At 35.4% G+C, this 51312-nt stretch overlaps 4 protein-coding genes and 1 pseudogene across 5 annotated transcripts; 2 read left to right on the plus strand and 3 right to left on the minus strand.

Annotated features, from left to right (window-relative positions):
* The first annotated feature begins 2337 nt into the window (after positions 1–2337).
* Positions 2338–7818, plus strand: LOC145635695 (calmodulin-binding receptor-like cytoplasmic kinase 3). The gene is made up of 7 exons (XM_081687022.1): positions 2338–2501; positions 3355–4058; positions 4286–4602; positions 5843–6002; positions 6090–6179; positions 6699–6997; positions 7239–7818. The coding sequence occupies exons 2-7, from the start codon at positions 3743–3745 to the stop codon at positions 7443–7445; spliced, it is 1389 nt and encodes a 462-aa protein (XP_081543148.1). The 5' UTR covers positions 2338–2501; positions 3355–3742; the 3' UTR covers positions 7446–7818.
* Positions 7819–8475: 657 nt separating this feature from the next.
* LOC145635697 (putative chloride channel-like protein CLC-g) lies at positions 8476–14017 on the minus strand. Its single transcript, XM_081687024.1, has 7 exons — positions 13338–14017; positions 13011–13211; positions 12717–12894; positions 11915–12177; positions 11369–11638; positions 10100–11228; positions 8476–8912 (listed from the first exon to the last, which is right to left on the minus strand). Exons 1-7 carry the CDS (start codon positions 13484–13486, stop codon positions 8781–8783), a joined length of 2322 nt encoding a protein of 773 aa, XP_081543150.1. The 5' UTR covers positions 13487–14017; the 3' UTR covers positions 8476–8780.
* Positions 14018–15555: 1538 nt separating this feature from the next.
* On the minus strand, positions 15556–17831 carry LOC145635698 (protein KTI12 homolog pseudogene; annotated as a pseudogene). Its single transcript, XR_014113904.1, has 2 exons — positions 17698–17831; positions 15556–16721 (listed from the first exon to the last, which is right to left on the minus strand). The product of XR_014113904.1 is annotated as a protein KTI12 homolog pseudogene (transcript).
* Positions 17832–31625: 13794 nt separating this feature from the next.
* On the plus strand, positions 31626–41751 carry LOC145635699 (synaptotagmin-5-like). The gene is made up of 13 exons (XM_081687025.1): positions 31626–32148; positions 32271–32375; positions 32535–32585; positions 33016–33136; positions 35792–35913; positions 37470–37571; positions 37901–37975; positions 38799–38878; positions 38969–39119; positions 39227–39457; positions 40373–40657; positions 40800–40913; positions 41371–41751. The coding sequence occupies exons 1-13, from the start codon at positions 32044–32046 to the stop codon at positions 41512–41514; spliced, it is 1686 nt and encodes a 561-aa protein (XP_081543151.1). The 5' UTR covers positions 31626–32043; the 3' UTR covers positions 41515–41751.
* Positions 41752–42305: 554 nt separating this feature from the next.
* Positions 42306–45278, minus strand: LOC145634387 (putative histone chaperone ASF1A). Its single transcript, XM_081685805.1, has 4 exons — positions 45123–45278; positions 44198–44321; positions 43025–43140; positions 42306–42934 (listed from the first exon to the last, which is right to left on the minus strand). The coding sequence occupies exons 2-4, from the start codon at positions 44304–44306 to the stop codon at positions 42530–42532; spliced, it is 630 nt and encodes a 209-aa protein (XP_081541931.1). The 5' UTR covers positions 44307–44321; positions 45123–45278; the 3' UTR covers positions 42306–42529.
* Between the last annotated feature and the right edge of the window lie 6034 nt (positions 45279–51312).

A 51312-nucleotide genomic window follows, 5' to 3' on the forward strand; every position in this document is an offset into this window, starting at 1 on the left:
GTGAGGGATAACTTATTAATACCTTATTCAACATGAGAGTGAGAAATAGCTTAACTGGTTAGAGTTCCTCTCCTGATTTCACGTAATCTTGAAATTAATTCTCATTACTCGCCTACTCGTAATAATAATAATATTAAACATTTAAATGGTTAGTTTAAAATGTGCAGGTGTGTACGACATTAAACGGTTTGTTTACTTCCCGCCACCACGTGCAATTTGAGATTTGTTCCAATGTAGTCGAGTACACTGTATTATCATAGACAACTCCGTTAATTTTTCATTATACCGTGCAAGTTTCCAACTAGTGGGCCCAACCTACTTTGATTTTTTCGAAGGAGGTCAACTTTTGAGAAACAAATAGAGTCGTGTAATTTTATCATCATTATCTTCAATTTTTCTTACTATTGGACGTGAATTTGTATAAGATGTAAGACTAATAGACTATTTATCAAATTTATTCGATTATACGAATATATTTCCTCCATTCTATTAATATTGCAACAAGGAGGAAATTACGCATTTCAAACCACATTTTATATGCTAAATATCTATAATTGTGTAAGAGTTAAATTATAAAAAGTTGATATTGTGAAAGTATTTTATGAGACGAATCCAATAAGATCCCACATGATTATATTTTAGCGTATAAATCTATATTATATGGTCAAATAAGAGTGATGAATAGTGCAAAAAATCCATTGTTGCAATATTAATATAACGGAGGAAGTATTAAATTATCATGATAACAAGTACAAGTGAGTCAAATATTTGCAATAAATGTATTTTTGTTACTCTCCGTTCTAAAAAGAACAACCTTTTAGGTTGATTTTGCGGGTATTAAGAAAGTTAAATAAAAGAAGTAAAAGTATATTGGAAATATAAATTTACATGGGTTTGTAAAAAAAAATAAAAAGAGAAATTATTAAAAGTACATGATAAAAACAAAATTTTATATGAAAAAGTTAATTTTGCACAAATATTGTTATAAATTGGTGGATATTTTAATGCAAATGAGTCGATCATTTTAGGACTAAAATTAGGCCAAAAAGGTCGAACTTTTGGGGATAAAGGGAGTATGATTTTTCGTTTAAGATTTTTTGTGTTAATAATTATTAGACACATATCTCATAGAATCAAATCGTGTTTGTAATTTTGTACTCCAATTAAATCCTTGTAATATAACATTCAACTTTGAATAAGAATAACACATTGTTCTTTTTGTTTCCTTTTGTTCTAACAAAAAGGCAAATGTAATTATAAGATTAAGACTAGATGCAAAATTGCAAATGTATAGACTAAAGAAACAGTTCAAACCACCCCTTTGTTGAATTGTTGGACACTTTAAACTTTTAAAGTTTTGAACACAATGGCAATTAGCGTACATAAGTAACAACTTTCATTGATGCAAATTTGCTATGCCATTGTACGTAAATATGTCATACTACCTCCGTTTCTTTTTAGTTGACACATATTCCTTTTTTTAGGAAGTTTTTTTTTTTTTTTTTTTTTTTTTTTTTTTTTTTTCAGTTGACACATTTTCTTTTAGAGTAACTTTTTTACCTTGTATTTACAAGCTACCCCACTTGTTTTTTTCATTCTCTCTCACTTTTTCTCATAATCATCTCCTTAATATATGTGCCTAAATCAAACGCGTCAACTAAATAGAAGCGGAGGAAGTACATCCTTGAGATTTAGCCTTGTTTTTGGTTGCTTGCTAGAGATTCGAATAAGGGTCTATTCATTTTAGCTTAATTTCAGTTTAGTTCAGCTCGAATCAATTCAGTTCATTTCAGATCCTAATTTCCTTCTCTCATAAAATATTTATTTCAGTTCTATTTAGTTCAACTCAGCTCCAATTAGTTCAGTTCAGCTCAGTTCAGTAAATGTGAACAGACCCTAAGAGAAGTTTTATTCGCTCAAACTATGTTCAAGCTCGATAATTGGTGCTCTTCAGTCTTCACATAGACTATTGAATCTCACTTCTCACCTACAACTCAAAAATCTAATAGTAACTTGAAAATTTGTCACTCCGTATTATTTAATTAAATATCACTTCTCAATCTCACCTACAATTTAAAAGTGTAATCGTCGAACTAGTCACGATAAAGATAAAGAACGGAAATAATACCCTCTCCCTACGTGAACATTCACCATCAATCATTTGCACAAGGAGAAACAAAATGATGGAAGTGAATATACCAAATCAAAGCCTAAATCTTGCGTGAATTAAACTTTCTTAATTTCTCCACCAACAGTCAAAATATTCCAACTTGACTTAAAAATAAAAAATCAAAAATTTGCGTCAACAGCCAATTGGGTGTTGCATCAACCATAACCCCACCTCCATTTCCAGCTATTTGCCTCCCTTAAAGCTTTTCTCCAAGTCACTCTTTTCTTTCTTCTTTCTTCTTCTTCTTTATCTTCTCTCTTTTTAGACTCTTCAAACAACAAAAATTGTTCTTGATTTTCTCTCTTTCTCTGGTCAGCCGCCTCTTTTTCAGGTTTATTTCTATCATCCATTTTCACTTCTTTAGTATTGCTTGTCAATTAAATGTGAAACTTGATCCTTAAAGTTCAATGTTTTGGATACTTTTGTACATGGGTTTGTCTCAAATCATGATTTTGAGCACTTTTTGCTGTCTTTTTTAGGATTTTGTATATGGGTTTATCTTAGATTTTGATTCTGAGCATCTATTGTGTTGGAATTTGATCAATAATGCTAGTTTTTGTGTTTGATTTGGTGTATTTTATAATTTGTTTAGGTATGTTGGGTGATCATGGTTTTTGCATTTTTGTTCAATTATGAGATTGGACTTTAATTTTGGATGTATGTCCTTAAATGGGGTTTTGCAATCATTTGTGTGCTTTCAATCATGAACTCTTTTAGGTAATTAGATGTGATTCTCATACCTGTAATTATAGCTGGTGGTTTTTTATAGTTCAAAATGTTATCTATTTTAGTTTATATTGAGTTTGTTGGCTGATTAAGCCCGGCCTAGCTAATCTCGAGGGCCGGGCACGTGGGGCGGAGGCATTGTTATTGTTCTAGCTTGCAGGTGATGATGAGGCATTATTAAGTTGGGTGTTTACTATAATGAGGTGGTTGATGTATGGTGTTTTCAGTCTGGCTGCTTATGTGTACATGTTTAGCAAGTGGGTAACATGAAATTCTGTATTCTTAATAGGATATTATAGTTTGTATTAACATTAGATTTTATATGATTGAGTTGTTGAGCCATTATAATTTGTTTAACATGTGATTCTGCATACTTTAGAGATATTGCAATATAATTTAGCTTATTTTTCAAAGTTTCCCCCTAATAGTCTGACTTTTTTGGGGTTTCTTGGTCTCAGCTTAGCTCTCGCGGCAGACAGATCAGACTGTGGGTGTAAACGACAGTCATCAGTCATCGATCTTCATCCATTTCCTCTGTAAATTGGCTTCTTTTTTTTTTACTGCAACAAGCTGCAGATCTTGGCTCTTTAATGATTAACTAAAAAGCGGGGGCATTGCATACTCTAGTGAGAGACCTTCTATTCAATTTCAGTTGTAGCTGTCCTGCTGTATATTTCCATTGACCTTGCCAGTAGCTGATTTTGTACTGGTGTTTTTGGTTCTTTATTAAAATTGTTGTTGTGTGTATATGTGGAGCTTTGGGGACTATTGTGGTTTGTAAATCCATTCTTTTATTTAAAATGAGTGTATGAAAAAGCAATCAATTACAAGTTGCGGTCACCAAGTATGGGTAGCCATTGTACATTAAAAATTCTGATATGCATCATATGCGTATCATTTTGTATTCAATGGCTGCAAGTCTTTGCCGTTGATGTTTCCTCTGGGGCTGGAAGGAAACTTCTCCGAGATGAAATAAAAGAAGAAGAAGCCACACCACCTGCGGCTCATTTACAAAATGACCAGAATGGCTACCATTATTCAAAGCTTATGGCCATGGCTGCACCTGGAGTACTAATTTTGGGCTGTGTTTTAATGTGGCCATGCTGTAATCCTAAGAAGAAGGATATTCACTCTGCTGATTCGCATAGGGATTTAACTGCAAGTAAGTTTTTAATTATCTGTGATGGCTAAATTACCACCAAGTATTTCTTGCCGGATTGTTTCGTATCTAATCAATGCCCAATGACTTATTGAAAAGTTCCATCTTTGCTTGTATATGTCATATGCTGATTCAAATAATCTTCTATATTATGTTTATTGTTAACTGTAAAAGAAATACAGAGCATTATAAGTTTGTCAGATGGCTGACTGTTGATGATTCTGTTGCAGTGGACTTATCATCCTCCTTTGAGGCAAATCCAGAAAATGTTACTGCCAGTCCATGGCGACATGCACCACCTAGTCCCTCCCCATCGCGATTTCCACCATCCAGTCCAAATACATCGCGACACCCTCTGCCTAGTCCTCGATATGCAATGTCCCCAAGGCTCGATAGGTTTGGATCAGTTCATCTTAATTTTAGTCAGATTGCAAAGGCTACACATAGTTTCTCATCATCCTTTAAGATTGGTGAAGGTGGTTTTGGAACCGTATACAAGGCCCAACTACCTGGTGGACAGTGGATTGCTGTAAAGAGAGCTAAAAAGGTATGGAATGGAGAATTTTTTTAAAATTTTATTTATTTATTCATTTATTTTTAAGGAATCCATATCTTGCAGCATTATGTACTGAGAAGCCTTTTTTGTGAATTAACTTGTTCTTGAGGCTCAACCCCCCCAAAAAACTTGGGAATTTAACCTAGAAATTAACTGTACCTCGACGTGAATTAGTAAATATACCTCTGCAAAATTTAAACAGGATACTTAGATGACTTATTTAAGTCAGAATTCATTTTACAGTACAATTCTGTTCACATTGAATTCGGACATAGTAACTAAGTACATGTCTGGTTTTAAGGTGAATTTTTATGACCTCAAAAGATCAAGATGGTTGAGACTTGAGATTGATGCATGTCTGATTATTTTGTTGTATTAACTTTGACAAACATTCCTATATTTTAGCTGACAATTATATGGATAGGATTAGTGAAGTGGGATAAAGTTTGATCTCCACAGTCCTGAAGAATATCTTAGAGTTTGTTATAGATGCGAGAATATGATATTACCTTCAAGTTCTTTCTTGGCATGCCTTGCAAATTACAAGGAATATTTGACATCGTTGATGTGAATTTTCTCTTCATCTCCTCATCACATAGGGTCCCCCTCCCCCCTCATGATGCAACTAAAAAAGACGGAGGAAGCATGTAGTAGAAGATGGTTATTGTGTTTCATGTCTATTCTTTACACTTTGAATTTTCCATTCCTAAACGAATGAGAGTCAAAACTGTACCATTCAAATTTTTAAATGCAACGCCTTGGAAGCATGTGTGTTGTAGGCAACCTTTTGTTTGGTTATGTCTAATTTTCTACTGTCGTGTAATTCAGTATATAAGCCTAACAGCCTGTCTCATTCCATTGGCCCTCCGTCGAATTATATTGCAGTTGCTATGAATTGAGTGTAAAATTAGTGTATTAATCTGGCAACAAGCACTTTCACTTAGTCTTACCCCTTTATCCTGGCAGTGAGTAAATTTTTTTTTTTTAAAAAAAGTAAAATAATATTTTAGTGTTGTTATGAAGAGTGTAAATTTAATATATGGTCTTAGCAACTAGCACTTTTACGTGCTTTTGGCCCTTTATCCTGGCAGCAGAATACAACTTTTTTTATGTTGTTATCAAAAGTGTAAACTTAGTTTAATCGGCCATGACTGAACGCTCCCACGTTTAGTTATGTCCCTTTATCCTGGCAGTGAGCTAATTTAAGAACTTGCTTTTTCCCTTGCCACAGGAACACTTTGATTCTGCCGAATTCAACAGTGAAGTCGAGATCCTATCAAAAATTGAGCACCGCTGCCTGGTCAGGCTGCTTGGATATGTTGACAAGGGAAATGAACGGCTTATAGTTACTGAGTACGTTTCAAATGGAACTCTCAGAGAACATCTGGATGGTAAGATTAATTCAGGAATATGATACTTCATCATAAATTCAGTACTTGGAAGTGTAAATCTCATGTTTAAGATGTTATATTTGACAGGTTTGCGGGATAGAATTCTGGATTTTAAGCAGCGTCTTGAGGTTGCAATAGACATTGCACATGGTTTAGCGTATCTTCATCTATATTCAGGTAAGAAAAACCATTGTATTTATAAATCTTGTTTTCCCTTCAACTGTGCTAAAGTTAAATGCTTTAGAAGAACTATAGTGCGTCATATAAGCACATAAAGAAACAATACTAATTGGTGGAACCTGCTCATTTTAAGTGTATGTGTATTTTTGTTGAATATTGTATTGGATATATCTTCTCATTCTTCTGTCCATCTACAAATACAAAATAATCTAATTTATTAGATTTCAAATTCGGGAACTTGAATGTTACAAAGCAAAAACCTGGTATCAACAAACGAGTGGATCTGTTCTTGACAATTCTTTCTAGATGGGGGGTGTTGGGTAAAATACCGATAATTATTCTAGGTTTTCAAAATGTGGTCTTAGAGATGCAATCAATCAGTGTGTCCTGCATCATATTCTTGCATGTTCACATCATGTAGTATGGTCATTATAGATTGCTTGTCATGTCCGTCCATTGATTTCTCTTTTCCTTACAACATTCTCATTTCTGATCGTTGGTTGCTGATCATTATAGAGAAACAAATCATCCATAGAGACGTGAAGTCTTCCAACATTCTCTTGAATGAGAATTTAAAGGCCAAAGTTGCCGATTTTGGATTTGCAAGAGTTGGTCCTGCTGATGGTGAGCAGACTCATATTTCAACCAAGGTCAAAGGGACTGTCGGATATCTTGATCCAGAGTATATGAAGACCTATCAGCTCACCCCAAAAAGTGATGTTTACTCTTATGGGGTTTTGCTTATAGAAATTCTGACTGGACGTCGTCCTGTAGAACCCAAAAGACCTATTGAAGAGAGGGTAACCATCAGATGGGTAAGCCTCTTTTTTTCTTGCCAGATTCTTTTGGTTCTGTGATAGTTTGACTGAAAACTGGAACTTGCCTTTGCATATATTCGCGTTAATTATCAACCTCATAAATCTTTGAAGTGTCCCTTCATCCCGACCCCCTACCCTCCTTTCCCCCTCACCCCCCAAATTAACTCAGGATGTTTTGTGGAAGATGTGCAAATCTCAATATCCTAAAAATGACACCTTTTAAAAAAACATTCTGCAGGCTTTCTTTAACTACAATGAAGGTGATGTGCTGAGGCTGGTGGATCCACTAATGAATGAACGCGTAGATGTAGAAATACTCAAGAAGATCTTTTGTTTAGCATTTCAATGCGCTGCACCCGGAAAGGCTGATCGGCCAGATATGAAATCTGTTGGGGAACAGCTGTGGGCTATAAGGATGGAGTATCAGAGGACAAGACGAGGGTAGATGGTAAGGGATTTTCATGCTTCCTACTTCGACGTATAATGGTGCATTCCCTCTTCTCACACATTTGCTTCATGGTGAGAAGTAGCTTGATCTGTATGCTTCAACATTTATCGAAACACAAGTACCATTCATTGGGATGTTATATTACATTATACGAGTATGGAAATTTGCTGCTTCAATAGAGTCCTCTAGTGTCTGATAATATGTAAAATAACGATTACAAAGGGTGCACCTAAGCTACTCATTTTTTTGTATGCCTAATGGTCAAAATCTGTATGTAACCCGACTTTGACAAATATGGGTTTTTTTGTATACCTAATGTTTTTTTTTTTTTGGTGGTGCAAACCTAATGGTCATTTGTAATTTGACACAACTTCTTTATGAATGATTGAATGTTTTATAAAACTACTCTAGTTTGTTTTTATTAGTTGATAACCTTTTGCACGATTTTTATATTATTTAAGGATTGGAGAGGGAATGAAGTCAAAATCTATATGTAACCCGGCTTCTACAAATACTAAGTAGCCAAAACTTTGACAAATATGGATTTTTTTGTATACCTTATGTTTTTTTTTTTTTTTTTTTTTTTTGGTGCAAACTTAATGGTCATTTGTAATTTGACACAACTTCTTTATGAATGATTGAGTGTTTTATAAAACTACTTTAGCTTGTTTTTGTTAGTTGATAACCTTTTGCACGATTTTTATATTATTTACGGAGTGGAGAGAGAATGAAGTCAAAATCTATATGTAACCCGGCTTAGACAAATACTAAGTAGCCAAAACCAACACAGAAAAATTAAGTAGTACTCGTATTATTATTTGTGCTCCAATGGTTAGCTACTACTAGCTTGTTATTTAAATGAGCCTCACTTTTTATATTTATCATTATGTATTATTTATTAATGATTTCATCAACGAAAATGAACATTTACTTAGTATAATATGTAATCAGCACAAAGCAGTTGAACGTGGTATTGCTATTCATTACCATGATCAAGAATAATGAGTGATACAATGGCCAGCAAAAGAATGCACAACTAAAAAAACCCTTTGCATTTCCTCTTTACAAAATATCAGAACTTCAGAAGGAACCAGAAAAATGCTATGAGTGATCAACAACTTTTAAACATCTTTCTCCATCCTTCAAAAAATGCACATCCAGCTATCAAGGCTGCAGCGTTAAGATTCAATTCCAACCTTGGTTACCTTCAACCACATGGAATGAGTCGATAATCTACAGATACTGAGAATTACAAGTTTTCGATTGAGCTAGCTATCTATAACTACAAATCTGAACAAAAAAAGATGTCTTCCCATTTATGGGAGATGATGCCTAAAAGAATTTCGCAAAGGGAGTAAGCTGAAATCTTAACCGTTTCCTCTTATTCACCAATGAAGGATGCAAACTCAATATGTGATCGGGCATAAAATCATGTCTTGTCAGCATCCCCACAACAGGTGGTCTCTGCACCAAATTGTAAAATTCAGTTAAAAGACGGTAGAACATAAGTAGTAATAAACAGAAACTATTCAATTCATCCCGAATTTTGAGTCCTTGCTCACATGGTCCCAGACTACAACTTAGCATGTTTTTGGATGGAAACTGTGACAAACTAATGAACATGCAGTTGAACCACAAGGTAAGGATCCTCCATAATCAAAATTCGTTGTTTAACTCTTTTCGAAAGAAAATGGGCAAACATCTAACTACTGGATACCTAGCACTTCAAAAAATGATAACATTGTCCTTCAGTGAATATATACTTTTTATACAATGCAGGTGTGAAAACAAGATTGTTATACTGTGAAGTTACTGAAGTGTTAAGTTAGAGTGAATGTTGCTTTGACACAGCAGAGACGAAACTTAAAGATGTTTGTACTTTGAGCATTTATGAAAGTCCAATATACAAAATAAAGCTTATGGGAATCTACAAGTTCAAGCTAATGATCATAAGGTCATTATGCTCTTTTATTGGGAAATATTGATATTCGTCTATCATCTCTTGTTAACATATCCTCTGTCTAATTCAGCCATGAAATTGCTAGTTCAAATTACACTAACATAATGACAACTATTTAAGGATGGAGGAAGTATAAGCAACAGAAATTTGATTGCACAGTGAGATATGGGAAACTTATCTGGGACTTAAAAAACTGCTACTAAGCTGAGATTTTTTTTTTGACCAATATTTTTTGACCCATACTAAGCTGAGAAATTTAAAGAGCATATATTCACCAATATTTTTCCTAGCAAAACTGACTACTTTCCAATGTTTGCGAGCCCTACCTAGTCCCCTCATCCACGGGGAGTGTTTTCCCATTACGGGGGTTGTAACAAGTGAAAAGTTCACCAAAAGAAGTGGACATATGCAATTCGACCAAGTACCCCATAGAAAGGACCAACTATGCAATTAAGATGTTTTCTTTTCAAATCTTCTGCAAGGATGATGCAATTTAGGTATGGAGGTTTTAGCTTAAATATTTATTGATGGTTTTAAAAAGCTTGTAATTTTTTTGTTGGGTGGGCTGGCTTTTTTTTTTTTTTTTTTTTGGGAAGGGGGGGGGGGGGGGGGGGGGGGGAAGCTACAATACATAATACACTAAATATGATCTCTGGGAAAGTGGGGACAAAGAGGAGAACAAGCAACTTACATCAGCTGTCGTTGGTACCACTAGCATGTGCCTGAGACCAACTTCTCGGAAAAGTACAAGAGCCTTTGCTAGGGACATCGTCTCCACAACTGTATAGGGTGAAGTATTTGTAAATGGACGAAGATCAACAAACATCTTCAATTCTTCGTCTGTAAATTCTACATCTTCAATGTCATCAATACTGCTGGACCCACCTTTTGCAAAGTCCACAGAAGAGAACTGCTCAAGTACATCAGCACCAGCTGACACTGGTGCAAGAACAAAAGCTTTCTTCTTCAGCAAAACAATAAGATGAGCTCGAAGGATTAAGCCGAACAAAACAGGACTTGCAGATTCTTCTGGTTCATTGAGCACAGGAAACCCGTTGTGTCTTGATCTTTTAAGAGAATCAACTATGTTTCCTACATTTTCGATCCCACGAAAATACTCAAGTGGCTCAGTAATTACATCAGCTACATTCAGTTGCCTCATGTATGGCTCAGCATGGGTTTCTAGGTAAGGGAATCCCTTCAGCTTCATCATGATGTCATATATATTGGCATTAAAACTATCGGCCACAGTCTTAGAGACAAGTAGAACTAACATTACAAGTGGCAGTAGCAACAGATTATTGGTTAGTTCAAGAAGTATAACACACAATGAGACCGTCATTCTCATAGACCCTCCAAGAAATGAAGCAGCACCCAGCACAGCAAAGAGACCATGGTTCAGACTTGACTTTGAACCAATCAACATCCCAACATAACGCCCAAACGATGCACCCGTCACAATAACAGGTATGAAGAGACCAGAAGGGAGCACAATAGCATAGCTAAAAATGCTTAAGAAAAAGCAAGTTACAAAATATATAAGCATGGATGTGCCATGAAATTCAGAATCGGTGCTGTGACGAAACAGGTTTCGAATGGCATCATCATTTGTGTTGAAAATCAAACTGGCAAGATCATTGTAGTGTCCCGGTGCACACTGGAACTTCTTGTAGTTACCAGATCGGCCTATAGTAGGACAAGCCTCAGGCGAATCACTTGAACAAGGTTGGCAAGCTACAAACCATGGAAGTCCAAACAGAAGGCAGGAGGTGAATAAAGAGACTATACAAGCAAGAATTATTTGGCATACAATACCTTTCCTGAAAATTTAGATCAAACGGAAGGGTCAACAACAACAACAAAGCCTTAGTTTTAAAATGATCAAATCAACCATAACCAAAAATCAATTTTCTGTCTTCAATATTAGTTTTAGTTATTGGTAAGAACAAGCAGGACTTACCTGTTAATAAAATTGTAAAGTCGAAGAACCTTTTCTAAGATGAAATTATACAAGGCTCCTAATAAGCCCCCTATGGCTCCAAGCAGCAGCACATATGGCACGTCATTGAGGTAGTATACCACATTTTCTTTAGTGACATTAAACATTATCAAACCACCAGTACCAAAGAGCCCACACTTGCCACTGTAACACAAATCCATGAAACTTCGAAGCATGATAGCAACAACTGCTGTACAAAAGAATGCTCTCCACATGAGTGCACTTCTCCACCTGAAGATTGGAATAATAAGGAAAAGTTAGTCTGAAAAGCAACCCCAATATCTGAAAATATGCTCATCCAAGTGAAGTGGAGAAATGTATAATAGAGTTGAGGGCTTTATAATCATCTAGAAACTCTGAATCTAGCCCACATTGAAAAGCATGTTATAATACTAGCTTGGATACTAAAGTACACTTATATAACGGGATAAGTAAGACGGACTGACATTAGAGAACAAAAAGATAAGAGGGTTTCAAGAAACTGAACAATAGAAGTATCCACAATACCAAGAAGCCATTTCTTCCAAAGCAAATAACACACCACCAACAGGAGCACGGAAAGCAGCAGCAATTCCAGCGGCGGTACCACATGTTACAAGATCTCTCCTATCTCGATCATTTTTGAAATAATGAAGCCATTTCCATGTCAGACCATACTTCTTTGATCCACCCTGACCGAGCAACGAAGCAACACATGAAGCCATGTGCACCATGGGGCCTGCTTTTCCAATCATAAGGGAAGCTGAAACAGCAGTGATGCTGCCAATAATCTGTAACAAAAAAATGTTTATGTGAGAAGAAAGTTACACATAAAACCAGAAGTGATATTGAACAGAAAATACACACAAATCCAAGTAAGCTCTACATTCCTAGCTTTATCCTCAAAAAGAGGTAATATCTCTGTCCAAACTCATTAATAACAAGCTTACGGAAATAGAGCTTACGTAGAAAATAAATGTGAAATAGAACCACTTCAATTTTTATTATTCAAGATACAATGTGAGCATGCTACAAGTTGAAACTATTTCCATTTACATTCTTTCCAAACTAACTAGGTACCACACAAGTCTTGATTAAAGGGTGCTTCTTCTTGCTGAAGCAATATACAATATTCCAATGCAGAATATGTAGCAGACTGCAGACTAATAGTCATCATACATGCCTCCAAGATATCAAAATGAAGCATCAACAAGAAATTATCTAATTTGCATTTATGTCAAAATAGCTCAAATGTTCATGAAGAGTGATGCAAATCAATACAATTACTTCAGTTGAACAATCTAGCATCAATCCTAGTGAATTTTCTAACCTTAACTATCAAAGTCCTTGGAGAAAAAATGTCAGGTGCATCCACACCATTCAAGTAAGCCTTAACTTCAGGTATACCTGACCCAGCAGCCTCCGGCGACACAAGTGCAGTAAACAATGATGCAAATAGAGTTAACCCAAGATTACAAGCTGTAAACACCAAAAATGCTGACAAATGCCTACATTAAAGCAACAGCATTACAATAAAAATTTTGATCAAACAGTCCAAAATCACAAATCTTAAAACCAATTACTAGTATAATGTAAGGATAATATAAATGATAGAGAAATTAACCTGTTATACAACATCATATTGGAAGTGATAACAAATTTCTTCCCAGCTATATTCTCAATACCAAGATTATGGAAGAACCCTATTAGACTGACAATTAATCCAATAAGAAAACACAATGCCCATTTCATAAACATGTATTGATATATCTGAACCTTCCCTCTACTTCTCCAATCTTGCTTGAAAAAATCATTCTCAATAATTCTGCAAATAACCACCAAAAAAATTCAATCTTTACAAACAATCATACTAATAACCAAAAACCCAATACCCTCTATAATTATGCCAAAACCCCAGAAATTAAAACCCCATAAAATTAGATAAACATACTCATAATCAAGACTTTCAATTGGACAAACATTGACACCAACAAGAGCAAGTTGAGAATTGGTGTTGTTGAGAGAGAATCGACGCCTAGAGGGATTCACAAGTGGTTCAGTGAGTGATTCTTCATCTCCTCCATTAATGTGTGATGTCATTGTTGAAGCTTTTGCTAGAATTTCACAGCAAAAAATTCAAAAAAAAAAAAAAATCAAAAAAAAGAAAAAACAAAACAAAACAAAGATTTGCAGAATATCCAGGAAATTGAAGCCGTAGAATCAAATTTTGGGAATTTAAAGGGGTTGATCAAGTAGAGAAGACACTTGCGTACTAAAAGACAAAGTCGTTGAATATTACTGACTATATTTTTTTAATCAAAATTGAGGAAGCAAATATAGTGTGTACGAGGCGGCCTTGGTTAGGGTCTGTTCACCTTAGTTCAGTTAGTTCAGCTCGGTTCAGTTTTGTTTAGCTCAATGTGAACAAGACTTTAATCTCTATGATAAATAAGTTTAAGTTATCAATTATCATGAAGTAAAAGTAGCGTTTTTACTCAATTTTCATCACAAAAGTTACACTTTTATCCCCATGATTTACAGACTTGTTTATTTCTAATTTGGACTCTTTGGAGATAAGGATATCAATCAATTCAGTTGGTTACAGTTGCATGTGTTTAAAATTAAGGATCCAATCTTATTTACTTCATCCGTTACAAATTAGTTGCAATTTTAAGAGAGAGTACATCTGACTAATTATAATTGGCAAAAGCTAACGAACGCCCCCGGGACGTTGGATAAGCTATTAAATTAAAAAAACATTAATTACACTGATCAACGTGTGATTTTATCATGCTTTCCCAAATTAATACTAGTTTAGATGATATTTTAAATGCTTATCTAACGCCCCGAGACATTCCTTTATAATTCTATATTTTGTGGTTAAAAAAATTATAAATAAATAATTTGGTATTTGGTGTATTATTATTGGATTAATAAAGAATGGCATGATAATGGCAACTACATCTCAATATCATTAAAAAAAGCCATGTGGGGTTAGTTGAAATATTATATTTCTTTAATTGATAAGAAGTACTTGTATTATATTGATAAGGCCTCTTGCTTTTATGCTTCAGCCATTTTGGGTGGTTCCAACTTCCAACCCGTTCAATCACGAAAGTCCTTGTAAATTGTAATGTTAGAGACTTAGAGATATGAAGGGAAATTTCACCTACTGAAACCTTTGTTATCACGTGTTCGTTAACTTAGAATATTGAAGAATTTAGGATAAATGGCTAAATGTGAAGAAATTTCTCACTAAACGATGAATTAATATTGGACTTATACATGCATTTCCCCAAATTTGTAGTAGTGCCATGTGTATTGATTCGTTCAAGCTCAGATTTCTACTAGATTATGAAATTTGTAAATTCCAAACAATAAGTTACAACTTGTAATTAAGACAAATAATATGTAGATATACTACCTCCGTTAAATATTATCTGCAACTTTTGCCATTTCGAGATGATCAGGGTTATGTGCAACTTTTCATTTTATTTCTATTTTTAGTAAAGAAAAAAGCATGAATTTACCTTTTTACCCTTACTTAATATTTTTTTTTTTGTTAATTATTACCCTTTATTATCTCCTAAAACTAATCAGATTTCATTAACCTAAAATTAATCAGATTAATCTAACCTAAAAAAAAAAAAAGTTCACAAATTGAAGAGGCATCTCACAAACTGAAGAATGAGGGAAAGAGAAGGAAAACGAAATTGTCACACAAATTTGAAAGGGAATTTGTGAACCGTTAAACACATGATACTTGTATAATATGGTGATATATGTTAAAAATAGACCATTTGTATCTATTTAGTGGTTTTGATAAGTTTTCAAATATAATTAAATCACACTAATTCACTAAAAATATTTTTTGTTCGAAAATGTTACACCTATTGTTAATATTCTATAGTACACATTATGCTTGGATTGTTGCCCATTGTGCTATGCTCAATAGCCATGGAATATGGAACCACTCTTCCATGCACCATTCATTAATGAGGACTAGCTTGATACTCTCTTTATAATTACACTCCTTTTTGGATAAATAGCGTTGGCACGTACGGTGTATTCCTGTAAAGCTGAGAAACATTGCCTAATACTTGAGTTTTTGTGACGTTCACGAACAAATATTACAGTACTATTTTGGCAATAAATATGTTTCATAGAGATCACAGAAATATGCTGACCAAAATTGTCAAGGGAACAAAATAATGTAGCAATGTTACAACAGGGTACAGTCGACTTTTACCTATATTTGGCTTCTCCAGAGCACCATGTAAACTGATTCATAAAGAGTGCAGCAGATGAAGCTCTGGTATGAAGGATCGTTTCCAACGTATGGTTGTATACTAGGTTCCCAGTTCACGGTTTAAATAATCCACAAACATCCTCTTTGCACTTTCTGCATCAGCAGGAGGGGGGCGACCACTTAAGCTAGTTTGCCCTGTCAATTTTATAAATGTTCTACGAAGTCTTCGTAATTCAGGTAATCCAACTGCACTTTGAATATTGATGGTAGGTAATCCCTGACCAATGGTAATTCCATTAAGGGGTCCTCCAAGTGCCTGAGATTGTGCTGCTACGATGGCATTCATTATCTCTAGTGTTGCCCGGTCCATCTCATACAGGGAATTTGCCTCAGAAGTTCGTCCACTTTGCGTAGCAATTGTAGGCTGCAAAATTTTGACATCCCTAGTTTTTGAGTCTACCTTTTTTGTTAAGTATGAGACAGCATCCACAATGGCAGCCGATGATTTTTCTATCTGATCTTTGGATGGCCGTAGCTCGAACAAAGGAGAATCCCATCTATTTTTACTTTCTGGTTTCTCAAACCTTCTCACTAGATCTTCAAAGACATTCTCATCATATGCTGCTTCACCCTTTTCTTTGCGATCTTCATTCCATTTTCGACAATCAGTTTCTTCTACATCAGAGTATAATACACAATATCTTACTCCTGCTGCACGTGCCAAACACCATAACTCATATCGGTAACCTTTTATGCTATTCAAGGAGTCTACTATGATAATATTGTCTTTAGACACAGATCTATCAACTTCAGACCTCAGTACCCCCCTTATATTCTTCTCAGCAGTCATATTGGCGTAACCTTGGTTGCGATCTAAGTGAAAGAAAGTTTCATCAATAATCCTGACATTTAGTGTGGACTCTGAGTTTTTAAGAGCTTCAGCTAGGCATGTTGCAGCAGTTGATTTTCCACTACACGGCTGCCCACAGATCACCACCAAAGCCATCCTTTGGAAAATGGGGGTGAAAATGGGGTTAGATTTCTGTTAACAGCCACTGAAGATGGTCATCCAATCACAACTCTCAGCTGCAGTGTAAAGAGGAAATATCATCAAGACAAGCAGACAATAAAAGGAATTCTAATTAATACAATCGACCCTAGAGTCATGGACTCATGGTAACATTAATGAGCAAGGCTACAAATAAGTCCAAACCTACCAGATTGGGAACTAGATAATGAAAACTCTGGGACTGAGGAAATCAGTAAAGGATCAAAATGAGCTGACACCATTAAAGTTGGTATCTTGACCTTTCGGTTTAATCACCGCATACGGCTTATCAACTTCTCTTTAAACAAAAGGTGTACAAATAGTCGGATACAAGGGCTGTGTATTGATCAACTACATGGTTCAGGTAGCTCAGCTAGTTAGAGCAAAGGATTGAAAATCCTTGTGTCAATGGTTCGAGTGCACTATGTGAGTAAAGGAGTATAAAATGGATGAGCAATTTGGTTCGAGTAATGATCGATTCGGTATATCTATTATCTATATGCCTTTCAATCAATCAATTAAAGCCTTAATCGCATAAGTGAGGCCGGCTACATAAACCAAATTTGATTATTCCGTATGTCTACTTACACTAATTTTGACATTGTTTCTATGCATATCTTAGGAACATAGAATAGGAAAATCATACACAAGTAGAAGCTAAAAGTGAGGTGATTAACAAAATAGGGAATATATTCCATTAAAGCATTATATACTTTCTTAAACTATACTGCCACCGCCACTGCCACCGCTGACACCACCGGAAGCCGGACGGAGTAGTCGCTCGCCACCCCCTCTATCTGGCCGAAGTTATACTTTGATTTGGGGCAAAAGACAAAGAATTTAATCATTACAAAAAAAAAATATTCTAAAAACCCTAAATCATCAAACAAAAACAAGTAAAAAAGATCGATAGAAATGTAAGAAAGGAGGAGAGTGAACCCTAAATTGTGAATGATAAAACCCTAGATTGTGAAATTAAAATTGGATGATGAGAAAAAGAAAGTAACATCTTACCTTAGAACCTGCTTCAATGGAGAATAGGAACCGACTCAATGGAGAACGTTGAGTGCGCTTCAATGAACAATGTTAAGACTTAGAGAGAGGGGATCGCTGGACTGACCTGATTTTTTGCTTTTTTTTTTTTTTTTATTTTTTTTATTTTTTTTTTTAATTGCAATTAATAATAGGATTTTTTTTAAGTAAATTACCACCCTAAAATGTAACATATGTGTTGAAATAACCACCCATTTTTGTTGAAATTAAAAATAGCCGCCCATATTTTACAAAACTATAGGTTTTACCACCCCTACCTATACTCCGGCCAGTTTTCCGAGCATGTGCCCTACAATTTCATTATGAAGAACCCTAATTTCCAATTCAAGTCAAATTGAATGAATCAAACAACGATTATGTGGGGGCCCATGCTCAAACAACAAATATCGTATAACTTGAATTCTACTTCATTAAACATTGCAAAATAATTAAAAAAAAAAAAAAATTAAGTGCGTTCTTCAATTACCTTGATGAACAAATTGGTGTAAAAAATTTAAGTGCGTTCTTCAAAAGATTCGATTGTCAATTTGCAAAACTTGGAGTAAAAATTGGTAGAATTTTTGGAAAAATGAAGAATTTTAAGTTTGAGAGTAGTTTGTGAAAAAGGGGGGAAATAAATCGAGAAACAACTTTATAAAAATCATAAAACAACCATTATGTGGGGGCCCATGCTCGGAAAACTGGTCGGAGTATAGGTCGGGTGGTAAAACCTACATGTTTTGTAAAATATGGGTGGTTATTTTTAATTTTAAAAAAAAAATGGGTGGTTATTTCAATACATGGTACATTTTGGGGTGGTAATTTACAAAAAAAAATCCTTAATAATGCTACGTACAACTTTTGGCCCGTTGTATTATTAATTGCAATTTTTCTAAGAGCTTCCTTTCCGGTTGCAAGTGATCCTGTATCGATTTTCATCACTTATCTAATTTAATTATCATGTAAATATTCCTAGTAAAGTAATTGTATGCTATGATTTATTCATTTGTCATGAAATGATTAGATCTAACTACAAAAATTTCTTTCGTAGCGAAAACTGTGACATAAGTGTATGCATGTCATAAAAAATTATCACCCATGGTTGTGCCACACTGCCACTAGTGTAATTTAAAGTTTGTCATGGGTAAAGAGCTCCTCATGGCACAAATAATGGAAAGTTTGCCATGGGAAAAAAAGGTACTCGTGGCACAAATGTAAGGTTTGCCACGGAAAAAGCATTACTCGTGGCACAAGCAAGAATGATTTTTGCCACGGGAATATAATACCAGTGGCATAAATTATTATTCTTCTTATTTAGGTTTTGTAACATTGTTCATTTTTCCTATGGCTAGGTGAATTTACGCCACTAATTTTGAATTTTCGTGGCACAAGTGATCATTTGTTACAGTGATATGTGTAGAAAGCGTGTTCCAAATACATTTGTTTTCTTTGAAAAAGCGTATTTTTAGAAATTACTTGAATTTGGAAAGAAAAAGATTTTTGGGGTGGTAACTTTTATATTAATGGTAAATAGTGTGACCCTTTATTTCTCCCACACCGCTTCATTAAATATAAAAGACATCTTTTACCCACCTTATCACTCCACTGTCAAATCAAATTAACCCACTCAGTAAAACCATCAACTCTCTAAAAACGACCGTCACCTAGAAAACCATGGCAATTATCACTAAACTAAGTTCATCAGAAAATTCTCATCACTCCGAAAAAAACATTCAAGAAGAAACCTCTCCTCTAGCAATGGTGAATTACAATTCCTCTCCCAACAAAACTAAAGCTCCGGAAAACCCTAAATCTACACCCTCAACCTCGAAAGAAGAAGAGAGAAAGAGCGAAAAAGGAGAAGTTTCTACTTTAGATGTGCTTCAAAGGGTCAGAGAATGGAAAGAGAAGAAAGAAAAAAGAAAAATCACTCGGAGATCACATCAGGGAAGTTGAGGATTTTGTGCAAAGGGTTCAAAACGACTAGGAAGAAGATGAAGAAGAGGAAGTAGAGGAAGATGAACAATCAAAACTCACTGCAAGTGACAATAGGTATGTAGTTTGTCACGGACTTGATTTGTCTTGGTGTAAGAAGTCTAGGTTTTTGGAATTTCTTGATATTAATAGATTTCAGGGGTGGGAATACTTTTTGTCTACTGCATCTAAAAATGTGTTATATCCTGCTGCAATGAATGAATTTTGTAGTAAATTATCAGTGAAACAAGGGAAAATTTCTAGCATAATTAACAAGAAGAAAATTGAGTTTGATGTTGAAAGATTGGGAACGATTCTGAAAGTTCCTATTGAGGGTTTTGAAATGTACATTAAGGGGAAATCTACAGTACGTAAAAGTAGGTGATTTTCTAGGAGGTGATATTGTTGAATTTCTGAGAGGAAAAGGGGGGAAGAACATCATGAGTCATAATGATATGAGCCCTCTAAATAAATTGTTATCTAATTTGGTGAGAAAAACAATACTACCTAGAACACAGAAAAAGAGTGAAGCATGTATGATGGATATGACTGTCATCTTCTGTCTAACTAAGAGAATCAAGATAAATTTTCCTTCGTTGATGTATCAACATCTAGCACATTGTGTTCCTGGCAAGAACAAAGTGGGCTATGGGGCTGTGCTTTCAACTGTCTTTGAGTCACTAGGGGTGAAGCTCAAAGGAATCTATGGTGGATTGGAGGAAAAACCAGAGAATGTAATCAATGGAGAGACACTAGCTACGAGGTATAAGCCTGGAGGCAATGAAGGGGACTGTCAGAAGAGTGGAAGAGAAGAAGGCAGCTAGTGGGAAGAAAAAGGAGAAAGAAGTTCCATAGGGACCCTTGAGGAAGAGCAGGAGGTTGTCATCTAGCTCTGCTCCACAGACAAGTATGGAGAAACCCCTAGAACTAGATGATGATGAGGAGGACAATGTGTTAGCAAGACAGGTAGCTGAGCTTTCTGACAGGGCTGAGATAGCAGAAAAAGTAGCTTAAGACAGCTACAGGGCATATTCAGAAGCTGGAGAAGACAGTTCGAGGACTTGAAAAGAGCCTCAGGACACAGAAGGTGGAGTTCCAGATGGTTATCAAGAGCCTTGAAACCAAGCTGGAGGTAAACATGAAACAAACCCAGGAGGACAACAAGAAGATTCTTGAGCTCCTACAGACTTAGCCCAACTTATCTCCAACCCAGCCTAGCCAGCGGAATCCAGCCTAGCCTGTTTCATTCTTGTTGTATATCATGAACATTTTCAATTTTAGTTTTTGAACTTTTGGTTTTTGGCTTGTAATAATTTTGAACTAATTGGCAGGATCATGATCTTTTGTTGTTTTTAATAATAATTTTGGAATTGTGCCTATAAATGTGTGTATTTGTATGTTATGAAATCTTTTGCAGGAGAGTAAAACTAACTTAAGGATATCAAAGTTAGCAGCACTGTCTTTAGTTTCCCACACTCGATGAATTGCTTGTAGGGTTGTGGCTAGATGCTTAATAACTTGAAAATACAGAACTTTTTTTATAATGCCAGAAGGGGGATAAGAGGAAGCAAGCTTGGAGGCTAAAGTTGTTCTGGGTTCTAGTTGAGAAAGTATTAGAAATTTCTTCTTATATTGATGCCATTAGTTTAGATTGTTTTTATGTTTTGTTTTTGTTTTTCTTTTCTTAATTTTGTCTTTGTTTTGTTTTTGTAAGTTGTGTGTTTATTTTCTGTCAATAAACTAAAAATACAAAAATACGTCCTTCTATTGTTTTAACTTTCTTAGAAGTTTGCTTAAGTTTGTCATCATCAAAAAGGGGGAAATTGTTGATGCTAATTTAAGGTTTTGATGATGATGAACTTAAACTCAAGTAAACTTTGACTAATAAAGGTTTCTCTTAGTGTTGTGACTAGAGCAGGTGAAGTAGACTTGGAAGTGGAAGAGTAACCTAATCTAAGAAGACATGAAGAGATTCCAAAGAAAAGTTAAACAAGATAGAATAAGAGTTCTCTAACAAAAACTATCTAAGTTCCCTAACAGGAACTTGAACAACAAGTTGAAGGGTTGACTTGGTCTGCGTTGAAGACAACAAGTTCTGGAAAAACTTGGCCTGCGAAGTTTCAGTTCAAAACTGGAGTACAAGTGACAAAAGGAACTTAGTCCTGGACTGCGTGTAGCCCAAGTATCCTAAGTATACAGAATATTGACACAACAAATTTAGTTAGTTAAGGGTTTGTTTGGCATCATTTTTAGTTTTCAATTTCCTGTTTTTTTGAAAACTAAAAACCAAAAACAGGAAACAAGAAAAAGGTGTTTCCACTTTTCTGTTGTCAGTTTTCAAAATTATCATGATTTTAATAAGTCTAAATATTTTTTGATTCATTATGTGACATATACAATATACTTTTAAAATACAAAAAAACCAAAAAACAGAAAACCACAGCGATGCCAAACGAACCCTAAGATTTTATCTTTTAGATTTGCTGTAAAATTTGATAAGTAGGTTTACGCGTGAGACTTATTAGAAGCGTGGCAAAAAACTTGGCAAGCTTAACTAAAAATGGAAAGTTTAAAAAGATAAGTTTTTGAGAAAAGATTTTCTAAAAAGATTTACTTCTTAAAAAAAGATTATCAAAAGATATTATTCGATTGATAATTTAACGTTGATAAGTTTTCCAAAAGATTTTATTTTAAAAAATAGATTTACTTAAAACCGTGTTTTGGGATTTTGTTAAATTAACATATTTATCTTTTGAAAACCCTACTTTCTATACGAGCTAATCTTGTATAAATAGTAGAATTCCCATTTCATTATTTTATGTGAGTTTATGCGTGAAAAAATCGAATTGTGCTTAATTGTGTAAGTTTGCCAAGCTCATAACTTTGTCATATTAGTTTCGGGTTTCACGCATAGCTTGACTTTCACTTACTAGGTGTCAAGTATTTTGTATTGATTAGGTTGTTGGGTGAGTGTGTGAAATATATCTTTGCATACAGTTGTGTAGGCTTCTAGTGTGAAGCCGAGCGAGTAGTACTCAAGGAGTACGAGTGAATCTAAGTGTGGGACTTAGGTTGGGTAGGATAGGGTCTTACTGTGAGAAAGTTCAGTTTGGAACTTGTGAGTAAAGGTATGGGTATAATAGGTAATGTAACTTATGTGTTTGCCCTATTATAGTGAATTGGTTTGATTTTGGAAATCCCTTAGAAGGGTCAAAGTTTTACTTCCAGTTGGGCCCTGGAAGGTTTCCTCGTAAAATACTGTGTGCATTGCAAGTTCCTTTACTGTTTTATATTCCACAAAGTATCCACTAGGAACTCACATACAATTCACCCCCCTCCCGCTTGTAGTGTTCGTCTTAACTAACACATACTAACTATCATGATTAGCATGTTAAGAAAACTAATGCAATCTTCTGCTAGCCACATAGCCAACTCTTAATTGCAGCAAGCATAAGCATTCCTGGCAAACTATCACCATGGTGGACTGTTGCATACTTGCATTGCAATGCCCACCTACCTAATCCACAACTCCCACCTTTTTCAAGTTTTCAACATGTACTTGGTATATAAATAAGAAGCATGCAATGCACCATTACTAATATCCAAGGCCGGTCATACACCATGTACAGATCACACCAAACACAGGACTGTAATGTACTTCGTATAAACTAACAGAAAGCCCAAAGGGGGACAATCTTTAAAAAAAAAAAAAACATGCTCTTCTCCTCTATCACATTCACAGCAAACTCACTACAAGAGTTGATCGCAGTGTTATATAAGTTCTAACAATAACATTAAACTGTGCTCTGTTGCCCAAACCAAGATCGTTGATCATCGTCCAGATCTTCAGCAGCTGATACAAAGCAATAAAAAAAAAAAGCGATAGAGATTTGATTTATACGAAGTAGATAAACACAATAGGAAGGGACCAAAGACAATCCGTAAATAATCTTACTATTGATAATGTAACATTGTCCATCCTTCCAGCCAGTAGACATCACCAAATCAACCGCGAAAAGCTTTGGAGAAGAAGCATCAGCATCAGCAGCACCAGGTTCCTCAAGCTTGGCCTTGAACCTACAGCCTAATCGATATGTACCAAGGTTTATGGGGACAATAAAACTGTCCAAAGATTCCACTAGCCCATACTTTGTGCCATGCTTCTCGTTAAAAAAATTCAGTGCAGCTTTTGCACAAAATTCATTTTTTCTAGCTTTCGATTCCTTTGACGAATAAATGCATCTGCTAACTGACTGACCTTCAGTATAACGCTTCTCACAGTGAGCAAGTACTGGAGGGCATTCTCCACAGCACGCAAATGTCGCTTTCTTAACTGAAAAACCATCAAAAGTAAGATGCAAGTAAGGGAATGTTAAATTCATCTGAGGCAAATCAAAGAACTTACATTTAATAATGCAGCAATGCACATCACGGACTCTCTTATTACTACACCGAAAGTTGGCATAGAACAGCTTTGGTTTGACATTCTTTTCAGGCTTGGCAGCAATGAAGTTACTGTGAAAGCGAACCCCACAAACCATGTACTGAGCACTTGCCAGTGGTTCAATAAGCTTATAATTTGTACCATGTTCGCAATTGAAAAATGACAGGCCAACTTTAGCACAATACATAGTTTGAGCCAAAGCAAGCCCTCCTGGGAGCACAGGACAAGGGATGAAATATTCACATATATCACCAAAGGTAGCCTTAGTTTTCTTTGATTTTTTCGCAGTTGAAGATGAAGATTCAGATGCAACCTCAGTTGAAGCCTTCTGACGAGAAGCCGTGGGGTCACAATCTTGAGTATTAACTTCAGTTTCTGAGGTGTAAACTTTTGTAAGATTCAGGTACTTTTTTATTGCCTCACTACTGATTCTGATGTCCACCAAGTAAAAACATTAAAAAGAGTCGGTTTTGTGAAATGTGTATCAAGTTGTAACACATCCACAAGTACTACCTCCGTTTCTTATTATGTGCAACAAAGGTAGTATTAAAAATAATACCCTTTTGTTGCAAATAAGAAGAAACGGAGGTAGTACTAACAATTTCCAAATATAAGCTATACAAGCCAATAGGACTGAAAGTATACAAAAGCTCTGAAATAAAAACTAACCTTTTGAGACGAGAAAGAAAGCGTTCTTCGCCTTGTGGTTTATACATCAAATCATGTCAGATGAAGCTTCATATTAAAAGTCAAAACAAAAAAAAGAAACAATTATTAAATATACACATAGCTTCATTGGAGTATGACACACCAATACAAAGAAAATCAATATACATGTGTATGTATATAATAATAGAACAATTAAACAAAAGCTCAGCAAACCAAAATAACTAAATTACCAGCAAACGAGATCAACAACGTTGATGTTGTTGCCCCGGCTGTTGATAAACTCAGTCACAATAGTTTTCCTTTGCATAAAGACTTCTTCGCCTTGTCGTTTATTCATCAAGTCTTCCCAGATCAAACTTCATAGGGTATTATATTCAAAACAAAGAAAACCAATTAGTATATAAACACGTAACTTCATTGGAGTATGATAGACCAATGTACATAAGTATGGTGCTGTTGTCGCACCTGTTGATAATCTGGGCCTTAGTAAGGTGATCCCCTATTGGAGGTAAATCTTTAGGGGTACCACGGTCATAAGTCTTTGTTGTTCTGGTATCGGTATCAGTATTGGTATTGGTTGCTCCTTCGAGGTCAAGGTAGCCTCACTGGCAAAAACTAGAGAGGAGCATAACAAATCAAATGATTGAGGTTGTACCAATTAATTAATAATGAAATTCAAAATACTATTTCCGGTACAGGTTATGTGCAACGATTAGACATTTTTCCTCTCTGCTTTACGTTAAATCGTTGCACATAGCCTATAACAGAATTAAAAGAAGGGGTCACCGTACCCTTAGAGACAACGATGAAAGGATGTTTGCCCATAGTGTGTAGCCAATAGTGCTTCCAAGATAGTGGTTACAACAAGGTGAATGAGTTTAAAGTCGTTGATGGTATTGTTATACTGAGACGTGATGTTTTTGGCTAGTAGTAAAAGACGCGAAACCAAGGACTTTCTGGAAGATGGAGAAGGAGAAGAGTGATGGTGAGATGATGGAGCTTGGAGGGTTTCTTAATAAAATCCTTTTTTATGTTCAGGTACTCATTCTTTGCCTTAGGGCTCATACTGGTATGCAATGCACCCAAACAAATAGTCATATACATACACTACCTTTGTTATAGGTTATGTGCAACGATTTGACATAAGGCAGAAAGGGAAAATGTCTAATCGTTGCACATAACCTGTAACGGAGGTAGTAGTATAAATAATTGATAACAGCAGGAAGTAAGAGCAAAGATTCAAAGGAAAAGAAGAACCTCTTGAGAGTCGCAATTAGGTATTTTTCGCTTTCAGGGGTTTCCATCAATGCTTTGCATAGGTCGCTGAAAAGGAAAAAGGAGAAAAATATAATCATATGAATATGAATATAAGAATTGAAAATCGAAAAACAATTAGGGATTACAAATTTTCACCTCAAAATAATCTCAATGAAATTTAACTTGACCTCACTGCTATTCTCGCGGCTTTCGTCAGCCATTGCCATAAACAATTCTTTTCTCTTGACGATTTTCGCAGAAAACGCAATTTCTCGATCGTTTTTTTTAAGGAATTATACGGACTACTTAGGGCATGTTCCGATTGACTGAACTCAGCTGAACTGAACTGAACTGAACTGAACTCAGCTGAACTGAACTGAACTGAACTGAAATGAATATTTTATAAGAGAAGGAAATTAGGAGCTGAACTGAACTGAATTGAGCTGAACTGAACTGAACTGAACTGAACTGAATTTCAACGTAAGAGAACAGGCCCTTAGTTTACACCAAGGGTATGTTTGCTTTCCCCTAAAAAAAAAAGGGTATATTTGTTTAGTGGGCAAATCCGAGGGAGCCCCCATTCATCTTCATGATAAACAAAATCTGTTTATCTAATGGCAATTTCGTAAATATATCAACAATTCATCCCAGTCAGCATGACATTTTTGTAAATAAGTGAACAACTTTTATTAATATGCGGGTCCCACAAATGTTGACTTATTTACGAAAATGTCATGCTGACTGGGATTTTTTGTTGATTTATTTACGAAAATGTCATTTGATAAACAAATTTTGATTATCATCAAGATGAACTTGTATTTTCTCGGCAAATCCCTAACACCTGTAATAAATAATCCGAAACAACATGTTGAGTAAGAAGAGTGCCTGCCTTAATATAGTTAATCATATCTCTCACAGTCTCACATAATAATGGCAATCTATTTCATCATGTTTATACCTCAATCCAAAAGATGAAGCAAAAAGAATGCCTTGATTTATTGTTAAAGCTGGGTCTTGGGCTGGGCTTACATGTAACTATAGCTTTAGCCTGACCATCTTATACATGTGTAAATTTTTTGTTTCTTTCTCTATTTGTTACCTATCAGCTTCGTTCAATTTTTTTTTTGAACAATACAAAACTAGTATTATTGCTTATAAGTATTACTGTATTAGTACCAAACACATTACTGTAGTTTGTTGTATTAATTTTGCAGTATAACCTAAGAGACTAAATTTTGATTGTCTTTATTTCAGAGAAGGTTTCGCCTTTTCGCCTATATAAGAGGCCGTTCCTCTCCTTTCGGCGTGACTTGAAGGCGAGGAAGCAATTACGACATGTTGGTTTCCAAGGATTTCGATCCATCAGCGACATGATGGGGTTGACCTAAGAGGCTAAAACAGACCCGCTTAATGCCTCTGTGGTGTTGTAGGCACGAAAACAGACCCGCTTAATTTGAAACATGATGGGGTTGTAGGAACGAAAATTTTATCAAGTATTGTTACATATTATTCGAGTCAAAGTCAAACAGTCGACTCATGTATATTGACTAAATAATTAATCTGGCTTATTTTGGCCCATGTTATTTATTTTAGTTAGACTCATTTAATTATTAATAAATTCCATCAAATTGGATTTAATTATAATTTAAATGGGTTATTCATAAAATAAGGTGGAAATGGATATGAGACCCATTTAATAGTCACCTTGAAATCCTAATTAGAGTCATTCACTCTATAAATAGAACTCTCTATAGTTCATTTGAGAAGGGGAAAAACCTAGAAAAAAAAAAGGAGATCAAAATACATAGAAAACCTCTCATATATTCAAAACCTCTGTAGAGAAAACCTCTCATCAAATACTCTACCTCTCTAGAAAACCTCTCAGACCTAGAAGAACAACAAGCATTCGACGTGCTGTTCTACTTTAAAAGATCACCCATGGAAGAGATCAAGCCTCGATGACCCTCAACACGACAAAAGAAGAACTTTGAAACATCGAGAACATCACCGGTTCAAACCTCTACATCAAATAGTCATTGACAGAGATCAAGCCTCGTCAGCCCTCAACAAGCACCAAAGTCAGAGTTCTGCATCAAATCTTCGATCGAGATCAAGCCTCGACGGCCCTCTTTCGAGAATCAAGTCAATTCCTGAATTAAGTCAAAGTCAAAGTGGAGATTGAATCAAAGGACAAAATTAGAGATTGTACCCAATATTATCATATTAATAAAATTAACACTTTGTTTCATTTATTTCGAATCTATATTTTGCAGATTTAAAGTTTGTGTTTATAGGGGTCATGTTAGACAAGTCATATAAGACTGATTGAAAGGCCATGTTTAACGCCAGACGATTATTCTTGCATGGGCGGGATTATATTGACTTTTTCAGGGTTGAAGACAAGATAATTGCGGAGCGAGGACCTGCACAAGTTTGATGAGATCAAGGAAGAACAACTCAAAACAAATGGTCTAGTTATTGCCGAGGTGTATTTGAATGATAATTATGATGAAGAAATTCATTCTTTGAAGGGATACGAGCGGTATCAAAGATTTGTTAACGAAAACGATGAAAATCATGAAATTGAAGCTTGCTGCCTGGTTTTGATCGGTTACGGATTTTGTTTTCGCCGGAGTATAATCCGGAGGACATGGAGAAGGGGAAGTTGTTTTTCCTGGCCCAAGACTCAGCCAAACAGATTGCTGGTGCATTTAGCAACGAGCTTTGTGTTTTATTTCCTGAGTGTTCTAACCCGTGTCATTGTCCCTGTCTTGTGACATGCTGTTTTGATTGGTTGAGATTTTGTGAACAAAATTGTCTAACTAAGATTATTATTATTTTTCCTAAGTTAGATTAATTTGTGCACAAACTTAATTAGGCTAATCTATATAATGTAAAGGGCTTAAGTGAATAATTTACAATTAACTCCTCTCATGGTATCATTTAGCTAATTGATAAGATTGTTACTATTATATAAATATTGGAACGTCTTATAACCTATAAGAGTTTGTTCTCATTTACTAAAATGAACTAAAATGAATTGTTTATGAGAGAAGGAAATTAGAAACTGAGCTAAAATGAATAGAATTGAACTGAACTAAAATTAAGCAAAATAGAACAAACTCTAAGAGTCCATACTTTGATTTGTGCTATTCTTTCTACGGCTAATACTAGTGCCTAGAAATTTCCATTTCCAAGGGAGATATTTTCCAACCAAACAAACACTAAATTTCAACATCATTTTCTTTACATCATGTGTGTGTTAATATGGTACTTCGTAACTTTTAAAGGGCTTGTTTGATTGCACAAAGAGAAGATAGAAGTGAAAAATCATGAAAATTTGAAAATGGATGAGTTGGGACAAAAACCTTGTTCTCTTCACCTGAAAACAAGGAGATCAGGTCTGATTTTGATAAAGGTATGATTTGAAATTTTATTATCTGATCTGATTTAATAATTTGACTATATTTTGATCGCATTTTAATACTAATATATAAATAAAAACATCATCAAAATGGATTTTGTTAGATTTGTCTCATTATGAATTTTTTAAATATGTAATTTTCATAATTTTTTGTACTACACAATTACCGATATTTAGCAATAAGAAAATGATAATTAAAAGTTCTGATCTAATCTGATCTGAATGCTTCTGATCTGGTCTGATCTGAATTTTTTGACATGTTTCTTTTATCATACTTGCCAATACAAAACTTTAACGATCAATAACTTTAATTCTCCATAACTAAATAATATAAAAGTTAAATATTATGAAAGTAATTAGGTAAACAAATTCAAAAAGATCTAACATGAATATGTTTTCCTTTATATATTATTCACAAAAGATGGTCAAAGGAGGGGTGGTGAATAATGTAAAAGTCAAAGCGGGTCAAGTAAAAAAGAACGGAGGAAGTAAGTAATAACAAGTACCTGAAATAAGTTGAAGAGAACAAGTCCTTGTTTGATTGACGATAAAAAGTACTCCCTCCGTCCCCAATTGTTTGCCCCAAACCATAAATCCACTTTATTAAGGCTTTGGGCAAAAAATGGTGCACATGGGTTGACACAAATATTAACGAGGAGAGAGATAGAGAGAGTGCAAGTGGGAAAACATGCAAAAGTAGTATGAGGCAATCTTTTGGGGACACCCTAAAAAGGAAAGTGGAGCAAATAATTAGGGACAGAGTGAGTATAAATGTGTGAATTGTGACCTTTTGGTTTTCACAAAACATAAGAAATTAATTACCCAATTCAGTCAAAATTCCCATAATTTACAACTCCCTTTCTATTTACCAAACAACTTTAGGCAATTTTTAAAAAGTGAATTGCTAAACCACGTCCGGTATTTACCGGGCAACGCCTGTATTTTAACATGACTTTAAAAACATCTCCCCATATAAAATTGACCCTATTCCACTTTCACTTTCACTTTCACTTTCTTTAACCACTCTCTAACTTGTTACCCCACCAACCACCAAACAACCATCACCTACGAACAACCACCATGTCATATTTTTTTAAAATATTTGTTTTACACCAATTAGCACAAACGGTGAATGAACGAGTTTAAGGAAGCAATGACGCCACTAGAAAGATCGTCGGAGCATAGGGAGTCGGTAAGTGCTATGAATTTTTTTATTTTTATTTTTATTTTTTTTTCGTAATCATAGAAGGAACACATGAAATTTTAGAATCACCCTTGGAACATTCTAACATTTTAGGCGTTCAAGGGGGGAAACACCTGAAATTTTAGAATGTTATAGGGGGAAACGCCTGAAATTTTAGAATGTTCGAGGGGGGATTCTAAAATTTCAGGTGTTCCTTCCATGGAACATCCTAAAATTTCAGGCGTTCGTCTGGAACGACTGAAATAAAAAAAAATTAAAAACAAATACCTGACGCCAACCCCCTTACCTTTTCGATTGATATCGTCCCTTGTAGCCGGTCGCAATCCTTGGTGGCGACGGAATTATGGTGGCTTTGTTTGGTGGTGACGGAATTGTGGTGGTTTGCTTGGTGGTGGTGATTTGATTGGTGGTGTTTGTGAATGAAATTTTTAAGGTGAAGAGAGAGAAAAGTAAAAGTGAAAGTGAGAGAGAGAAAATTGAAGAGTTATTTAAGAAAGGGTTACTTAAGGGAGTTCATATAAAAATACGGGCGTTACCCGGTAAATACCGGACGCGGTTTAGTACCCCCCTTTAAAAATTTGATTTAGGGCCTATTCTCATTGACTAAACTGAGCTGAGCTGAACTGAACTTATTAGAGCTGAACTAAATTGAAATGAACTGAACTAAGCTGAAATGAATATTTTATGAGAGAAGAAAATTAGAAACTGAGCTAAACTGAACTTATTAAAGCTGAACTAAACTGAACAGAACTTATTAGAGTTAAAGTGAAGTGAACTTATTAGAGTTGAATTGAAATGAAAATAATCTGATCAAAACAAAGCCTTACATATATACGGAATAATTGAATAATTCCATACAAATTAATATGGAAATTAAATTCCAATATCAAAATGCTAAATAGGGAGTACGGAGTATAAAGTTTTTAAAAATGTCGGCAACAACTTTAAGACATGAAGCGTTATAGTTAAACAACTCTTTAATAAAAATATTTTGTGTCAAAAAATAAAAATATTTGATTGGAAGGTACAAACACTCCTCCCAACAAATCAAATCACACTCTTTTAATCTTTTTAGTCAAATTCACTCCATTTCTTAATTCTTTTCAACTTCCTCTAAAACCTAAAACAAAAAATTATTTTATTTTATTTTTTCAAAATTTTAATCAGACAACCCACCATTGTTTTCTCTCTGCAACTGCAAAAAAAATAAAAAAAAAATTGCAGCAGCAGTTCTCAAATTACCCAGAAAGCTTCAGCAAAAATTCATCAATTTTTAGCAGAAAATATAAATAAATTTAGAATATTAAATACAGTGAGCTTTAAAGTAGGAGTTTTGATTCTAAAGTTGTAGAAAAGATGTCTTTTTTCATGGGATTATTCATGGGAACTGTTCTTGGTCTCTTAATTATCGTCGCTTTTGTTCGCTGTGAAAATGCCAGATCCAAATCTCGTTCTCAACTGGTACTTTTTTTTTTTTTTTTTTTTTTTTTGTGTAATAATTTTTAAAAATTAAATTGAATTCCATAATTTTTCATTGAATTTTTGATGGGTAATCTTAATTTTTGTGGGAATTTTTTTTGTAGGCAGAAACAATTGCTGCGTTTTCTAGAATGACAGTGGAAGATTCTAGAAAGTTGCTTCCTCCTCCTTTCTACCCTTCTTGGGTTGTCTTCTCCAATCGTCAAAAGGTCCTTATTTTTCCTCTCTTTTTCTTTCAATTTCAATTTATTTTCTTTTATTATGTTTTAAACGATGGTTTTTTGCTGCTGATTTTACTCCTTTTTTTTATTATTATTTTTTTATATTTATATTTATCTAAATTTTTTTTGTGTGGTTGTGATTTGCAGTTGAATTGGCTTAATTCCCATCTCACCAAAATTTGGCCCTTTGTTGATCAGGTAATTCCTTTTAATTTATCAATCAAAATTTTAGAGACAATTTATTAATCATATTTACATAATGGTAATGGTAAAAATAAATAAATGGGCTTTTTATAAAAAAAGGCATGAACTAACCAAGTTATATATTAATATTGATGAATAGTTATGTAAATAAAATAATTTTTTAAATTAAAAGTGTAGGAAGGGTTGGACAAGAACTTTATTTAGAAACAAACATTATAATAAAAAGGGAAATTTTGATGGGATGATAAATTTGATAAGTGGCATGAAAGTTGTTGTGTTATAAAATATTGGTAAAGAGTAGACATTGTCATATAGGTTTATTACTCCGCCTTTCTAAAAAAAGAATGTATTTGTTGATATTTTAAAATGTGATTATTGTTGTATTGTGTTATTTAGTTTTGGTTGTGGATTGTGTTATTAATAGGCAGCATCAGAGCTAATAAGGGAGTCAGTGGAGCCACTACTAGAGCAATATAGACCGATTATATTGTCTTCCTTAAAATTTTCCAAGTTCACTCTTGGAACTGTTGCTCCTCAATTTACAGGTACTAGTAATGTTGTTTTTATTCTTTGATTGTTTTTGTTTGCCTATGCATTATTAGTTCATACTCTGTATATTTAGGTCAGCTTTGTTTGATTGTATAATTAGTGAGAATGAGTTTAGTCCCCGGCTACTTTCGGGTCCTCATCCATGTTATATCATGTATGGGGTAAAGGATGCATTGGACTTTTGGAGTACGTTGGTACAAGGGGTATGTACCAAAATACGAGTACAACATAGATACATGTACGGGATATAAAAAAGAACCATTTCCTTTCTTATAATAAAATGCATGTTCAATCCCACATGTTTAGAGTGATGATGGCTTGATATCCTTGGGTTATTAAAAAGGTAAACAATGCTAACATCTTACACTATATTTACCCTCTCAAGCAGAGATTATACAAAGTTAATGGAGCAAATTTTGATGCAACATTTGCTAGTAATGGCATTGGGAAAAATGGGAACCCCACAATATTCTGCCTTGGCACTAGAATGGATTGGGTTTCCTTACACTTTGAGGATCAAGAGATGATATTGTTGCCAGATATCACAATGACTTGAAGTAGAGTAATGCGTCCCAAATTCTGTTTGTATAGGCAGTGATAGTAGAAATGAGATGTAGTTGAAAACTTGAAATGCTTCGCTATTGATGTAGCATGATACATGCTCATTCATGGCTTGATATTGAGCTGTCCTAGTATCAATATATATCATTCATTAGCTTACACTTTTTTAATTCTTGTGTTATTTGGATCGTAAGGGATGGAGGAGAAAGATTTATGTTGATGACTACACGGAATAATCAAATTTGGTTCATGTTAGCCGACCCCACTTTTGGGATTAAGGCTTTGATTGATTGATTGATTGATTGATTGTTATTTGGCTGTTGCTAGGTGCTCCAATAAGACCATGAGGGGAATTAAAAAATAAGTAATTCTGAGGTAGAACTTAGCTTTTAATCAATAGGAGTAGAAGATGGGCCTGTCGACTTATTTGGAACAAGCCAATGTTGTGGGTATATTTTGTTTTGGGAGAAAAGAGACCATCCTAGGATGTGATTTAAATACTAGGGAATGATTGAAAAGGATCCATGTGTGCCATGTCAAATTCTATTTTGGAAGAGAAATGGTATGATGAAGGAGAAGAGACAATATACATTGGCTAACAGTGTGTTTGGACCAGTGTTTGAAAAGGTGTGCCTAGGCGCTGAGGCGCAAGGCAATAGGGGGTAAGCGCTTTTTTTTTGGCCTAGGCGAGGCGATTTTGATAAGGCGCACCGAGGCGCACATGTGGCGCAGCTGAAGCATAATTCTGCCAATTTTTTTCAATTATATATATAGTGCGCCTCACTGAAATGAGGCGCACTGAGGCGCTCCTAAGGCGCACCAAGGCGCTGCATATCCCTTATCGCCTCAGCGCGCCTTGAGCTTTTTTACACATTGGTTTGGACAAAGAAAGGGGAAGGAAAAGAAGGGGAGGGAGGGGAAGGAAAGGGAGGGGAGGGAAGAAAGATGAGAAAAACGATAAGCATTTTGACTTAAAACTGTAGAAACCTGGCACAGCTTAAATAGGTTTATATGGTGCACTATTGTAGTAATATAATTACCATGGGCAGTTACATACAAGTATATATTTTCCAGTCCGGCGATGAAGCCATAAATTGGTGGGAGGGTCCTTATTACTAGGTTATACGATGAACCAATGTGTAGTGGTGGTTAGAGGAGTTAGTGGTCATCGGGAAGATTGAAATTTGAAGGTGTACTTATAAAGGCTTAGTTAAGAAGCAACACTATCTTTCACTAATACATTTTGTATCAAATTTTTGGAAAGGCGCAGCAGTGCTATAATGCAGCCTGTAGAATAGGGTCTGCACTGACATAAGTGATGATCGGGCTTGTAGCTGGGATGACTGTATGTAAACAGCACAAAACGCTAACTTTCACTAATAAATTTTGTATCAAATATTTGGAAAGGCGCAGCAGTGTTATAATGCAGCCTGTAGTCCTGTACTCTAGGGTCTTTACACTGACATGAACTTGTGTTGACTGGGCTTGTAGCTGGGACAAACTATATTTAGACTGTCAAAGTAATGCAATGATGTTTCTAGTGTTCTGAGGTTAGCTTTTATTAGATACTAAATACTTTGTCAGAAATTACAATTTTATATTTATTTTAAAAAAAGAAAACTTCATTTAACCGGCTAGAGGAGATTAATGCCAGACTGTTTACCTCCAGTGACCAGATGAGTACCTGATTTGCAACTTTCCAATGTTGAGTACCTAAATTGCAACTTTACTCAGGTTCAGTACCTTGTCTTTATGTTAACTCGTTTTTGAAAAACTCAATAGGTCGATAGGATAGAGCCTAGGACGGTTTAATTCTCTTGTAGGGAAGAGAGAAGAAAAATGAGAAGGGGAATGCTTATTCAAGGTATATTGGTTAATGTAGCTTAGTCTTTCTTTGCAAACAGCATAATTGTGGTTTTGGCCTTATGTAAAAACAAAGATAGCTATGTTTAGGTGGACTTACTTATGACTAGGGTGTAGGAAATTACCTGCTGAAATTACACAGCTTGTAAACAATATTATGGTTTTGTTCTGTTGCAAGAACATGTACATAAAAAATAATGCTGTTGTGGCTGCTTCTGTTCTTTCAGGGGTTTCAATCCTTGAAGATGCAGGCGAAGGTGTCACTATGGAGTTAGAGATGAATTGGGATGGAAATCCAAGCATTATTCTTGATATTAAAACTAAACTTGGTCTATCACTTCCTGTGCAGGTAAAGAAATGTGTTAGATTCTTTTAAACAAGCTAGTCAACCATTTGGTTGTGAAAGCCTGTCTTTGATATTTACATGTACTTCCTCCGCCACGCATTATGTGCAACATTTTCTAAAAATGGATGTTACACATTATCTGCAACAAACTAAAACTTTCCCCTTTTAGTAATTTTTTTTACTTAAAATGACCAATGTACCCTTAGTTAACTTTACTTACATATATTAAATGATTAAGATTATATGTTATTAACATATTAACCAAAATTAATTAATCAATCATCTAAACCCATCCCAATCTCTCTCCTCCTTCACAACCACCTCCACCACCATTATCACCAACTTTTCTCTCACCTGCCTCGTAGCCGCCACTGCCACCGCCACCACCGTTTTTCTCGCGCTTCTCTCACAGCGACGGTTCGATCCACACCAGCCGAAATCGCCCACCCACCCGCTCAGTCCCAACCCCGAATCCCCCTGAGCACCTCTCCTCCATTGATGTCTCCGTGAACCCCCCCCCCCCCCCAAGTCGCCTCTGTCGCCCAAACCTACCCCTGTTGCGCCGAGATCCACCGCCGATCGAGTCACCGGCCTCCTCCTCCATGATATTGTCGCCGATCCTTCTGGAAATTGAAATCTTGAAAATTGATTAGGGTTTGCGGTGGTGAGAGAGTGTGTAAAGGGTGGTTTGTGGTGGTTGCGAACTGGGTGAGATTGGTTGCGGTGGTTTCAGATCTTGGTTGCGTCGGTGGGGTTTCAGATCTGGATGGTGGGGTTCGCGATGTTGCGTCGCTCAGGTGGTGGGTTTTCGCGATTAATTGGCTACTGAGGTTTCACGTTGTCGCAATTTCGCTCAGGTGATGGGGTTCCGCGATTTGGCTGGTGGGGTTTCGGATCATGGTGGTGGTGGTGGTGGTTACGGGGTAGGCCTAGGTAAGGTGGTGGTGGTTACGTGGTAACGACGAGTGGGGTGGTGGTGGTTACGTGGTAACGGCGAGTGGGGTGGTGGTGGATGTTGCTGCTGGCAGGTGGTGTAGTGGTGGCCATTAACTCTCTCTCCTACCCTTAAGCACACACCTTTCATTTAGTTAATCAACATTAACAAATTTTATCTTGGGAAACGTGCAACAAGGTTTGTTGCACATAATGCGTGGCGGAGGAAGTATATGTTTTGGTACAGTACTCTTTCTTACAAAGTACTTTGTAATAAATTTGCCTGCTTCTGTAACAATCTTCTGACAGTCTGTTGCTTGATTCCTGTTGAGAATTAATGTTTCAATTTTCAATATTATAAGCTCAACAACATAGCTCTCTGTCAGACTACCACTAAAATCATGCAAATGCTTTGCAAGTATTTGTTAAACTGTAGACACGCAGAAGAAAAATAAATTATTAAAAAAGCTAATTCGTGAGAATTTAAGGATGTAATATTCATGACTAATCCTTTTTGTAGTTAATTACTTTGTTTTTGTTAGCTGATTCAAAGGAAAGTAGTTACTTGGCTATTATGTAAGTATTGAAACCTCTTCCTTGGCGATTTATTAGCATTCTTGATGTAGGTTAAAGATATTGGATTCACTGGCGTTTTCAGGCTGATCTTTAAGCCTTTAGTTGAGGAGTTTCCAGGGTTCGGAGCTGTCAGCTTTTCTTTGAGAAAAAAGGTAATGCACTGCTGTAAATATTCTTGCCTTAATGAAAAATCGTGAAGGATATTTGCATTAGTTAACGCTATGGATCACCAATAATGGCTTCTGGATGACCGTAATAATGTTACTGGAATTTTGTGCTATTTCTCTCACCAAACTAGAATAAATGGAAGTTCAAAAGCAATATTTTATGTGTTCAACATTGTTAAGAAGGTAAGTAGTTTGTGTTACTGCCTTGACAAAGGCCATATGCTGTGTTCATGAAACTCATTTTCAAAATTTCCACTACGTTGCATAACTTGCATTTAGTTTCTCACTAAAATATCCATTTCTTGATGTTGCAGAAAAAGTTGGACTTGACTCTTAAGGTTATTGGTGGAGATATAAGTACAATCCCAGGGCTCTCTGATGCTATTGAGGTATGATCATATTTTTTATTTATCATTTATTTTTATATTATCATACAACATTGAGCGCTGTAAATTCATTGTGTATTGAATGCTCTTAAGTCTTTTTGCCTCTTATTATGTGTCCATGTGAGCTTGTTTATTACCTGTAATTGTAGATGGTACCGGACTACTAGCCATATCACCTCATGCCAACTTTTGTTTGTCTTCCTCTTACTTATGTTCTTCCACTGGAAATATGATTGTTTTGTCCTGATGCAACTGATTAGGGATATGGGTCTCTAGATAACCTTGCAATGTATAGCAATTTTAGAGTGCCATTTGGTATACATAATAGGCAGAATGTGTGTCAGACGTATGTAGGCTTATCCTTAATCAGATTAGACCTCTGGAGAAATAAACTGTACATTGTGTTTGTATGAATCAGAAAAAACTACAATGAGCTTTTAAAAGGAGAAGTCTTGTGAACTAGTTGCCAGTTGTTACTATGAAGTATTAGTTATCCCAATTTTGAATATCTGGAGATACCCAATGAGATCTCAGGTATGGTCCGTATGGACAGCATTATTCTGATAAAAAAAAAATAATTTGTAATTTTTTATTGTTAAAATTTTTAGGTTCATGCTAATGCTTCTAATGTTCAAAAGTTTTGGTGTTCTAGTGGGGTATTGACTAATGCTGTCCTTTTCATTGAGTTAGTGATTACGTTACCAAATGTGTTAGTGATTCCTTTTCATTTTTGAAGTGTTGTAGCTGTTATACTTTGCCTTGCCTTTCTTGTTTAGGCATTTTGTTTATCTTTAAGATGAACTGAACATCACTTTTGTCTGTGCAGGGCACAATAAGGGATGCAATTGAGGATTCCATCATGTGGCCTGTTCGAAAAATTATCCCCATTCTGCCTGGGGACTATAGGTACACAACACGCCAGAGGAAAAATATTTAATTGAGCCATAGTATTTATGTTGGAATGCCATTCTGATTTGCAATATCTGTATTCATCAGTGACTTGGAATTAAAGCCTGTTGGGATGCTAGAGGTGAAGCTTGTGCAAGCTAAAGAACTGACAAATAAAGATCTGATTGGAAAATCAGATCCTTTTGCTGTTTTATATGTACGACCAACACGTGACAGGACAAAGACCAGTAAGACAATTGTAAGTAATTGGTTATCATGTCTTCAGAGTTTTTTGCTTTTATTTATTGTATTATGTATACTTTGTATTAACTTTTTTTTTTTTTTTTTTTTTAATTGGATCCTCAGAATAACCAGTTGAACCCAATCTGGAATGAGCACTTCGAATTCATAATTGAAGATAAATCTACCCAACACTTGGTGGTTAAAATTTTTGACGATGAAGGTCTTCAGGCTGCTGAACTTATAGGCTGTGCTCAGTTCCAGCTAAAAGATCTTGAGCCTGGTAAAGTGAAGGATGTCTGGCTCAAACTAGTCAAAGATTTAGAGGTTCAGAGAGATGCTAAAAATAGGGGGCAGGTGAGAAGTATTTTAGTACATTATTTTCCATGACCAAATTTTGGACTCATGACTAATTGCTATTATCTTAGCTGTTAGTAGTTATTGTATTATATTTTTGCAAAATTTAAGTACTCCGTAATAAGTGTGCCCATCCATATGAACTAGAAATCTACAACATCTTCTATAAAACTATCTTTTGTGAACTAATAGTATATTTACTCATATGAATTGTAAGTTTTACCATCTTAGCTGACTGTTAACTACATCTGATGAAACTTCAGGTCCTCCACATAAATACATAATTCCTACGTTCCTATTTAGAGTAGAATAATTGCTGTAGAGTTTTGTTGATTAAATGTCAAGGAAAATAGTTATTTATTTTTTTGCAGATATGAGAAAGTAAGAGTAAAAGTGAACTAAAACGTAATAAAGAATGATATTTAATTGAGACCCACTCAAAAAATTGATTTATAATACATTCTCTACGTATACTTATAAACATTTTTCTTAAATATATGTTGATAAAAATATTTACAGAATTTATTAATTTTTTCCATGAACAAGTTTGATATGAACTCCACCAGTGGGTTTCCTGCTGCCAGTCCCAAACCTGGTCAAGGAAGAGGGTTACGGTAGGCCAGTGACAGTCAGTGTAAAACTTTGTCACATCGCTTGACATGAGCCACTATGATTGAGAGTAGTGGATAGTTGACCTCCTGGGAAGTCCTCATACTGGTTCATGTAGCCGACCCCACTTATGGGATAAGGCGTTCAAGCTAAAGAAGAAGTTTGATCTGATTCACTTAGTATACTAACAAGCTTAAATAGCAAAATTCAAGCTTGCTGAAATCTATATCTAGCATATTTTTATTGTTTGAGATCTCTTTCTTTGTGTTATGTCCTTAATAGAGGTTGTTTTATCGTCTTTTGTAGGTACATGTGGAGCTTTTATACTGCCCTTTTGGTGCTGAGAATGTTACAAATCCTTTTGCATCCTCTATGACTTCTTTGGAGAAGGTTCTTAAAACTGAAGATGGGATTCAAGAAGTCGAAAATGGGTCTAGTTTTGCTCCCAAGAAGAGGGAGGTTATTGTCAGAGGAGTGTTGTCTGTAACAGTGATTTCTGCTGATGACTTGCCTGCAGTAGATTTTACGGGCAAGTCAGACCCTTATGTGATACTTACTATGAAAAAATCTCAAACAAAAAACAAAACTAGAGTAAGTATTGGATGACCAAATACAGGATATTTTGTTCCTTTCTGTTTTAGCTGCAATTTATTTGGGTGGATGCTTATTTAATAGTCAATTATCTTGTTAATAGAAAATTTAATGTGTAACATGATAATCTTTGTGCTCGCAGGTTGTGAATGAAAGCTTGAATCCAGTTTGGAACCAAACATTCGACTTCCTTGTTGAGGATGGGCTTCATGACATGCTAATGCTGGAAGTATGGGATCATGACACATTTGGAAAGGTACAGATTTATGTTCATCAGTACTCTATAAAACTTGAAAAAAGCTTAAATGTTCACTTTGAAGTCCAGGATTTTATTTTATTTTTTTTCTTTCCGGGGATTTTTTTGGTCATGGTGGTGGTTGTTGGGTGGGGGAGCGGGAGTTAGTTAACTCAAAGATGACAACATTTCCGTTGTGGCCTAGTCTTTCTTTATTCCCTCACAACTTTTTTTTTGGGTTGGGGTGGGAGGCGGGGGGTGGTGTTGAACTTATTTGGTTTGGAAAATTGGGTTAGCATGGCATGTTTGTAGGATTTGCTTGATGAACTTGCTTTATCTTAATAATTATCCACATTATTCAGTAGCTACTAAATCAATTCATATTCAACAAAAAATTTATCGAACTCTGTAGCTACTAAACCTTGTTTCAGCTAGCATGTGTTGTAACCTTTGTTTCATATTTACCTGAACTCTGCAGGACTATATGGGTAGATGCATCTTGACATTGACGAGGGTTATACTAGAAGGAGAATATAGAGAAAGTTTCCCATTGGATGGAGCTAAAACAGGTACCGTGAATTTGTTTTTGAAGTGGTCGCCTCAGCATGTCTATCGCGACTAACAAACCTCAGATTCTGCTGTACATTATACATGCTGCTCCACTGAGTGTGTACAAAAAGGATCAATGAGGAGCTGTGAAGCATATTTAAAGAGAAGTTGCATTGAAACAAAGTAGACATTTTTATAAATTTTGTTACGTTCCTGACTTCCTGCAGCACAAATAGTGCTGTAAAGTTGCAAAGCATTTGGTGTAAATTATTGAAACCTGAAAAAAATAATGACAGTTTTGTTCCTTGAATTCTCTCTGCCTTCAGCCCTTCTCTTCATCAAGGGTGTACATAGCCTGTACAATTACTAACTACTATTCGCATATTCTGACACTCAAAACATCCTTGAAACTGATAATTCATTATGTATCTGATGGTTTAGTGTTCAAACTTCTAAGGAAGCTCAAAAAGTGAATCTTAAATAATACTATGGAGCAATTTTTAAGGGACGGAGGGATTACTTTTGGTGCATGGCTAATACTTACCAAAAATTACTCGTAGTTTAGTATCATTGAAACCTAAATTCTTATTAGCATCAATAAAAGTGTATTAGCATTACTTTGGTGCCTAAGGGGGCCCATAACACGTAGTGCTTGTCCAAAATGAATGCAAGCCATTAATTAGAAAACTTGATTTTTCATCCCTATGTATGAACATAGACGAACAAGGAAAAAAGGAAACAAACACGCCATAAATCTCGGTTGCCAGAAATCAAAGCAATGACTTTAAGTTTGATGGACATGGCCATAGACATGCACATGGTTACAGAAACAATAAGATACACTAAACCAGGAGCACAGTAAGATCTCAAAAATAAAGGCTGATCATTATAAGTAATGAGGTTTAAACTAGTATGTGATTGCTGATCCAACAATACAAGCGTATTGTGTACATTTGAGCATCTCCTAAAACAATTCACATTGTATGACTTCTATTCAGTTTCACATCCTCTAGAATTGCTATCAAAATCATAGTGACTGGTTCTCTCTGGCTATCAGCAAGAAGCAACTACATTTATTTCGCGAAAATCTATTCCGGCTTATCCAGAGATGGAGATGGTGATGGTGGCGGGATTTTGTTCTGTTCATTGCTTTCTGCAGGCTGCTCTTGTGGAGGCAGTTGCTCTTGATCATTGATTTCTGCAGGTTGCTCAGGTGGTGATGCTGCAGGCTGCTCACTGTGTTCAGTCTCTTCTGGGTGAAAATTTATGGGAAATTTTGTAACCCTTGGCTTATCAGTCAAAATATTCCTTTGAACTCTATCAAGCAACACCTTCTGAGGTGGTTCTTCTCTTAATTGTTCATTGTCATAGTCATTGTTCACATAATATCCAACTCTGATAAATTCTTGTCCCATGTAAGAGCATGTCAATAGCAACACCGTGACACCAATAATATCTTCTTCGCGAATTTTGGATGGATCTGGTGGGTCTGCCTGAAATGAGGCACAAATTCATAGATATGACATTCTCACATTATTGGCAACCAAAATTTGTAGCAAAAGCATGATACTATGATAGATAACCTGAAGAACAAAACGATAGTTGCCCACGTTGACAGGTCCTACAAGCACGCTTTCCAAGAGTTGATCATAAGTCTCATCTTCAGCTGATCCCACATAGATGAGTTTCCATTCTATATCTGTAAATGATTATACAAAGCAACCACACTTGAACAACCACTAATTTGATGGCCACATCAGCAAAAAATTCAAAAATCCAACACAAAATGTTGGGGTTATGATATTGTAGAAGTAGCTTAGTCAGCCTCCATTATTCAAATGATTTCCCTAAGCCCTAATTCTAAAATTTCTCATGTTATTGGTTCTTTCTGCTACATAGTGTATCCATAATGTTGCTTATGTCAGACCAATAATAAGACAGTCAAAGCTACAAACTAAAAAAAAAAAAAGCGCTAGTATAGAATATGAAACCATTATTTCTTCCATAGTTCCACTACTTATATCCTGTGTAACGCTAGATACATTGTACATTCCAAATTTCCAAGGTTAGTAAAAGAATAGATGCCCCTCATTTGCTCAATATATTTTGGCCAGTAAAGAAGACAGCAAACAACCCAGTGAGGATCCTGCTGCCTAAGTGAAGGTGTGGAAAGTTCTATGCTGTCTTCCTCTTTTCCCTACTGAAATAAATGCCTAAGGTAGTTTAGGGTAAAAAAATTGATAGTCGTGAAAGTTATATTGCTCAGAGGTTCTCTACCTCAATGTAGTTCCCTCCCTTCCATATAGTATGCAGTATTATAGGTTTTACTCACTTTCCCCTTTTATGTTGCCCTCTATCCCTGTCATTCTCCATTAGGAGCACTATGGGCTAATCTTCAAGACTTCAACACATCATTCACACCTGTAGAGACACTCCTTGCCACGCTTGCACACACAAACTTGCCCAACCAGCCTACCACTGTCCACGGGGATGCAGCTTATGTGCACATGACATATGCATGCCTATGTTAAGCTAATAAAAAATTTCAACTTTTAACAAGACCCCTATATCAAGAAAATTTTCATCCCTATCAACTGATTCCACTTTCCAGGCAACCATACAATATCAATTCTAATGGAAAACATATTGGCTCTCAATATTAGCACTATTCAAGTACATGTGAATGCCAAGAACAAGTCAAATAAAAACGGATTAAATAAATACTATGCATAATTTACAAAGCTAGAATGACCTACCATCTTTAAGAGAAACAACACACTCATAGGATATCTCGAATTGAAATGGACTGAGAAACGGTGCTGGATTATCCAAAATGGCAACATTAGTAATGTTGACTGCACTCATCGAATTTCTTTCTGACTGTAAAAGAAAGAAGAAAAAAAAGCCCCTTATTTATTGATCAATGTACACCAAGATTCAAGAACTATAACAAGTATGAGAAATCTAGTTTTGAGATTTAAGCACAATACTGAAAATAGTCAAGCGAGGAGGAAGCTAGAAATTTATAGCCAAAAACGAAAGAGAATTCATTTGCACCATTCAAGATTAATTTATTCAACTATAAAATTTGCGCTACTACTATATCATTACTCAAGTAAAAGAACATGTAATTCATGAATGGTTGTCTGATTTCGGTGCTTGATTCGAGGAAAAACAAGAAATCTCCATACATCAATTAGCTAATTAAACATCATAACACCAACTGAAACGCAAAGTACACAACATCTTCACAACAAATCATAAAACATTCATTTCATTACGAGTTTTTTTTTATCCCCAGTAACAGTTTAACCAACAAATTAAGAACTCTAAGAGCATACCAGCACAAGTGCTAAAAACTGAAATCAAGTAAAGTAGTAAACAAACGGCCAAATTCAGAATCAACCACTCCAAATTGAAAGATTTGCTAAACCACGATTAAAAGGTGTAACCCTAATCGCGAATTAAACCCTAAAATTCAATTCCAACAAAATCAATATACAAACAAAATCCAAAATCGAAGTTCCAAAAATACAATTCAATAGAAAGAAAAGCAAATTTAATGGAACGATAACAAATTGGATAGATACCCAGATCATAAAATCAAATGAATTGAAAAGGGAACCCTAAAAAAAATCAGAATAACAACATAATAAAAGTAATTTGCAGTATAATTTTTACCTGCTTAAGAACACAAATATGGTGGCGAGTGAAGAAGATGAAGTAAAGGGAGACGAATCTAAGAACTTTGAAATGAGAATGAAAATAGGAAAAACCCAGAAAATTTTGAGTCTTTAAATTGTAGGGGAAAGAAAAAGGAGGGAAAATCTGGAAATTTGGGGGAAATTAGGGAGGGAAAATGGAGAAATGAAAGAGAAATACAAGTTTGTTATGAAATATATAGAAATTAGAGGATTAAGAGAAGAAGGTAATAAGAGAAGTATTACTACTTTTATGTATTACTCTTGGTAATATTTTTTTGTGTATCATACAAGTGAAATTACATGGCTATTTATAGTAGTAAAAACCACTATTACATTGTGGGCTATAACCTTAGAGGGTGGCAATTAGGGTTGGCTACTACATTAAATGTAATGAAGAAATTGGAGTGTGGACATTCACACCTTGACTAAATTAATTAACTCTTAACACTCCCCCTTGAATGTCCATACAGAATAGGGTATATGTTGCCTCGTTAAAACCTTGCTAGGTAAAACCCTTTAGGATAAAGGCCATAGCTCAGGGAAAAGAGTACAACAATATATTACTATATGCTTTAGTGTACTGCCTCATTAAAAACCTTGTCAGGAAAAACCCATTGGGATAAAAACCTGATCGAAGGGAAAAAGAGTGCAGTGCATATAATGCTCCCCCTGATTTTAACATAGTTTATGAAGACGACGCATCCCAATCTTGTGGACCAACCGCTCAACACTCTTCGAAGGTAGGGACTTTGTAAACAAGTCTGCAAGATTATCAGATGATTGGATCTGTTGGACATTTATCTTCCCTTCCTTCTGCAAATCGTGTGTAAAGAACAGTTTTGGGGATATATGTTTAGTCCTATCACCTTTAATATATCCTTCAGTTACTTGTGCGATACATGCAGTATTATCTTCGTAAATGATGATTGGACTTTCAGTTACTTCTTTCATCCCACATTCTTCTTGGATATTGTCGATCATTGACCTTAGCCATACACACTCACGTCCTGCTTCATAAAGGGCAATCAACTCAGCATGATTTGATGATGTCGCAGTTAAGGTTTGCTTTGTTGATTTCCAAGAAATTGCAGTTCCACCATAGGTGAACAGAATCCAGTTTGTGACTTGGCGTTTTGTGGGTCTGATAGATATCCAGCATCTGCATATCCGATGAGGGTGGCATCTTGCCTTGATTGATAAAACAAACCAAGATCTTTTGTTCCTCGTAGATATCGTAGTAAGTGTCTCTTCGTTGGTGCGTTGCTAAACCTAGCTAACAAATTCACAGAAAAAGCTATGTCTGGTCTAGTATTGTTAGCTAGATACATTAGAGCCCCAATTGCACTTAGATATGGTACTTCAGGACCAAGGACATCCTCGTTTTCCTCTCGAGGTCTAAATGGATCATATTTCATAGTCAAAGACCGAACAATCATCGGGGTGTTTGTTGGGGTCGCTTTGTCCATGAAAAAACGTTTTAACACTCTTTCGGTGTAGTTAGACTGATGGACGAAAATACCATTATTTAAGTGCTCAATTTGCAATCCAAGGCAAAATTTAGTTTGTCCAAGGTCTTTCATCTCAAATTCTTTCATCAAGTATTTTGCAGTTCTTTCAAGTTCATTTGGGGTTCCAATGATATTCAAGTCATCAACATAAACTGCAACAATTGCAAACCCTGATTGTGATCTCTTAATGAAAACACAAGGACTGATTTGATTATTCTTGAACCCTTCTTTCATAAGGTATTCACTAAGACGATTATACCACATCCTCCCAGACTGTTTCAATCCATAAAGTGACCTTTTTAATTTTATGGAAAGAATGTCTAGGCTTGTGGTTTTCTGGTAATTTTAGTCCATCTGGGACTTTCATATAAATATCTGTATCGAGTGACCCATATAAATATGCGGTTACTACATCCATTAATCGCATCTTTAGTCCTTCTGAGACTGTCAAGCTTACTAGAAATCTTAACGTAGTTGCATCAACTACGGGAGAATATGTCTCCTCATAATCAATCCCTGGAATTTGAGAAAAACCTTGGGCTACAAGTCTTGCCTTGTATCTAACAATTTCATTTTTCTCATTTCGTTTTCTCACAAATACCCACTTGTATCCAACTGGCTTTACACCTTCTGGTGTAAGGGTTATTTTTCCAAACACTTCTCGTTTTTCGAGTGACTTTAACTCTGTCTGCATTGCCTCTTTCCATTTTGGCCAATCATGCCTGCAACGACATTCTTCCACTGTTCTTGGTTCACTATCATTTTCGTCAGATGCCATTTCAATTGCAATGGAATATGCAAATATTTCATTTACGATAACATCATTTCTATTCCAATAATTCCTGGTAGAAACAAAGTTTGAAGTTTCATTGTTATCGATGTCATGGTCATCTTGTTCATCCCCTTTCGGATTATCATCTTTTTCTCTATTCTCATCTGTACTTTGTCTTTCTTGACCTTCCGTAAGGGGAATGTTGTTGATCTCATCAGGTCTTTTTAATTTTCTTGGTTTAGAGTCTTTTGAACCAAGTGGTCTTCCACGCTTTCGGCGTGCTAGAGATTCATTTTCAATGATCTTATCACCAAATGGAATTTTAATTCGTGCAGGGGCATTTTCAGCTGGTATATGTGATTTTGTCACTTTCTTTGCATCTATAAATGCATCAGGCAGCTGATTTGCAATGCTTTGTAAATGAACAATTTTCTGAACTTCTTGTTCACACATATTTGTTCGTGGATCAAACATTGACAATTGTGTTGCATTCCAAATGATTTCTATTTCTTTCTTTCTGGGTCCACTTTCTCTCCCCCTAAGGCTGGGAATACTGTCTCATTGAAATGGCAGTCGGCAAATCTGGCCGTAAATAAATCACCGGTCATTGGTTCAAGATATTTAATTATGGAGGGTGATTCAAATCCAACATAAATTCCCAGCCTTCTTTGTGGACCCATCTTTGTTCGTTGGGGTGGAGCAATAGGAACATACACCGCACAACCAAAAATTTTTAGATGCGAGACATTAGGTTCTCGACCAAAAACTAATTGTAGTGGTGAGAACTTATGATAAGCAGTTGGTCTCAATCTAATTAGAGTTGCCGCATGTATTATGGCATGACCCCAAGCAGATGAAGGCAATTTTGATCTCATCAATAATGGCCTTGCAATCAATTGTAGTCTCTTAATTAATGACTCAGCAAGTCCATTTTGTGTATGAACATGAGCTACTGGATGTTCTACAACAATTCCAATCGACATACAATAATCATTAAATGTTTGGGATGTAAATTCCCCAGCATTGTCAAGCCTTATTCTTTTTATTGTATGGTCTGGAAATTGTGCTCTTAGTTTAATAATTTGAGCAAGGAGTTTTGCAAAAGCAACATTTCTACTGGATAAGAGACTTACATGTGACCATCGAGTTGAGGCATCAATTAATACCATAAAATATCGGAATGGTCCACATGCAGGATTAATTGGTCCACAAATGTCTCCTTGAATCCTCTCTAAAAATGTTGGAGATTCAGTAGCAATTTTGTTCATAGATGGCCTTATTATTAATTTGCCAAGTGAACATGCAGAGCATGTTAATTCATCTGATCGAGGGATTTTGACATTCCTAATTGAATGTCCTACTGAATTTGCTATAATCTTGTGCATCATTCCTGTACCAGGATGACCCAAAAGATCATGCCTAAATTTAGCAGATTCTTATTATCTAACTTCTGGTTAGATATCGAATTTATTTCAACTGGTCGTATATCTATATGATATAACCCTGAAGAATATGCTGGCAATTTCTCATACACATGTTTCTTGCCATGTTTTTCTGCCGTGAGGCATAAATATTCCTTTTGATCCACTATCATTGTTTCTAAATGAAAACCATTTTGACGCACATCTTTAAAACTTATAAGATTTCTTCGAGATTTACTCGAATATAAAGCATCATTAATGATTAATTTTGTTCCATTTGGGAGTATTATGCAAGCTTTTCCAGAACCTTCTATTAGCTTGGCTGACCCAGAAATGGTATTAACATTTGCTTGAAATAATTTTAACTTTAAAAAATATTTTCTATCCTTCAGAATAGTGTGTGTTGTTCCACTGTCCAAAAGGCATTGAAATTTGGAACCAACTTCGGGCAGATCCATATCTTCATAAAATAATAAGTATAAGATTAGTTTAAGATAATTAAACTGGACTTACTTTATTAATGATGAAAAATTAAAAGTACATAACTTGAACATGAAAAAAAAAACATACAAGAAAAGTACATAATGAAAACATAATACATATCATAGTAATTGATGAATTATCTAAACATGATTATTCTTTCCAAAGATAAATTCACCACCAGCTTCACCATTGTCTATGTGGAAATCAGACACATCAAGGCTAATTCCAGGGACATTTTCTTCATTAACATAATTTGTTTCGGCATGTTTTTCTTTCCCTTTAATGGAAGCCTGGTATAGTTCTACCAGATGTTTGGCCGTACGACAAGTACGTCCCCAATGTCCAGTCATGCCACATCTATAACATGTGTCTTTTCCTTTTGTGGTGGCTTGATTTTTGTTTCCTTGTTGATGCCCCCTTTGAGTGTTGTTTCTAGGGGGAAATTGGCCTCTACCACGGCCATAACCACGTCCACGGCCACGTCCACGGAAATTTCCACGACCTCTGCCACGGTTATTATATTTTCCACGTCCACCTCTATGAGCAACATTTGTCTCAGGTGGATTTGAGCTTTCTACAGCATTTGTTTCATTGAATGCTTGAGACCCAGTTGGTCTTAGGTTGTGATTCTTCAACAGAAGATCATTATTCTTTTCAGCAACCAATAATGTAGAAATAAGCTCAGAATATTTTGCAAAGCCTCTTTCACGGTATTGCTGTTGCAATACAATGTTGTTAGCATGGAATGTAGAGAGTGTTTTCTTTATCATTTGCACGTCAGTGACTGGTTGATCACAATATCTCAATATTGATACGATTTTATATAGTGATGAATTATAATCACTGACAGATTTAAAGTCCTGAAATCTCAGGTTTGTCCACTCAAATTGTGCTGAAGGAAGGAGTACCCTTTTATGGTGGTCATATATTCCTTTCAGGCTATCCCATAGTTCTCTGGGATTTTCCACCATTAAATACTCAGTTTTCAAACTGTTATGTAAATGATGCCTTAAGAGAACTATAACTTTTGCTTTCTCTTGATCAATTGGAACTTTAACTTGAGCAGGGGCATCTTTTTCGTTTCCTGGGATGGTAATTTCTTTGATTGTATGTTCCAATCCCTGAGCCTTCAAATTCATTTGGGCATCAACTGTCCATTCAAGATAATTATGTCCGGACAAGTCTAATACGTCAAATTGTCTTTTCATCAAGTCTCCCAGTTTAACTGATTGAAGATGGTGCTGATAACGTGTTATGAAATATATAGAAATTAGAGGATTAAGAGAAGAAGGTAATAAGAGAAGTATTACTACTTTTATGTATTACTCTTGGTAATATTTTTTTGTGTATCATACAAGTGAAATTACATGGCTATTTATAGTAGTAAAAACCACTATTACATTGTGGGCTATAACCTTAGAGGGTGGCAATTAGGGTTGGCTACTACATTAAATGTAATGAAGAAATTGGAGTGTGGACATTCACACCTTGACTAAATTAATTAACTCTTAACAAAGTTCAAAATGATTGTGTATTTTTTATTCCAAAAATGCCCTCATTAATCCACCTTTTAAAACCACTGCTTGCCTTATTACATACTCTCTCCGTCCCTTAATTAGATGTCTATTTATCTTTATTATATGAGTAATAAATGCTAGAAATAGGCATTTAATAAAGAGATGGAGGGAGTACCATTTTCGTAATCAAATTAACAATTTTATTCAACCATCATCAACTGTGGAGCCCACATTAATGAAAAAGTAATTGATTTATTTACAAAAATATTTAATCTCGATTTTATTCAACTTGGAATGTTTATCTAAGAATAGTTATTTGATTTTATCTGAGATATTAAGGTTATATTTGTAAATTTTGTTTACCAGTTAACTTTAGGTGTTAATTAAGTGTGATGGCGTGAAGGGAAAGAAAGTTGAACAATATAACTTTAACACCGGGTTTGCTCTTTAGTTAAGATGTTTCTCT

The sequence above is a fragment of the Chenopodium album genome, chromosome 6 (genome assembly GCF_948465745.1).
Source record: "Chenopodium album chromosome 6, dcCheAlbu1.1, whole genome shotgun sequence".
NCBI lineage: Eukaryota > Viridiplantae > Streptophyta > Magnoliopsida > Caryophyllales > Amaranthaceae > Chenopodium > Chenopodium album.

Bases quoted from the DNA above. Each gene is read 5' to 3' on its own strand.
- LOC145635699 (XM_081687025.1), top strand. From the start codon at position 32,044: ATGTCTTTTTTCATGGGATTATTCATGGGAACTGTTCTTGGTCTCTTA. The intron at 32,376-32,534 runs GTCCTTATTTTT...TGTGATTTGCAG, and splicing joins TCTTCTCCAATCGTCAAAAG to TTGAATTGGCTTAATTCCCA. The intron at 40,914-41,370 runs GTACAGATTTAT...TGAACTCTGCAG, and splicing joins ATCATGACACATTTGGAAAG to GACTATATGGGTAGATGCAT.
- LOC145635697 (XM_081687024.1), bottom strand. From the start codon at position 13,486: ATGACATCACACATTAATGGAGGAGATGAAGAATCACTCACTGAACCA. The intron at 13,212-13,337 runs GTATGTTTATCT...GGTTATTTGCAG, and splicing joins ATTGAAAGTCTTGATTATGA to AATTATTGAGAATGATTTTT. The intron at 11,639-11,914 runs GTATTGTGGATA...TCCAATCTTCAG, and splicing joins TTGGAAGAAATGGCTTCTTG to GTGGAGAAGTGCACTCATGT.
- LOC145634387 (XM_081685805.1), bottom strand. From the start codon at position 44,306: ATGAGTGCAGTCAACATTACTAATGTTGCCATTTTGGATAATCCAGCA. The intron at 43,141-44,197 runs GTAGGTCATTCT...AATCATTTACAG, and splicing joins TGTTGTTTCTCTTAAAGATG to ATATAGAATGGAAACTCATC. The intron at 42,935-43,024 runs GTTATCTATCAT...GCCTCATTTCAG, and splicing joins ACTATCGTTTTGTTCTTCAG to GCAGACCCACCAGATCCATC.
- LOC145635695 (XM_081687022.1), top strand. From the start codon at position 3,743: ATGGGTAGCCATTGTACATTAAAAATTCTGATATGCATCATATGCGTA. The intron at 6,003-6,089 runs GTAAGATTAATT...TATATTTGACAG, and splicing joins TCTCAGAGAACATCTGGATG to GTTTGCGGGATAGAATTCTG. The intron at 6,998-7,238 runs GTAAGCCTCTTT...AACATTCTGCAG, and splicing joins AGAGGGTAACCATCAGATGG to GCTTTCTTTAACTACAATGA.